Source organism: Pinus tabuliformis, chromosome 2_2, assembly GCF_031772625.1.
Source record: "Pinus tabuliformis cultivar Carrire ecotype Pingquan chromosome 2_2, CPIR1, whole genome shotgun sequence".
NCBI lineage: Eukaryota > Viridiplantae > Streptophyta > Pinopsida > Pinales > Pinaceae > Pinus > Pinus tabuliformis.
Window position 1 is genome coordinate 951,211,441 of NC_142300.1, and position 72,089 is coordinate 951,283,529.

A 72,089-nucleotide genomic window follows, 5' to 3' on the forward strand; every position below is an offset into this window, starting at 1 on the left:
CTTTAAAATAATAATATTCATAAAATAAAAAATCATTTCTTTGATAAGAATAAAACATATTTCTGTAAACCACCAAATTCCGAGTCCGAATCTCGTGTGTCAAGCCAACAGAGAATGTAAACATTCATAACTCATAAATTTTATATATGTCATTACTACACATCAATTAAGAAAGTTTCATACAACGTTTTTTTAATTAATCAATTTAATTAAAATAATGAAAAGAACATAACTATTTTTGAGATAAATCTCAATCTTTTATTTGTGACTATTAAAATATTTTAGAATATTCCAATGAGGTTTCAAATCTCTATCACACACCTACTTATTATTGATAATTAAATTAAAATTTTCGATGCCTTATTTAAAAAAAAAAAATTCTCATAAAATCTCCACTTATTCCCTAAAATATGTGAATGGATGGTAGATGAACTACCCATTACAATAGATATTCTAAAAAACAAAGTGATTTCTTTTCAAGTTGGGATATCATAAAATAGTAGAATTAGATCTTGCCAACTATCCCAATTGCCTTTCCTATCACTTAAATTCTCCAATATTGTGCAATAAAAAACTTTATATTAAATCATTTGCATAATTTTGTAAGTTTAACCTTAATATAATTGAAAAATAAAAAATTGAACTCACTCCAACTCTTTCTTACTAAATTCTACAAAACATTCCAAAAATATCCTACCTCTCAATAATAATTAATCCAAAAAAATCCTACCTATCTTTAATAGGCAATCCAAGGAATACAAATGGAAAAAAATTAATACTTACACATTCAAAAAGGAATTAAATCCATTAAAACTATTTTATTTCTATCTCCCTTATATCGTATTAATTAAAACCCCTAAATTGTGCAATTAATGATGAGAGGACGTTGAGAGCGATGTATGCTTATTGATTCAAGGAGTTAACCTAGTTTAAAACTATATTATAACACATATATTAAACGTTTTAAAACTATATTAACATATATATGAAACAATATTGAATTTATGTCTAGTATTTTTCTTATTTGTATATTTGATAAATAAATCAAAAGATTATATTTATTAATTAAATAAATGTAATTGCATATATATGAAACAATATTGAATTTATGTCTAGCATTTTTCTTATTTTCATATTTGTATATTTGATAAATAGATCAAAAGATTATATTTATTAATTAAATAAATGTAATTGCATAATTTCTAAATCTTTAAAATATATAGTTTAATTTAATTTAATTTAATAATTATGAAAAAAAATTAACAAATAAATAGTATGCAATATGGATCTAATTTTATTTTTATTTTTTATTATTTTATGTATAACACCACATTTGTTTTTCAAATATTTTTACAATATTACATGGACCTAATTTTTCTTTTACTTTTTATTATTTTATGCATAATCCCAAATTTTTTTTCAAATATCTCTTACAATATTACACTGAAATCGTTTAATATTATATGCTTAATTAGCTATAACTTTAAATTAAACTCTATTATTAATAAATATTTTTTATGCAATTATTTATATAACTTTATTAAAAAACATTATTAAAAAATTATTCATTCTATTTTAAAAATAATATTAATAAAAATTAAATATAACTAAACTCAAAATCCAAAATTTTATTAATGTATCAATTTAAGACCCCTATAATTTAGGTTAAAAGACAATAAACTTGCAATAAAATACATTATTTATATTATAACATAAAGCAGGTACATTAAATTTTGAAAACTTGATTTTTATAATTTAAATTTCCTAAAAATTTTAGCAAATTTTATTAAAATCTTACTAAAATTTGCATTATTTTTTAAATAAATTTGAAACATTGTTATACTAATCCTACTACTAGGCGATTCAATTATAACAAAATGGAAAAATAACATTCTATGCACCAGGGATAATAATAATGAAATGCATAAAAAAATTTGAGATAATCTCTCGAGATAAAAGTGATAACATTACTTCATGCACTGTGGCTATGGATTTCTGTGGAATCGTAAAGGAGACGTTTGTTCCTTTTTTTTTTCAAAAGAAAAAGCACTATATGGTTTATATTATGTAAAAAACAGAACTGATATATATAAAAATTGGTAGATCATATATCCTGGATTATGTTGTCGATATCTGAGGGATATGTTCAGAGCATCATCATCATTGGGGAGCATTTATAAATAGCAACATAGCAAAATTATGGACTATACAGATATTTGGAATTTGGAAGACTGAAGGTGATAGGTATATCCAAAAATATTGGCCATATAGCAAGCCAATAATCTGCAAGCATTATGTGTCGGGCATGGAGAAAGGCTGGATCTCATAAGCACAGGAATCCATTGTGATGACCAGATACCATATACCGATTGGAGCATGTATCCCTTTCTTTGTGATGACCAAATACCATATACCGATTGGAGCATGTATCCCTTTCTTTGACATGTGTGTTTCTTTAAAAGACTTAGGATTCGATGGACACTCAACTTCTTCTTACGATTGTCCACTAACGTTGAGTTCGACACTGTACTATAGGTTTTGTGTGAATATGTTTTTAGCCTAGTTTATACCATCCACAAAATAAATTAGAAATTTTGATAAGATCATAAAAAAATTTAACAAAAAATTTTGAAAATTTAGATTATAGTTGTTAAATCTCAAGATTTTGGGTGTTTCAGGGTTTTTGATAGTGCTGAATCCATTTTCGCCATCATAAAAACTATTTAAAAGCTCCAACTATCTGATTTTTTGAAATTTGTTTTGCCAAATTTAACCCAAAAAAAACGATCTTCAAGACTATTTTGTTCGTGGGTAGACAACGCCTGTATTTTGAAATAGAAAACGTAATAGGTCATTGTTTTGTGATTCATATTTGTTTTTTCAAGAGAATTTTTCAAATATATGAATGTGTTGATTCAACCTTTTAAATATTTTATTTTTTTATTCATCTAACACATTTTTAATATAGCTTTAAGTCTTATGGATTGAAATAACTAATACTTAAAATTAATGTAGTGAAATAATTTATTATCATAATTAAATATTAAAATCAATCTAGTTAATAAATAAAATTTTCCTTTTACTTAAACATGTTAGGGGTAAAAAAACTTTACCTATTTCAATTTTAAAATCAAAATCTTTTAATTTTATTTTTTTAATGTTGATAGATTTAATTATACATCAATATATTTAATTTAATAAAATAAAATAAAATAAATTTACATATTATTTTATTTTATTTAATAAATTAAAAATAAAATAAAATATATTTAATTAATATATATTATTATACACTAATTAATCTACATAAGAGAACTTTCGTTTTAAATATTTCAAAATTATATTAAAAAAACTAGTTTTAAATTAATTAATATAACTTTATTTGACCGATTTAAATAAAGTTTTATAAAAAACTTATTTTTTTATCAAAATTTCAAATAAATAATTAAAGAAAACTTATCTTCTTTTTTAATATTTCTAAAATAGCAATTTTTATAATTTTATGATATATATAAAAACACAGAGTACTCCAAGGTGAATTCAAAAGTCATTATGATATATATATAAAGGCAGAGTATTCCAAGTTGAATTCAAAAGTCATTATTTATAAATTATTATTAAAAAACTGGTCTATGCAGATCATAATATTGGAGTTTTTGAATTTTTTTTAATAGTAAAAATAGATTCACCATTATGAAGAACTTTTAAAAAATCTAAAATCCTAAAATTTAACAACTATAACTTAAAATTTCAAAATATTCTACAAATTTTATCATAATCTTTCTATAATTTCCCTATTTTCCAAACTAATTTATAAATTATTTAGATTAAACTTACTACTATATCTCTCTAGTTCATGAAAATACCTATCCCATCAATATGGTTCTGGATATTCATACCTTTCTCATCAAATTAAATTTGGAATTTGAAAACTCTCAGAAAAATAAGATCGCATGAATCCCATCGACAAATAAAGACGGTTTGCTACACGAATACCGTAAGCCAAACGGAAGAGGCACTGCCAGCCAATCGGTCTGATCCCATGAGTCTAACGTATCAGGCTTCTTAATTAATCTCCAGCAGAAATGTATGATCAACAGAAAATATGATTGCATAATAAATCTCAAGTTGATTTAATAAAAATATACAATTAACATTAAAAAAATTATGATTGTACAATAAGATTCAAGTTAATTTAATTAATTAGATATTAAAAGATATATTTTTTTTTTCAGAAAGAAAAGTTGTATTGTATAATAATGAGTGTGTATAATAAATAATATATATATATATATGAATGTTACAAATTATGATTTGATTTTCATTAAATGAATAATTAATAAAAAATAAGCGCCTATTATATCTTACTAATAAGGAATAAATGATAGGTTGAATCTTTATGTGTAATGTATTTATATATATTTTAAAAAATATAAAATTTTATTAAATAAAGTAAATTTAATAAAATTATTTTTTATAAAGTTTTATTAAATAAATAAATTTAATTAAAAAAAATTAAAAATAACATATCAAAATTTTTATCATTATTAAAATTAACTAAAACATCGGTTATGCGTAACATAACACACAAAATTAACGGTGTAGTCTCATTATGCTATGAATTGGCTTTGCCGGCTATCGTTTTTCTCATGTTCTCGAGCAACACATTGACTCGTTCTATAAACAACTCAACCATTAAAAATTAATTCCAGAAAAATATCAAATATTAAGTAATTGCAGGTCTTATCTCTCCTCGCAATTAATAAATTTGGAAAAGGTATTTAAAGTTGAGAGATTTATTAATGGTTATCAGCATTGATAATTTATAATTTTCATTGTGATTTGATTTTGTTATTTTATTTAAAAAATAGTGTATTTAAATTTTAGACTTTTTTAAAAAATAGTTAATTAGTTTTTTTTGTTTGCTCGGTTAAGTTAGGTGAGATTTGTGATTACTCACACATTTAACTTATGATTTGAGTAATCCGAATCAGGGGCAATTAAGTCATCAAAATCACCCAGTAATCCTAGCAAATTTCGGCCACAAAAACCTTTAGCATGGCTAGATTTTTGCCCACATAATTTTGAATCAATGAAATTTACACCAGAAAATGCTTTAACAAAAAACTCCATAGAAATCTACAATAAACCCTATGGGAAAAAATAGTAAATTATTAATAAAAAATAAATTAGTATTTATTTTTCTATTTTCTTAATTCTTAATCAATACAAATACATCTATCTACATTAGTTTTATAATAATTAACAATTTTCAATAAATATAATAACATTCTTGTATTGAAAGAAATTATTAAACTCTATTTTATATTCTTCCACAAAGCTAGATAATTTATGTCAACATCCAAACACCATATTGTTAAGTAACAATACATGGTATATGAATAAATAACATTCAAGTTATATTATTAAGTGGCATTACATACATTAAAATACTGATTTATACATACAAGTTTTATTGAGCTATGTAGGGAATCGGTAGAGGCCATAAAAGGGCCTTCTTATGTTGTTGGGAGGTAAACCAAGTACCCAATACCTTGCCTTATCCCAAACAATGAACATAGCAACAACTGCCCCAAACCCTATCCCAATTCCCATCCCTAATGCTATCAAAGACATCTTCTCATTTACATGGCTCAACCATCCTCTCTTGATATTACTTTGACTGCCACTGTCTCCACTGGTTGTCTTCATATATTTTTTATTGCATCCTGGAAGAGGATATCCACATAAGCACTTATTCCTTTGAAATGAAGACTCATTAAAGGTGTAAAATTGTGTCCCTCCTGGAATTGGTCCACATAGGTTATTAGATGAAACATCTAGATAAGCCAACATTGATAATTGAGAGAGCTCTTGAGGAATTTCTCCATCCAAATTATTTTTGGACAAGTCCAACTGCTCCAAAGTAGGTATCTCACTAAAAGACACTGGTATTTTTCCTTCCAATTGGTTCCCAGAGAAATTTAGTAATCCCAAGCTTCTCATGTTGCCTATGCTTTTGGGGATTTCTCTAGAAAGATTATTCCTAAACAAATCAAATATAACATTTGTAATCAAGATATATGACAGATTATACTCAATCCCTTTTATGTATTCTTTGGTTTGGAAATAAAGCTCAAAGAAATAAAATTGATGTATTGCAAACCCTTGCAGTCTTTCAAGATCATATGGTATGCTTCCATTAAAATCATTGTCTGATAAATCCAACAAAAACAAGTTGGTAAACTTTGTGATCCATTGGGGAATAATACCTTGAAAATTATTATAACTAAGACTTAAAAATCCCAATTTACTCAAATTTGCCAGGGTTGAAGGAAGCTCACCTCTAAATCCACAATTCTTTAAATCCAATATTATAAGTTGGGTGCAATTTGCAAATGATGAGGTTAGAGTCCCAGAAAAATTGTTAGAATGAGCGGAGAAAATATTTAAAGAAGTGGAGTTATAGATGCAGATACTAGGAATAGGTCCCTCCAAATTGTTTTCTAATAAATATAATGCATTAAGCGAAACCAAATTATTAATATTATTAGGAATCTTCCCGGTGAAATTGTTTGAATTTAAATATAATTCATTCAAAGAATGAAGGTCTGCTATAGCTCTAGGAATTGTCCCTTCAAGATTGTTGTTTGAGAATTTTAAGTATATAAGCTTCTTTAAATTGACAAGGGTTTTAGGAATGTGACCTATGAGTTTATTTTGAGACAGATCTAGGTATGACAGATTAGTCAAATTGAAAATTGTTTTAAATATGTTACTGCTCAGATTATTGTGAAAGAGATTTAATTCTGTCAACTGAGATAAAGCGGCAATGTTTTCATTTAAGTGAGTGATGTTGTTTTTAAAAAGATCTAAGTACTCTAACTTAACCAAATTGGCAATACCTTCCGGTATGGTAGTGAGTTTGTTACTAGAGAAATCTAAGTCAGTCAACCAGGTCAAATTGCTAATGCCCTCAGGTATGTGAGTGAGCCCACATTCATAAAGTTGTAAGGCAGTTAATTTGGTCAAATTAGCAATGTAATTAGGTATCCTCCCTGTGAGGTTAAAACTAAGAGACAGAGTAGAGAGGGGAAGTCTAAATATTTCAGAGGGAATAGAACCTGAAATACTACGACCAGAAATGGATAGATCTGAAAGTTGTGTCAAATTACCCAATTCACATGGAATTCTGCCTGACAAGCTGTTGCCGTCCAGATACAGGGACTCTAGCTTCTGTAGCAGGCCCAACTCCACTGGAATAGGACCGCAGAGCGTATTGGAGCTGAGGTCAAGGTACGCTAGTTTCTATAGCAGGCCCAACTGGACTGGAATAGGAGCGCTGAGCATATTGCTGCTGAGGTCAAGCTCCTCTAGTTTCTGGAGCAGGCCCAACTCGACAGGAATAGGACCGCTAAGCATATTGTCTTCGACGTGCAGGTGCTCTAGCTTCTGTAGCATGCCGAACTGGACTGGAATAGGACCGCTGAGCATATTGCTGCTGAAGCCAAGGTACTCTACTTTGTGTAGCAAGCCCAACTCCATTGGAATAGAACCATTGATCGAATTGTTGCTGAGGTCAAGGTACTTTAAGTTCTAGAGCAGGCCCAACTCGACAGGAATAGGACCGCTGAGCGTATTGCTGCTGAAGCCAAGGTACTCTACTTTGTGTAGCAGGCCCAACTCCATTGGAATAGAACCATTGATCGAATTGGCGCTGAGGTCAAGGTACTTTAGCTTCTGGAGCAGGCCCAACTTGACAGGAATAGGACCGCTGAGCATATTGAGGCCGAGGTACAGGTGCTCTAGCTTCTGTAGCATGCCCAACTCAACTGGAATAGGGCCGTTGAGTATATTGTTGGTGAGGTCCAGTGTTTGTAGTGCTTTAAGGTGGCCAAACTCGGCCGGAATTCCTCCACTGAAAGCATTAACGGAAAGAATCAATGTGTTCAATAATGAGAGATTACCGATAGACGAGGAAAATTTACTTCGCAATGGTCCATCAGATGGAGAGAGGTCAATGGCCACCACTCTTTTGGTGTTTGCTCTGCAGCGAATACCAAACTGTGAGCACATGTTATTGGAGTTTTCCGCCATCCAGTTGGATAGCAAACCATCGGGATCATGTCAGGATCGTGTGTGATAGCATTTCTGAATGACAAGAGAGCATGGAGGTCACTTTTATGGCGGGTGTCCATTGAAGATACATTGAATTCACGTTCCTCCACCAATATGCGTTCAGAATTAGAATTCTTTTGCCTCGGTAGACGACTCTGATGAAATTGGGCATCGCGATTCGCATGCAAAAAAATTGGTGAATAACTCCAGTCAAAATTATTGGTGTGGGTAATCCATCCGTACACGGCGGTAATGAAGAAATTGGGCATCGCATGCAAAGAAATTGGTGAATAACTCCATTCAAAATTATTGGTGTGGGTAATCCATCCATACACGGCGGCTGTAATGAAGAAATTGGGCATCGCATGCAAAGAAATGGAGTAGTCTAACAAGGCGGAGGAATTGCCCGGTTTCCGTCACCGCCCGGAAAAACATCTGGCTCCGGCCATCGGCAATTCCTCTGCCATCCGCCACCCTTCGCCAGCTCCGCCACCCTCCACCACCGTTCCACATTAATTGCCGATGGAATCTCGTCTGACAGATTTTCGGAGTCCGCCAGATTCTATGATCCTTTCCTTTTGAATTTGGACCAAACCGCGGGTTCTGCAGCTCCCCTCACCAGCTTGACTCCCGCAGAAACTCCATCCTCGCTCTGCAGCTCCCCTCACCAGCTCGACTCCCGCAGAAACTCCATCCCCACTCTGCAGCTCACCAATTGCCTCCACACAGAAACTCCATCCCGCGCTCTGCAGCTCACCACCATTGACTCATCACCAGGCGACAAACAGGCAGTAAACCAAGCTCCCCATCACCAGGCGACAGACAAAGGCAGGTTCAATCATCTGGTTCATTTTTCTACTCTTTTTCGTTGTGTGCATGTATGATCGAGGAACAGGGTCTTACTCTTTTGCTTAATTCCTAGTGGATTGTTGTTGCTGTCTCAGCTTCATGACTTCCATCATTAAAATGATTTTGTCCCTTCTAAGCCCTTCAATTTCTCCTAGCATACTGTCCAACCTCAACGCAGGCTCCCATGCCGTGCTGCTGGTCCTGCTGGTGATGATGATGAACATTATCACACTGAGGTACCAAATTGTTCGACATAACAGCATTGCAATAAAATCACTAAACCCCAGAAGCTAAAAACTAATTCAATAATTAATTGTGTGGAGGGGTTCGTAGGCAAATGATCCGTCGGGGGTCTAAAACTAACATTTGGAATTAGGTAACTTGATGATTTACAATGCTCTCCCTTCAAGCAAGATCTAAAGCCATGTCGATTGGTCTGGTCTGTTGATTCGAAAAATCTTATCATATGTGTGTTTTATTATATATAACCTGTCGTTTCCATGGGTCAAGGAAAATCCATCGCGCTATCGAACTATCAATTTTATGTAAGCAAGTCAATGAGGCAGGATATGCAAACATTGGGGACAGGGAGAAGGCACTTGGTTATTTTGTCTGAATGCTGAGGGCAGGGATGAGGCCGGACCGGATCAGTTTTGAAAATATTCTAAATTGCATGGTTTCTTTTATCAAATCCAAAAACTATTGAGGAGGATAATGCCCTACTTGATGGATACGATTAAAAGTAGACAAAATATTCTACCAAAATATTTGAGCAAGTCTTTTGTTTCCTATGCAGTGGCTGTAGCTTTATTTCCTAATAGGAAGGCTTCTTTTCATAGTTGTCACTTTCACATAGGTGCGGCCAAACATGGTTTATCAAATATCTAGTGATTCTTGTAGTTTGATTTATTGCCACTACCTGGAAAACTATATTATTAGAAGATTTTTACTGCAGACCTAGAGCACAACACATTTTGGGGGTTACCATCAGTCACATGACCTGGACTAGGGAAACGACTGGGCAAAGCCAAAGAGCAAGAGTTTGAATCTGTCAGGCCAGAATAGGTAACTCCATGATGGTCTTTTCATTAATGTGCAATCAGAGATATACAATGGTGCAACCCTTTGTTTCATTTTCAAAGGGTCCCTTCATCTTTGCATTCTCCTACTTTATTTATTTACAATTTTATTTATAGGGAAGAAATCCCGGAAGATTATGTCCAACATAATCGAATTGTGAAAACTCAAGGCTAACATGAGTTACCTTCTTCACATAAGAGTACCATAATACCAGTGGAAGTGGAAGGGATTGCCTAGAATTATATTGATGAGGAACAATACATTTTCAATACATCCACAATTGAGGTGAATTTCAAGAAATTCTAAAACTCAAAAACAACTTAAAATAGGTAAATGTTGGTTGAACATAGTCAAACTTGTTGAGTAAATTGCGTAAGATCAGTCAAACTTGTTGAGTTCTGGTGACTTTGACAAGATTTAACTGAGTTTTGCTAAAATGAGAAGACTTGGCTTGTTTTGGAGTTGAGCTGAGTGAACTCACTGAGCAGTGGACAAATTTGACAATCTTGTAAAATTGGTTAGCATGCAACATATTGTACAGAATCAACCCCAGGGAGTATATTCATTAAGCTAATGTATTGTCTGCACAATGTAGAACCTTGCATCATCAAGGAAAGCAAAATGATTGACTGCTAGAATCCAATCTTCTTGTGGAGACCACCTTCCATAGGTCAAACACCATGTTTTCATAACTAATAAATCAAACCGGCAAGTAGCTTGACATGACTAGACACTCCACCATATAACCATGGGCACGAGATGACTCTTTGATGCCTTACTAGCACTGAACACTTAACCTAGCTGGAATTTCATGCTACCTGTTATGTAGCAAATGGGAGCAACAAATACAATCATATATCAATTTTTGGCACACGTGTGGGTTGACCCTATATGAACTTTGTGGAAAAAAATCAATTGCAATAGACACACATCAATTTCGACTAGCTAGGTGGTCCATGTGATTAGCAGGGATATTACTATGATGATTGATCTTCCATACCCGTAATATATTATGGACTTAATAGATCACCCCAGGGACTTTCAACCATGGAACATAGTGAAGCATGATGGATGCAAGAAGTCAAATTGAGATAATTATAATGGTACCAATAAATATTAGCATAATAAGTAAAGTGGAAAGAATAAAACAATAAGTAAAGCGGAAAGAATAAAACAACAGGTAGACAATAAGTTAAGGGGAAATAATACCCACTGTTTCATAAAAGGTTAAATGCTAGAATTCTGAAGAAAACTGAAATATTATCGTTCATATCTAAAATCATCTCTCCATGTTGGATTTATGTGGTTGCCATTTCAATTTGGGCTCTTATGAAACTGGTATGTCTCATTTTAACTTCAAATCTTATGCACGGCCAGAGAAATTCCATGTAAGACTACAAATATTCCCAGGTAGCCATAAAAATTGTGTTCTAGCTCATGTAAAAATTCCAGATCTAATTCAATTATTCAGCCCATAAAAATTACTAAGATTGAAAGTTCAGTTATGATGTCCTTGCATATTGCTTGACCAGATCAATTCAAAATGGGCAAGCAAAGCAAATGGCAATATATAATGGATCTTGAGGTGCAAGACCTCAAAGGAAAAATGACGTTCTCTAGTAAAGACTTGGTTTGGACGGAAATAAATAGAAAAAACAATAGTATTGATCGAGTTGTTGTAATCCCATTACGACAAGTTGTTGACTTTATCAAAGGAGAGGAAGAAAATCCTATTGCTCCATGTAAATTCATATGAAAAACAAAAAAAGAACCAAAAGAAAGAGCTACCGCTGCATTGCAATATGAGATGTGAGTATTTAAAATATGTATTGTTTAGATATTTTGAAACCACGGTTATCTTTCTTTGTATGTACTAACATTTTAAATTTTTTGTGTAGTTATCATTGTTCATTTGGCCCAGAGGACAAAAGAGGAAATCTTCCAACTAAACAAAGGACCTCATTTGTGCAGAAGAGGGGTTGCCAATGCCACTTTATTGTGAAAGTTATGCATGAAATTCTTGATAGAGCAATATTAACTTTCAATATGTATGAACCTGAAGATGGGGAAGGTTGGGCTTGTCATGGTCAATGTGACACTTCAGGTGAGACCAAGACCTTGCATAGGCAAAAGCTTTCAAGGGACGTTGTTGCATATGTAGAGAGTTGTTTCTTTTTGGGAGTCCCTATTGATGTAGTGTATAGAACCCACATTAAGAGACATGTGGACATTGATGTGGCAGCTTGAGATAGAGCTTTCTTCTTATGCAGGAAAGATATTGTAAACATCTATAATAGGTTGGCGAAGGGAAATTATCAACTTCACAAAAATGATGAAATGAGTGTAAACCTTTGGTATCAAAAGCATCAGGAAGATTTTTTCTTTTATCAAAAGCCAAATGGTGTGAAGGTCCCTTTTATAATAGGGATTCAAACAAAGTGGATGTTGGAGACAATGGTCAAGCTATCACACAATAGCTTAATAGCCATGGATTCAACATTTAACACAAATAAATACGGGGTAAGTCAGATGCCAATCATTGATTGAATATATTTATTTAAGTTGTATACATTTAGAATGATTAATAACTTGTATTTGACTTTATGTAATGTTGAAAATGACAGTATCAATTGTATACACTTGTGGCATTTGATGAACAACAAAGCGGGGTGCCTGTTGCATGGGTCGTGGCATCACGAAACACATCAGATGATATTGCAATATGGCTGGAGCAGCTCATGCGCAAGTGTTTCCAAACCCATCCTGATTGGAAAGTCAATGCTTTCATGGTTGATGATGCACTGGCTGAAATCAGTGCCTTGAGGTAACTTTAACATTGTCATGATATAACCAAACTTGCATTGTTTTCTAAAAATAGCACACTAAAATGCATTGAATATAGCAGGAGGATCACAGGTTGTGATGTGATCTTATGCGTTTGGCATGTATGGAGGGCTTGGTTAAAAAATGTCAATCGATTGGCCACTAGTTCCATAAAAGCCAATGAGATGTTCAGTGAGTTAGGTTTCATCATGAAATACACTCTCAATTATGAAGTGGAAGATGCAATCAATCATTTTTTTATCAAATTTGCAGATGAAGAGAAGTTCTTAGACTATTTCAACAAGAATTGGGTCACTGGAGATAAGATTCGTAATTAAACATTTTTTTCGTATTATATGCATTTTTTCTTCTATAAATGTAATATAATGAGACTGACATCGTTCTATTTGCAATTAGGTATGTGGGTGAAAGGTTGTCGGGAGTTTCTTCATGCAAATCAGGAGACCAATAATGTTGTTGAGTCATACCATTGTTACCTAAAAACAACATTTCTATCTGATAGAAGGAAAAAATGTGCCGAGAGGATGGATTGGTTATTGCATATGCTACTAACAACAGTTGAACCTTATTATCGGTTCAAGGAAATCTTAAAAGAAGAAGGATTTCTAAACAACCACAAGAGAGAAAAGCAGCTAGAATCATCAACGGAACGAGCAAGAAAAAATTTGGATACTGATTGTTGTCCTCATGAGAGCATAACCCGTGCTTATTGGGTGATAAGTGAGACAGATCGAGGTAAAAAATACCTTGTCACCTGGTATCATACGGATTTTATAATGTGTGAATGTCCATGGTCTATCTGTGGAAACATTTGCAAGCATGCCATAAAGGTTAATTGGTTGTATTTCCACTCGGATATTTCAAATCCATTGCTTCATCAGCATGCAGAGGACAACATATTCAATGACCCATGTAAGATAAATATAGAGCCTCAAAACCATGATGTAGATGTCGATGTTACTCTTATGGCCACAAATATTGTTGATGCAGATGTCGAGGCACTTCATTTGGCAAGAGAGGATTTGTTTAGCTATACACATCTCATTTTAGATAACCCTCCTACTACTTTGACAAACACAATCCAGTTGACTGGTATGCTTAAAAAAATGTTGGATGAAGCCAATAATTTGCGTGTTACTGATTTTGACTTCACACCTGGATTGGGTTATCTTGATCCATCTTTGAAGAGGAAGAAGAGTTTCCTTAGCCCCACAAAGAAAAGAAGAAGCAACGGAAAAAACAATAGTTTGGAAATTGATTTAAATGTTGATCCATCAGAATATGAACCATTTGAGTTTCGATACCTCAATAAGCGAGGACGTCATCAATCAAATAACGCCATGTCTATGGTTCCAGGTTAGTTTCATGTGTTGAATAGGGTCATGGATTTAGATTTAAGTATTTAATCATCACCATTCTTTAACATGTGGTATGTTTATTTTTATAGCAATGCAACAATCCCCAACCATGGCGATAACCCAAGACCAAAGAGAGATGAAAGACCATCGAACTTTACGTGCCATGCCAGGTACATTTGACACTCTTTCATTGTGTGTGCACATATACCTTGATGCTCTAGCAAATTTCTTTGCGATAATGTTTGACACTTTTCTAGGTAACTATAGAATAAGTGGAGAAGCATCATCTTCTACCATGACTGATCATTTATGGAAGGACTTCAACTCTAGTGGGAATCAATGAGGTATGCACAAATAATAGATAAGCTAGGTTTTCATGGCCTCGTCAGGTGGGTTGCCCTTTTTCATATGATAAGTATATTTATGTTTTCCTATTGTTATGTTGTTATGAAAATACCTTTTTCATAATCTGTTCATGGTCACTGAAAAATTAGGATTGCCAAATGTGGTCATTGTGAGTGCTTATGTTTCTTCCCATGCATTTCTCACTGAAACAAAGTTCAGTCGTCAACACCTTTCCCCCACTAAGGTGTTAATTGTATTTCCTATGCCAAAGTCATGGGCTTTACATGCCTTTTTATGCTTGTTCATGGTTGAGGAGAAGGACCATCATATGGGTTCATTGCTCATGCTGTTATTTTTTCCCTATCCATCATGTTGGTTGTCAAATATAATCTCTTTACTTATTTATGTTCATGCAACATGTTTGATTTTTATACTTAAACATGTAGTTATTATGTTCTCATACCTATGTTCATGGTTCGGTGTTTATTAGATTTATAGATCTTTACATTTTACATCTTTATAAATTTATGGTTAGATGGTTAAAGGCTAATGAGGTTTGAACGTTATCATTGCGTTTTTTGTTGTTGGATTTTTTATTTCTTGCCTCCAAAGAGAGATCTCGTTGGATTTTCATGACTTCATCAAGCTGATTTTGCCTTCATGGAATAGTATATGATAGCGTAGTATATTGTTATGTTTTTTTGAACATGCCCTCTTCATGATTTGTTGATGTTCACTGAATGTTGTTCTGTCCTTTTATGCCTGTGATAAAGTGTTAACTGTCCTATTGCCCAAATCAACGTCGATTGTTATCTTTTAGTTGTGTGTTCGGTGAAAGTTTTTATTTAGATCTTGTGTGCTCGTGTATATATGCGTGTTGAAGTTCCTGGTCACATATAGTTTATGGTCTGCTAGGATAATGATGGTGTTGATTAATTTTCAAAATTTTAACGTGGGTGCTCTTTTCTTTCAAGTTGTTCTATAGTTCTGCTTCCAACCAAGATTGTCCATGCATTGAACCTTAATGTGGAAGACATAAATTCTCAGCCAAGCACACAATGTGGTCTTTTTCCAAGCATGCAATTCTCATCCAAGCACACAATGTGGTCTTTCGCCAAGCACACATTGTTTATCTATGCAAATATTTTTTGTTGTAAAATGCATCATGGAAGTGATGGTCATGGTTGAAGGCTTGTATTTTATCTAGTCCATGGTTTTCCAACTTCCAGTTGTACAACAATTGATAAAGCTATGATAGATTAATTTATCTTTTGTATAAGCATCATTACATGAAATGATGCTCTAGAAGCACGAGGGAAGTATTATTCAATACTGTGGCAGTTTCCACGGTCTTGAGGAAACAGTTCTAGCATTTTGTAATAAATTGAATATAATGAAATCCATTGCAGTGAATTTCTTGCTAGCAATCTGTTATATTTCCAAACTTTTGATGTTCAGCTCCACTCCATTTTGGTATCTTCCTTTTTATGTCAGTAAAGCAGATCCGTTGCAATCACTATACTTATCATTCCAATGGTAACCCCTTTAAATTATTAATTAACCAATTTAAGCTAATAAGGAAGATCCTTGCAAGTGTCCACTCTATTCCATCTATGTTCCTCGAACATGCCAATGAAAACACTGATTCATTCTTTGAAATTTGCTCCCTTCACCATATTTCCATTGTTGATCAAATTGTTTTTTGATGCATATAGTAATGACAATATTCCTATACCCACCTGTCCCTGATAGTTGAAAGGGCTTAGGCATTTTATAGGAACTACAAAATCCCAAAACATTATACTTTATAAATGTTCCAAGAATTTTTGTCCTTGCTCATTTCCCTTAACTTAATTTATAAAATTTGACAGCATTTAAAAATATCGATGGGGTTCAATTATTTGAAACAAAGTTTTAGGTTCTAGAATTCCACAGAAGGTATATTTAATGAGCTTTTTTCATCATTTTTTTATATTCTGGAGTACCCAAAAATGTGACATTTATGTTGGATTCATTCTGAATCCAAATGAATCCATCTTCCCCAGAATAATTAGTCTCAAGGAAATCATAGCTCTGCATTGTCATGAATTTGACATGGCTTAGGCCTAGAAATGGCATTGGTTCTAACAGAATTTATAAACTTTGCCATGCCCACAGTGCACAAAAGACAAGTAGAATCCCCAAATATATGGATCCTATGATCTAATCACTTCCAGAATTGTAAAACTCTTAGCCACTTCATAAAAGCAGAGTCTAACTGTTCTATGTGTTTACCCTTTTATAGGCATATTTTCTGGTCATTTACAATATGCTAGTTGTAGGATCCAAATACAAATCCATCATACTAAACCCATATTTTAAGCTGCAATTTGTACAACAGATTTAGATTCAGTGTAATACGAAAAGATATTGATGGAGAAAATGATAATGGTATTTAATTATTCATGTCCATTTTCAAGACTCAAAACTAAAACTATATGCCTGGAATATCCATGAAATCTGCCTAGAGCATCCCTGAAATGGTCAGCAAGTCCCTGAGTCCCTAATGAAGTTCTCAGCAGTTTGTGTACATTTACTAGGGCTCCCCAAGTGCCTGAAATGCCAGAACAGCGGGTAACCGGTTTTTTTTTTTAAAGGAGGGCGGGCAGGTTCCTGTTCAACATAATGATTAAGCTATTAATTCTTTCAATGAGTTCAGATGTCAACCAAAATTTGTTTAGAGATTCTAGAACAACTCTTGTTGCTCAAGAAGCCAAGCATCACTGTTAGATCATTTGTAAACAAGGGGTATCTCAACCAGCCTATGAGGATGCTCTTCTAGAACCATGTCTTCATCGAATGTGGTGACACAGCTTCATAGAGGAATTTCATATCTCCTTTCACTATTAGCTTATGATATCTTCTTTCAATGCCTAACTTCAGACCCATAAGGAGGCCTTTTGTGACTTGTCTTTACCACATTTTTAAAATTTTTACTCAGGCATTGACAAAAAATATGTGTCCCTCCTCTCCTCCTTTAGGAATTTCCTCCACTCTCCGACTTTCCCCTTTGGTGCTTTGTCAAATTTTAATTTTACTCAACTTGCTGGGTGGTTTCAAATGAAATCCTTTCTGGTTTATGAGAACCAGATTTTTTCGACCCTTAAGCATAGATTGAAAACAACTTTCCAAGCTCTTGTTTTTTATGAGATCCCTTTCTGCCTTCTCCATGTGCCACATACCTTTGATATGTTCATGTCTTCTACAGTCTCTCTAATCACTGCTTTTATTTTTAGCTTCACTTGTTTCTCTGAATTACTCTGCCCTCCAAAGAACCTATGCTTATCATTGAAGATCTTAATGGATGCTCCTTGAAGATGCTTGACCTGATTCATTGCAGTTTATTTTTTTAATAATATATGCTTTCCCTTTTTCAAGATGCATCAGTAAAGATTTGTAGTCTCTTTATCCTTACATAAGTACACGAAAGTCTATTAACTTATGTTCTCATGTCCCATTTTTCCTTCTGTTGACTTTTCAAATAACCTTAGAATTTGGGAGAAGGCTTAACTAGCCTAATGTTTTTGATAATGTAGATGTAATGTTGTTTGGAGAACATTAGTTTATAACATATCCAATTTTGTCTCGCCTGGCCTGAAAAATTAACTGTTGTGATGTTTTTGTGAGCTGTAAATACAATGGAGCTCAGAATTGTTTGGAACATGTAACCACTCCTTATTTACGAGGGATTCTAATGGATTATTAGAGCTTTGGTTCCACATTTCCTCTTTTTTGGTTGTCCACGCTTAAAGTTTTTATATTCCTTTGAATATTTGGTCATCAGTGTAGGGCAATCTATGTTATGTGTGGAATTGCCTAATATATACAAGCATTGACAAATTAAAATGGTAATTTGTATGTTGTGGAATTGCCTAATATATACAAGCATTGACAAATTAAAATGGTAATTTGTATGTCAACTACTTTATTGTAGATTGGCTTTTTCCTTAACTTTTTTGTTTAGGAGATAAGATAAGATTACAATAAGATAAAATGGGAGAAGGCAACAATTATTGATTGTCTTGAAGTTTCTTTGTTTATTCAATCACTGTACCTAAATGAATCTATTTATCTTTTAATTATGTTGAAATGGGACGAGACCAGATAGTTTGCATTTGGTGCATCTACATGCAGTTTATTGGGTCAAATCCTACAATATATTTTTGCACAGACAGATTTGTCTTTGTGGTCCTTTGATGACCACCTTGAATTTTCCTTGGAAACACCACAACTTGCTATTATTAGCCTTAAATATAGTTTTAGGGGATTGACTTAGTTGTGTCTCTCCATGAATGTCAATTGTTTTACTTTTGCTTAAACAACTATGCTTAACTTATTGTTGTCTATTCTATCCTTGCTTAACTACAAATTACTCTCTATCTCATATATTAAGGAAAAGAAATAAAATAACTAATGGTTATGTGTGTTTGTGTGAGAGAGAAAAAGAGTGTGTGTGTGTGATAGCCATTCATACTCTAACCCAAGAAATAACAAACAAGGATACAAATAATTATTGTTTTGTCATGAAGGCTTTTATAGGAAGTGAACTTTGGGCCTTATTATATTGGCATGCAGGTGTCAAGGCTCAAGCTGCATCAATTGAAAAAGCAACTGCTGAAACTCCTAAAAAGGGTGAAGCCCCAATGGCTGTTGTAACTGGAGCTTCGAGAGGAATTGACAAAGCCATTTCTCTGTCACTAGGTAGAGCAGGCTGTAAGGTGCATACTTATATCATTGCCTACTTAATAGATGCAATTACAATGGTTGTTTGCACTCATTTATGATAAACTGTTTACAGATTTATTTATTAGAAAAGGAAGAGGGGGAAAATGATGCAACAATTGACGTGATGCAACTTTCTCTCTTGTTGCTTTCGATGAATATAATGCATGAGGAATAAGGTGAGTTGTTTTTTCACTATTAGCAGATGCAATATTTTATTTTTGTAGATGGTCTCTGTTTAATACATGACCTTTTTTCATTGTGTATTCATACAAGTCATGTATGACATGACAAAGGAAATGCCTTGTAATTTTAAGAAGGGAAATGTAGAGCAGAGGGATTTAATGTAATAGAGTTTATCATCTTGAACATCCACTAAGGTCAACGATAACACATGGTAACTAGTACCCTTTGAAGAAGTCCAAGAAAAGTGCAACAAAGAAAAGATGATAAGTTAGTATAAAAGTCTACCATCCTGAATTTTAATGTCTTATGTAATAAATGATGCATTGCTAAAGGAAGAGATAATAATTTAGTAATCTTCAAGATTAGTTTCAGCAATGCTGTTTCATAATCTTGTAGCCCTCCATACTGAATTCATAATAGTTTTTTTTGGCAGGTTTTGTGGGCCTTATTTATGGTACTTATTTACGACTTTCAATGTATCTTGAGCATGGAATATTGACTGGTTGTGGATTTCATTCTTTATTTGATTTGCATTGTACTTTAAATAGTCCAACAGCTGACTTTTGTTAGGTGCGACTTGAAATTTTCTCTTAAGTTTTAACAGGCGATGTGTGCCATCTCCCTTTGGAAGTTTGTATTCTTATATATGTCTGGGAAATTTCTTTTGTTATAGATATTGGGTTCATTTGTTTTAGCCCTACCATGTATGTACTTTTGCAATTTTCTTTTAAAAGTTGTCTTGAGATATTTTTATACGGCTGGGCAATTGTCTTATGTTATAAGCTATTGTATTATCAAATCTATTGCATTCAATGCCCTGTTTCTGGTAAAATTTGCTTGCAAGCATTCTTGATTAGGTAAGAAAACAATTTTTTCTTGTTTCTCTTTTTCTTTGTCATCTCCCTTTGGAGTCTGCATTCTTATATGTGGTCAGAAATGCTTTTGTTAAATATTTTGTTCTTTGTTAAACCTACCATGTCTATAGTTTTGCATTTTTCTTTTGAAAGCTATCTCAAAAACTTGTGTTACAGTTGGACAGTTATCTTGTGTTATATGCTACTTAATTATCAAATCAATTGCATTTAGTGCCCCATTTTTGATAAAAATTGCATGCAAGAATTCTTGATCACATAAGAAAGTAATATTTTTCCTGTTTCTTTATTTATATACCTCTGTTACAGGCACTAAGTGCTTTATGCTTAATTTGTTTCCTAGCATTGTCATCGAACTTGTTTGACATGGGTTGGGTATTTTCTAATTACTTGTGTGTTTCAAATCTATCTGTATGTTGACTACCTTCTACTATTTGAATGAAAAGTTTAATCTCAGAATTGGGCAAGTGTGTAGCTGCAAGCAGTGTAGGATTTTCTTAGTCTTTGATTTGCAGAATTATGTATCATATGTTTTTTCTTTTGAAAATGCACATGATGCATCTATAATAGTAGATTTCTTTCACTCAATAGACATGTTCTTCCTCAATTTGTTATAATGAAATTCATTGTACTCCAGAGTCCATACACGAAGAAATACACATGGCAATAATGATATCATTTTGTTGATAGGCTAGGACCCCATACAATTAATTAACACGTTATGTATTTGTACCACTCAGATTCTATTCATATTGCACCTACAACACAAGCATTTAAATTTAGGGTGCGGCTTCATACTTTGAACATACGAAAAATAGACACTCTGTCCACTTTCAAGTACCATCCATTGAACTTAGTTACTACTGCTGGAGTTGCCAATTATAGTCTTGTATCTGGATGTTTCTATCATGGCATAGCTCTCAAGATGTTTGACATGTCATCATATGATATAACTTTTGATTGCAAGTGATTTCATTATGAACTCTGAATTATCATAATCCTACACCTACCATTTTTTAGATTAAAATGATTGCTGACCATTTATACTTAAGATGATAGTGATTTCTCGAAGGTATCCCAACATCCTGATCTCTTAAATAATAAAAACTATCCAAAACTCAAATCTGGGTTATTATAATTAGTGATCACTGATCATAGTTCTTATTCCAGTTTAAGAGAATGCAATATACACTATACCGTTAATATATCTCAGTATCTAGTATTAGCGTTGCCCATCAGTTTGTAACTTTGTATTATCGATGTGTGGTATCATGTTGTTTGTATGAATGTTTAACTTTTACCGTACTTAGATTTCGTTGTGTCATGTTTAAGGAAAATCTTTCATAACAGTCGTGTAGAAATGTGTCTTCTTGGTTTCATATACTTCTTAGTTGCAACTATCATGACAAGAAACAAACAAATTCACAATACCATCATTACTTTGATAAGTAAAGTGAGACAGCTCACAATTTTAATTCCTTTCAGTTCAAATGTTTTCTCTGTGAAACATATATTCACTTGAGTCCTGATTAATCATTTTTCTGTGAAGCTGGTAGGTTTCTAGCCTCTTGAATGTTCAATTGCATCACTTTACTCAAATACCTCTTCTTGAAAAAATATAAGTATTTTGGATTTCTTTATAATGCAACTCTCAGATCTCAATTGTTTATCACACAAGGCTTTACTATGTTATACTTGAAAAAACAAGTATAACATTCAGCTTACTTCTTAAGCCAATAATGATAACTTTCATGGATGTTTGTATTTCTCCAGACTTGCAAATCAAGGATGCTCATTCCATATTCCCATGCACATTTCTCTAGATAAAAATTACTTGATATAAGGGGATGAGAGAAATTTAGATAAGTTTCTTATACAATATAATTAAGTAACTCTGTCATCATAGATCATAAATTTAAAATGTAGACTTAAACTTTCAAATAGAATTGAACAAACTAGAATGTAATATAATCCATAACACATAATCACAAGTTATGAACAATTACATTCCTAGGAACTATCTACTAATTGATTATGAAAAAGGGACAATCCACCCACCAATAGGATCGCTACTGTGCCAACTCTCATTGTAATAGAGGTCAGCCCCTAAGAAAAAACTATGAATCCATACTAAAACAATGGGTCAATGTTGCTTCATTATTTTTTATAACTAAGCAATGCAAATGCATGCCTAACAATCATTTGCAGTTGAGTATTCCCAAACAAAAACAAGATCTACACGAACATTAATGGCGTTTGTTTGAGGGTGCTATCCCAATCCCAACATATTCCAAGAAGGATCAATAGGATGGACATGACCATTGAATGCAATCAATGTTGGTGGTAGAGTCCCTAAATTCCAAAGTGGTGGATTTGAAGTTAGATTCCGTGCATGCTTAGTGAATTGTTAACTTGTAGATCTAGATATAAAATACCAATGGTAATCCAAAATTTATAAGCTAAGCTTGATCAAATATTTGAACAAACAAGGATAACATTCAACTTACTTATTTAAGCCAATAATGATAGATTCTGCAAAAATACCATGTTCATGCTTAGCGAACTGTTAACTTGTAGATCTAGATATAAAATACCAATGGTAATCCAAACTTTTTAAGCTAAGGTTGATCAAATATTTGAACAAAAAAGGATAACATTCGACTTACTTCTTAAGCCAATAATGATCACTTTCATGGATGTTTTTCTTTCTCCAAGCTTGAAAATCAAGGACATTCATTCCATATGCGCATGCACATTGCTCTAGATCAAAATTCTTTGATATAAGGGGATGAGAGAAATTCAGATAAGTTGCTTATACAATATAATTAAACCATTTTGTCATCATAAGTCATAAATTTAAAATTCAAACTTAAACTTGCAAACATAATTGAAGAAACTGAAATGTAATATAATCCATGACACATAATCACAAGTTATGAACACTTACATTTCTAGGATGAATATACTAATTGACTGTGAAAAAGAAACACTCCAACCAAACATAAACTCCTTGTTGCAACAACTCTTATTGTAATAGAGGCCAACCCTTAAGCTAAAACTATGAATCTAAGCTAAAACAATGGGTCGATGTTGCTTCATTATTTTTTATAACTAAGTAATTCAAATACATGCCTAACAATCCTTTGCAGTTGAGCATTCCTAGGCAAAAATAATAGCTTTAGAAACACTATTGAGGTTTGTTTTAGGGTGGTATCCCAATTCAAACATATGCCAAGAAGGATCAATAGGATGAACATGACCATTAAATGCAATCAATGTTTGTGGTAGAGTCCCTAAATGCCAGAGAGTTAGATTGGAATTTAGATTCTAAAAAAGTACCATGTGCATGCTTAGCGAACTGTCAACTTGTAGATCTAGATATAAAATACCAATATATTATGAAAAAATACCATGTGCATGCTTAGCGAACTATTAACTTGTAGATCTAGATATAAAATACCCATGGTAATCCAAAATTTTTAAGTTAAGCTTGACCAAATATTTGTACAAACAAGGATAGTGTTCGACTTACGTCTTAAGCCAACAATGATTACTTTCATCGATGTTTGTCTTTCTCCAAGCATGCAAATCCATGATGTTCATTCCATATGCCCATTTACTTTACTCTAGATTAATATTATTTGATATAAGGGTATGAGAGAAATTTAGATAAGTTTCTTATGTAATATAATTAAACCATTTGGTCATCATAAATCATAAATTTAAAATGCACACTTAAACTTGCAAATAGAATTGAACAAACTGGAATGTAATATAATCCATGGCACATAATCACAAGTTACGAACACTTATATTTGTAGGACGTATCTACTAACTAATTGTGAAAAAGGGACACTCCACCCAACCATAGGCTCCTTGTTGCACCAACTCTCATTGTAATAAAGGTCGTCCTTTAAGCTAAAATTATAAATCCACCAATTTGATTTAACTATGGTTGAGTTAAACTCTCTTCATATAGTCCAATTCCTCTATTCATAATCAATTCTCAACCTACAACAATCCCAATCCACAACATTCTTTCTTGTCTACTTGTAATCCAAGGAATGGGATCAGTTTCACCAATCAACAATCCATTAGGCTAATGCACTTTCGTTTAGGGCTCCAACATATGATGGCCAATAATTTTCATTGTTGGAATTCCAAACATTTTGATTTGTAGATAACTTTCACAATGATATCAATTTTCATTACAAGTAGTCTTTATTACATTCATAAATATTGCACTATAACTCAACATAATTTCTACATCGATTATATGGTTGGTTATATAGTCAGTTTGTTGTGCCCTTAAGTGGATATACTCTATATACTATCTACTTTCACCTTAGGCTATAAAAAACTAGATTCCTTATCCAAACAATTCTACCAACTTAAAATTTCTTTTTAAATAAAATAATTCAAATTTATAATTTAAATATTCAATTAAATAGCATAACATATACTCTTTCCTATGCTACAGACTTAAGGCGTTTCTTTTGTAACATATTGTGCAATTGCTAGTATTAATATTATTAGATTTAATAACTTTGGATTAATAATTTGAGGAAAGGTTTGTATCTAGATGGATTTAATCCCTTTCTAGGAATGATAGATTTGTGGTTAGATGGATCTAGGCTCGTTTAAAAACTCTATTAATTAATATTTATCACATCTTCAAAATATATTAAAATAATAACATTCATAAAATAGAAAATCATTTCTTTGATAAAAATAATACATATTTATGTAAACCACCAAATTCCGAGTCCGAATCTCGTGTGCCAGACCAACAAAGAATGTAAACATTCATAACTCATAAATTTTATATATGTCATTACTTATACACATCAATTAAGAAAGTTTCATATAACGTTTTTTTAATTAATCAATTTAATTAAAATGATGAAAAGAACATAACTATTTTTGAGATAAATCTCAATCTTTTATTTGTGATTATTAAAATATTTTAGAATATTCCAATAAAGTTTCAAATCTCTATCACCCATCTACTTATTATTGATAATTAAATTAAAATTTTCGATACCTTATTCTAAAATAATAAAATCTCCACTTACTCCCTAAAATATGTGAATGGATGGTCGCTGAACTACCCGTTACAATAAAAATTCTAAAAAACAAAGTGATTTCTTTTCAAGTTGGGATGTCATAAAATAATAGAATTAGATCTTGTCAAAATATCCCAATTGCCTCCCCTATCACTTAAATTCTCCAATATTACATAATAAAAAACTTTACATCAAATCATTTGCATAATTATAACAACGCCACCTAAAAAAAATTCTAATATACAGTCACATTAAAAGAAATTACTGTAATTAACAACTCATCTAATACTGCTGTTCCAATGTCATTAATACCCGGCTTAATGTCAGAGGGTTTGATTTTATGGTTGCATACCACGTGGCTTGATTTCCAATACCGATTTGTGTTTTCCTTGTCACTGTCATCACATGGCATGACATGTCTGATACGGTTGATATTAATTCTTCCTGCCCATCTTGTACGTGGCCCGGGCAAGCCGTCCGTCCTCACTTGCTCCACTTGGAAACCCCGCCTCATCAACGGAGCAGCTCGTTCCTCGCGATCCGACGGTGGAGCTCTTCTCGGGCTTCCCTCTTCTCCGGATTGCTATGGGATTGACCTCATCCGCTATGTCGCTCCCCTGCGGAGCTTGCTCGGGTAGGGGCTTTCCTTCAGTAGCTTCGAACATATGGATGCCCAGTTCAACGTTGAAGAAGTCTTTACCGTTTCTACCTTAGAGTCCGACAATGGATAATTATCTATAGGTAATTAGTTTGTTTCTTTTTTGTAACAGGTTATTCTCTTCTTCCTTAACATTCTTAGTTGTATGTGATATTTACCTCGCCAGACCCTCTAATCGATTTTCTTGTGACTGCATTTACCACGCAGGGTGTTTGGTTGCAGAAATGTGGCTCTTGGCCTTACCCAGTGGGAAGGTGCTTCTTCAACGTGGGTCTTCATCCACATCTGGGTAAGATCATACTTCGGTTGGGTGTTCTCTGGCTAAAAGTGGAAGGCTTAGAGCGTATGTTTGGCCTCGGCCTTCTGTTATTATTTTGGTGTCCGCTAGTTTGACAGTGTTTTGGTCTTTTAAATGTTAGGGCTAGGTGTGTTTCCCCTAGGTTGTATATATCTTGTACTATGAGGCTACGACCTCGCTTCTATCTTAGAGTTTGCTACTATTTGGGACAATGCAGTTCTCTTGTTGTTTTCATCTTGTATCATCTAAGGGTTTCATTTATAAATGTTTATTAGTTTGCCATTGTCTTGAATGTTTTGGCACACGAGTGAAATAACACTTGCTTGCTTCGAGCTTTGATTCTGTTATTAATATATTTATGATTCTGGGTTTGGCATTCTTTGGTCTTCCAAGACAATTATATGATGGAATATTTATTTTGTTGTGTTTCTGTAAACTCGATAATATGGTTTTGAGAAAGATCTAATCTCACTAAGTTAACCAAATTGGCAATGGAATTAGGTATTCTCCTTGTGAGGTTAAAACTAAGAGACAGAGTGGAGAGGGGAAGTCTAAATATTTCAGAGGGAATAGAACCGGAAATACTACAACCAGAAATGGATAGATCTGAAAGTTGTGTCAAATTTCCCAATTCAAATTGAATTTTGCCTCACAAGCTGTTGTCATCCAGATACATGGACTCTAGCTTTTGGAGCAGGCCCAATTGGACTGGAATAGGACCGCTGAGAGCCATGTTGCTTGGGAGCGGGAGCAACCATTTTCAAAAGCTCCCTGTTTGGGAGCGAATTCGGGAGCGATTTTTTAAAAATATATATATATTTTTAATTTTTGATACAGATATGTCAACAAAAACATGTAGAATGATGAATTAGACATAAAAAACATAAAAATACATAGATTGATCATTGAATCTTATCACATCAATCATCTAGAAATTATAATTGTCATCAACCATGTCCACAAGTTAGTAAAATACATATTACAACTGCAACATATTGAGTCTCATGAATCATGATTCATCAAATTCAATCTTAAAGTTTCAACTTCAAGCTTTCAAAATTGAAAATTCAATAACATTTATCATCATTGATCACCAAAGTTGTACTTGTAAGCTAAGTTTAACCATTACAAGAAGTAATATCTAAGATATTTCCAAGCCCTAACTTCTAACTATTAACATGATATGAAATGTTATAAATTTATAAAATGAAACATGAATAATGAAATGAAATGAAACAACTTTAGTCTTTCACGAAGCATCATATTCATAATTCACAATCATTACCAGTGAGTTATAATTACCAAGGCCCAACTTCAAACTTCAAATTTTCATTGTCACAGTGATATATTGTTTACAAAAAATATCATTATGATATGAAAGAGTCAAGAGTCAAGGACTCAAAACTCAACAGTTATGAAAACTAAAGTCTAATAGAAACTAAAAAAGACAAGTAAACTGTAAATCTACATGTGGCCCTTGCCACGAGAGTCTCCAGGAGTATAAGCAGGTCGTGGTGGTCTTCTAGGATTCTCCTGCACAGACTGACGATCAGAACTAGAACCTCCACGTGAGGGTGTAGATGGAGGTGGCGACAGCAAAGGAACAAGACTCGGACCTCGATCACTGCTACTGGATGGTGGAGATGGAGGTGGAGGTAGCATGGCTGCTGCAGCTGCTTCATCTTCATCCCTTACAAGTTCCTCTTCCAGTTCTTCAATATGTATAATGCCATCCTCCAAATTGTCATCCTCTGGGTGATTGTCCCAAATTTTATACGTGGGATCCTCATAAGCTCGATCACAGTAATGACTCAACAACCTCAAGTTGTAGTGCACATAAACCAAGCTTTTTTCTCGATTTTCATCGAGTCTGTTTCTTTTCACATTATGTATGTAGCCTGCAAAAGAAGTATTTACAACCTGTGAAAGAAATTTTTTGCCAATTTTGGAAAAATTTTGTGCTCGTCATATGTTTCCCACCATGTGAGTATCAAATCTATCTCTGTTGTCCATTGCATGGAAGTTACCATACAAACCAGTGCCATTGAAGTATCTGCCTATTTCAAAGCGCACAGCGGCACATTCCTCCCTGTCAGGTACCAACTTTTCTAATGCTTCCAAATATCCTTTAGTTACCTTTGGATCTAAATGGGGTTTGGTCCTAATCCCACCCCCTGCTGCAGGTTGGCCCAACCAAGATGTAGAGTAGTATTTTGGCATAAGGATATACGCCAAGCAATGTAGTGGAAGATTAAGCCTATTCCACCGTTCACACACACAATCATGAATTAGTTTGTATAAGTTGGGATCTCTATTATGAACAATGTCTTTTATTCCCCCAACATGGTATCCATTTGCTCATACACCTCGCCAATCACTGGTTTGTCTGTATCTGCAAACCGAATCATGTGATAAATTGGCTTGGTGAAATCCAATACCTGCCTCACACTTGTCCAAAACTGCCCATCAAGAGCGACCTCCTCCACCATTTCAAAACCTGCCATGTTAGCTACATTTGTAGCCCTTTCCTTTAATACCTGCCAATGTGGACTTGATACCATGCTAGCTAATGCCTCTCTTACCTTCAAAAGGCGCCTGAAGGTGAGGTAATAGCTACCAAATCTGGTCTTCGCAATCTTCAACAACTCCAATCTCGAGTGACTGCGGAAAAGGCCATGGGTATTGCTATGATTTGTAATAAATTTTATCATTTGTTTGCCTTTCTTGTACAAATCACCAATCCATTGGTATTGTTCATTTTTGTTCTTGACAATATCATGCAACAGAAGGTTCAATGTGTGAACCAAACATCCAGACCAAAATATGTTGGGGTATTTATCCTCAATAATTGCTCCCGCTTCCTTACAATTAGGAGCATTATCAGTGATGACTTGGATGACATTGTATGGGCCAATATGCTCAATTGTTTCGAGTAATGCTTCTGCAATGTTGATGGCGGTCTTGACTTGTCTGAGTAATCATGTGCAGCTAGAAAGATGGGACCACTAACAGACGCAGCAATAACACTTATCAATGGCTTGCCTTTTACATTTGTCCATCCATCAGATACAATGGACACCCCATGGTCAGTCCAAGAACTTGTCATTATATTCAAAGAATGTGATATTTTTGCTTTTTCATGATCAAGGCCAACGGTTCTTGCCTTGTCATACCCAGGGATCTTGTATCCTTTAGGGGCATCATTTATGGCAGAAACCATTTCGTGCCAATAAGGTGAGCAAGAACATTGAATGGTATCCCACATGCATAGAGAAACCTGTAAACCTTTGAATCCACATCATTACTACACCCCTCATCAAGGAAATCTGATATGGTTCTACGCCTTAAAGATGATGACCCTGTGCCTCCATATCCACTGCATTGGGAGGATGCTGAAGGAGTTCTTTGTGATTGTGAGCTTGGTTCAAAGAAACCCCTTGATTTTTTTGATCTGTATTGGGCTTCCTCCTCTTCCCTTACGTATTTGGCTCTATTCGCTGCTGACACCGCTGTACAAGTTTTGATTCCTATTTGTTTGTCTCCATCCCATGGCCTTTTCCCATAGAGGTTTCTTCTAGCACGGGTGTATGAACCTGTGTAATCAGTGTTGCAATGGGGGCAATGAAATTTAGTGGTTCCACCCCCTCTCCCTGTTTCAGCCTTGTTAACATATTTCCACAATGGAGTTTGGTCTTGTTTAGTTTTTCGAGGGTCATGTTCACCCTCCTCCAACTCCTCCTCACCGGGGTTTTCACCAATTTGACTTTCTCCAGCTTCTTTATCCCCCTCTTAAGTTTGGCCCCTTCGTTTCCTACTCTCCAACACCATAACAACCATAAAAGGGACCAGGAAGAGGAAAATGCCCAGAATCTGCAAATTAATTTAATTTATTGGGATTAATTAATTTAATTTATTAATTTAATTCAAATTCATAATTTTTAAATTCAATAAACTAAATTAAATTAACTAAATTACTACCTAACTAAATTAAACTAACTAGACTCACTAAATTACTAAGTTACTTACCTCTGCAGGCTTGCTCCTCGCTCCTCAGCACTTGCTCCTTGCTCCTTTGCTCTTGCTCTTTGCCAAGCTCTTGCTCAATGGTTTGATAATGAAATTTTTTTATGCCCTTTGGGCTTTTAAAACAATTTTTTTTTTGGTTGTACGTCCGCGTAATTTTTTTTCGCCTAACCGCTCCCGGCGCCGCGCGAATCGCTCCCGGAGTGATTTTTTAATGCTCGGGAGCAATCGGGAGCGATTGCTCCCCGATCGCTCTTGGGCTTAAAAAATCGCTCTTGGAGCGACGGAGCAACCGCTCCCCTATACGCTCCCGAAAATGGCAGGGAGCGCAAATTTTTTCAAGGGAGCGTGCTCCCGAAAATCTCTCTCGGATTTCGGAAGCGCGATCTGGAGTAGCTCCCGCCTGGAGCGTGATTCAGGAGCGGGTTCGAGGGGGGGGCGCTCCCCCGCAACTATAGCTGAGAGTATTGCCTTCGAGGTCCAGGTGCTCTAGCTTCTTGAGCAGGCCCAACTCGACTGGAATAGGATCGTTGAGAGTATTGACACTGAGGTCAAGGTACTCTAGTTCCTGGAGCATGCTCAACTCGACTGGAATAGGATCGTTGAGCATATTGCCTCCAAGGTGCAATGGCTCTAGTTTCTGTAGCATGCCCAATTCAACTAGAATAGGACTGTGGAGCATATTTTCTTGGAGTTCCAGGTCCTCTAGCTTTTGTAGCATGCCCAACTCGACTGGAATAGGACCGCTGAACATATTGAATTCGAGGTGCATGTTCTTTAGTTTCTGTAGAAGGCCCAATGCCACTAGAATAGGACCGCGGATCAACATATTGCTTCCGAGGTTCAGGTGCTCTACCTTCTGTAGCATGCCCAACTCGACTGGAATAGGACCGCTGAGAGTATTGAGACTGAGGTCAAGGTACTCTAGTTCTTGGAGCATGCTCAACTCGACTGGAATAGTACCGTTGAGCATATTCTCTCTGAGTTCTATGTCCTCTAGCTTCTGTAGCAGGCCCAACTCCACTAGAATAGGACCGTTGAGCATATTGCCCCTGAGGTCCAGTGTTTGCAGTGCTTTGAGGTGGCCAAACTCTGTGGGAATTCCTCCAGTAAAAGCATTACCTAAACGAATCAATGTGCTCAATAATGAGAGGTTGCCAATAGACGAGGAAAGTTTACCTCGCAATGCTGCATCAGATACTACATTAGAGAGGTCAATGGCAACCACTCTTTTGGTGTTTGCTATGCAGCGAATACCGAACCATGAGCACATGTTGTCAGAGTTTTCCGCTGTCTAGTTGGAGAGCATGCCAGATGAATCCTTTGTGATGTCATTTTTAAATGACAAGAGAGCATGGAGGTCACTTTTATGGTGGGCGTACATTGAAGATACATTGAATTCACGTTCCTCCACAAATATGCGTTCAGATTTAGAATGACCCAAGGGAATCCTGCCATGTCCTCATATGAACCAGCATCATCTTCCCCATGGAAATTAATAGTCGTTGTTGCCGACAGAGGGGCAGCCATGATGCAGAGAAGCAATAATAATAATATCACAAATTGAACATCCATTTCTCTCTCCCACTAAAATCTCTCCTTAACAACCAGTGAGTTGTTTGTTCCACATGCATCTCTATATATATACAGGGAACAATGTAAACTTTGAAACGGGAACTATAAACTCAAAACAGGAACTCTGGCCAAAAAACCCCCAAAAAACATCAAAAACAGTGCTAAAAACGAAAAGTGTGTATACTGGAATGATGTTTTTTTTAGGTGTCAATTTTGAACGTGTTTTAAAAATGGCAGTGACTATGAAATTTCCTACGAAATTTTCGTGCAAAATATAGCTTCAAAATGAAAGTGTTGAATACTGGAATAATGATTTTTTTTTTAGGGTCAATTTTCAAACTTTTTAGAAAATGTTAATAAAACCAATTTTTTATGTCTCAAACAAAGTTAGTTTTTAAGGAAAAACACATTAATGCTTCTGGTAGAATATCATTTTTCTTTCCTAAGTATAAATTTAACATGTTTTCAACCACAACATGCTAGATACAAAAGAAATTGAAATTTTTTCAACTATAAAATTAAAAAACCATGACATTATGAACAAATTATATCACTGAATGAATTCAAAAATCTTTATTTGTATACTGAATAAAACAGACATTATATCTCTAATTTGATATTGCATTGTAGATATTTAAACAATAAAATTTATCATACTTAAGACATAATCCAACAACATAAAAATGCTTCATAACTTCTCATTTAACAACATATGGAAAACATTAATTTTATTTGAAGATACGATGCATACATCAGTTATATAAACTGTCTTAAACAATTATTCAAAATCACTCATATTTTCTTGCACACCATCAGAATTCACATCTTCAGATGAGTGACTAGATGCTGAGGAAGATGTTCCATATTCTTCTCTTTCATCAACTAGTGCCCCATCTGAGTCCACATGCATGCCCAACATTCCAAGTTTCAAAAGTCTTCTAGATCTACGACTGGTTTCAGCAGACTCCCATGTCAACACTGTTCCTTCTGGTAACAACCTTTTTAGAATCTCTGTCGTCTTGAAGCGAAGAGTTCCTCTCTTTGTTAAATTGAAGTCATAAACAAGTATGTCAACATCCTCCAATTGTAATATGTCTGTGCGGCGGCGATTTATATTTGTACTCTTTCTTTTTCTTTTTCCACCATTTTTTTGTCAACTACCATCTCTGGCTTATACACACCATTGAATGGGTGTGTATTTGTGGCATACCAATGTACTTCAACACCTGTAACATCCTCATTTTCTGTAAAGACCTTTATAACTTTAGCAACCCAAAATGGATAGCCTTTGGGATCTCCATCTGCTAGCACTGCAATCATGCAACCCTCCTTAATATCATGTATTGAACCCCTATAAAGGTCTTCCATGGCTTCACGTTGTGCACGAGATCTTCTGGAACCAATATACATCTCTCTTTCCATTGCCTGTGAAGAATTAATAATACCTTGAGTTTGTTGTTGTTCAACAATGTTTACTTCCTCTTGTTCATTCGACACATTTTGTGGCCAAATAAATGGATTTTTCAAAGGTATATCTTCATTGGTTGTTGTTGAAATGATATCACTTTGATTATTGAAAAATGACTCCCACCAAACTGAATCAGCAATGTCAAAGTACTCATATGTATATCTAATACATTTTTTAATTTCTTCTAGGAAATCAAAATAATTTATATGTCTATTCTGTCTGCGTGCATTCTAAACTTCACCAACTGATTGTAATAACAATATTTTTGATGCAAATATTGGACGATCTGGAATGAACTTCAAAAATTGCAAACCTGATGACGGTTCCCATTCTGTAGTAGTTGAAAACTTCTTGCCCCATATTAGTGTTTTCCCATCAATTTTTTTATACGAAATTGATGTTGGAAGCTAATATCATTAAGTTGTTCAATGCATTTCCCCTCACCATATGATCATAGAATAAACCTTCGCATGTCAACAGTTTCTTCCAACACTTCAAAAGCAGGCTCTGGCATGTATGATTTCTTAATACATTGAATTAGTGATGGCAAGCTCCCAACTTCCTTCCTCCTCAATGTCACTGAAAAACGACTGAACATCTGATCAATATGGTCATGAGTGTGCCCAACAAGAAGGAAACCAACCTTTACCTTTTGGAAAATTCTCAATTCAACAAGCATGTTCAGATACCCATAAACAACTTGATTTTTGTTTTCACGGCAAGTGTTGTCCAATTGTAGATACAAAACTTCAGGGAGATTACCAGACCAATGAGAAATCACATCATGAATTATGGTTATGGTCAGATTTGCATCATTATGAATATTTGGAGCTGTGAAGTACACCCTTGGCAATATTTTCCCATTGAAGACCATACAACCGACCAAGTGAAATTGAATAAAATTTTCTTGTAAATTTTTGGGTGTGTAACAAAATGTGGTAAAAGTGTTTTCTTTTGGTCCATACCATCAATTATCAAACCCAAATATTTATTTGGATTATCATAACACTTCTTTCGATGCTTGTACAACTTCTTCCTTTCATTTGTTTGTTGTTCGCGATGCTCCTGAAGTTCTTTGACAATTAAATCTACACAACATAAAAGAAATTCATTAAGAAATATGTTTTCATAATTGATGACTATACAATTTTAAAAGTAAAAGTTATGAACACTTACCTCTTTCTGAGCCTTCACATTTGTCCCTTCTTGATTTAAGAGAAGCACATGTACTGCAAATCCCCATCCTTTTCTTCTTAGGAATACGAACATTATTGAATTCTTTCTTCCATATTTTCACAAAATATTAATATGTAATAAATTGGCCCTGTCCCTCAGCACTTTCCGCATATTCTTTGTATAAGTTGTAGATTTCTCGTCTTGAAAAATTATCTGGAATATGTATTGTATCTCTATTTGGCATACATTCTCCATGCTTTGAAAAAAAATCTTTCATCCATGACATTGTAGTATTTGATAATGGCCCAAACTGTGTTTTGTAATGTACTTCTGAATAAAATGTGGGATCCTTTTCCAAATTTTCTTGAATTCTCGAGAGACGAAAATTCTCAATTGAATGAAACATTTTGAAAGCTTTTCTACAAAATAATAAATTCCTAATATGATAAATCATAACCTGACAATGTAGATTGCATGCAGCCAACTAAATATGAGTTTTGCATGCTTTTATTCATTGACAAATATCTCTCCCTGCTTTCTAATGCAAATGTGAAATCCATATGTTTCAAGCAATTTTTTTGGCAACATTCACTTGAAATGAGAGCGCTGATACAACTTCTTCTCGTCAGATATTCTGCTCTACCCCTTGTATAACTAGAATAGCTTGCATTGATACGAAAAGGTCTCCTCCTACTCCTCGATACAATATTTCTTGGCAACATTTCCATCATTGGATCATCATTTTTATAAGGATTTTCATCATCATTAAGAGGAATGTTATCCACACTATGATCAACTTTGATTTTCAAATTTTGACTGAGAGGATACCCTTCATCTTCCCCTTCTTCAGTGCTACTGTCATAGTCCTTAGAATTTAGACTAAATGGAAAATTTGACTCGATGTTTAATGGATATTCTTCCTCATGTACATTGTCAGTGCTACTCTCATAGTCCATAGAATTAGGACTACGTTGAAAATGTGGTTGTTTACTTATTGAATATGCTACATCTTGTCCTTTGTCACTGCTACCTTTATACTAATTAGAATTAGGACTAATTGCATCATCCTGTTCTTCATCACTGCTGCTCTCATAGTCCTTAGAATCAGGACTAAGAGGACATTGTGATACTCCAATCTTTTGAAAATCATCATCCCGCGCTTCATCACTGCTGCTCTCATAGTCCTTAGAATCAGGACTAAGAGGACATTGTGATACTCCAATCTTTTGAAAATCATCATCCCGCGCTTCATCACCGCTGCTCTCATAGTCCTTAGAATTAGGACTAACTGGACACTGTGACACTCCATACTTTTGAAATTCATCATCATGCTCTTTATCACTGCTGCTCTCATAGTCCTTAGAATTAGGACTAAGTGGACACTTTGACACTCCATTCTTTTGAAATTCATTATCACACTCATCATCACTGCTGCTCTCATAGTCCTTAGAATTAGGACTAAGTGGACACTTTGACACTCCATTCTTTTGAAATTCATTATCACACTCTTCATCACTGCTGCTCTCATAGTCCTTAGAATTAGGACTAAGTGGACACTTTGACACTCCATTTTTTTGAAATTCATTATCACACTTTTCATCACTACTGCTCTCATAGTCCTTAGAATTAGGACTAAGTGGACACCGTGACACTCCATTATTTTGAAATTCGCCATCATGCACGTCAAAACCGCTGCTCTCATAGTCCTCAGAATTAGGACTAAGTGGACACCGTGACCCTCCATTCTTTTGAACTTCACCATCACACTCTTCAAAACTGCTACTCTCATAGTCCTCAGAATTAGGACTAAGTGGACATCGTGACACTCCATTCTTTTGAACTTCACCATCATGCTCTTCATCACCGCTGCTTTCATAGTCCTTAGAATTAGGATTAAGTGGAATTTGTGACTCTTTATTAATTTGAAATTCTCCATCCCCTCTTTCATCAGTGTTGCTCTCGTAGTCTTTAGAATCGGGACTAAGTGGAAGAATTGAGTTTCTATTCATAGTGGAAGAATTACCGCTATATTCATCAATTCGAATAGAGTTGTTACGCGATGAAGATGTTGATGGTGTATAAATCAAAACTTCACCATCAGAACAATCCATCCCTTTCAAATAGAAGATGTTGAATGATACAAATGGAGTCTCCTAAGAATATTATATAGCTTAAAGAGTGAAATATTCCCTCCAAAATTATTCCTTCCAAAAATTTTCGCGAAAATATTTCCCTCCAAAAATTTTCGCAAAAATATTTCCCTCCAAAAGTTTGTTAGATTTATTTATCTTTATTATTTTATTCTACAATTGATTGAAAAACGTAAACTAATTTTTTTTATGAAATCAATCACTGAAATTCAAATTGTAAACTACAACTTTTATATTAATTATTCTAACAGTTAAAGTATATAATATTTACTAAACAACTATTTTTTTTTTTTTAATTTTTATAATATATTCTAAAACAAATTAATCCTACATTCAATCCATTGTAAAATAACTCTACAATATTCGCTCTATAATAATTTAAAACAAATTATCCCACATTAATCATACAGGAAAACATCTTCGTAATTTCACTTATATATTAAATTTCGTTATCACTATTACTCACCTCACATCCAGGTTTTCTGAAGTTCGTTGAAAGACTTGTGAATTTGTGCAGCAGCTATATTGCTATCAACAATATATTCAACGAAGAATTATCGCAATTGAAAGGTAAGTTCAATTTTTTTTCAAAATTGTCATATTAAATTAATTTAACAAAGAAGATTTTTTTTTTTTTTTTTTTTTTAAATTAATAATTTTTCTAAGCCAAAATAACAACTATGTCAATCGTGAGCATGGTGGGCGCAATCAAACTCAATAACCCAATAACCGTGGGTAGGCTATCGTCGTGCCCCCTTCCCCCAACCCATTACCAATCTTTCCCATTCACCCATGCCCTCTTCCCCCTTCTACCCAACCCATGCGTCAGCCCTTGCCACCCCAAACTCACCCACCCATGCACCCCCTTCCTCAACTCTTCCTTCCCTACCCCACAACTCTCCTCCTCATAAGCCCACCCCCTAACTCCCATTCCCCTCCCACTGAAATTCAAATTGTAAACTACAACTTTTATATTAATTATTCTAACAGTTAAAGTATATAATATTTACTAAACAACTACTTTTTTTTTTTTATAATATATTCTAAAACAAATTAATCCTACATTCTATTTTTTTTTTTTTATAATATATTCTAAAACAAATTAATCCTACATTCAATCCATTGTAAAATAACTCTACAATTTTCGCTCTATAATAATTTAAAACAAATTATCCCACATTAATCATACAGAAAACCATCTTCGTAATTTCACTTATATATTAAATTTCGTTATCACTATTACTCACCTCACATCCAGGTTTTCTGAAGTTCGTTGAAAGACTTGTGAATTTGTGCAGCAGCTATATTGCTATCAACAATATATTCAACGAAGAATTATCGCAATTGAAAGGTAAGTTCAATTTTTTTTCAAAATTGTCATATTAAATTAATTTAACGAAGAAGATTTTTTTTTTTTTTTTTTTTTTTTAAATTAATAATTTTTCCAAGCCAAAATAACAACTATGTCAATCGTGAGCATGGTGGGCACAATCAAACTCAATAACCCAATAACCGTGGGTAGGCTGTCGTCGTGCCCCCTTCCCCCAACCCATTACCAATATTTCCCATTCACCCATGCCCTCTTCCCCCTTCTACCCAACCCATGCGCCAGCCTTTGCCACCCCAAACTCACCCACCCATGCACCCCCTTCCTCAACTCTTCCTTCCCTACCCCACAACTCTCCTCCTCATAAGCCCACCCCTAACTCCCATTCCCCTCTCATCTCAACTCCACCCCCCCTTCCTTAATGTAGGTCCCATGGGCCCCCACCCCCTAACTCCTTCCCCCTCTGATTCCTTCCCCCTGCCCCCTCTCCCTCCATTCCCTTCCCGCACCCCATAAGCCCGCCCCCTAACTCCCATTCCGCTCCCATCTCAACTCCACCCGCCCTTCCTTAATGCAGGTCCCATGGGCCCCCACCCCCTAACTCCTTCCCCCTCTGATTCCTTCCCCCTGCCCCCTCTACCTCCACCCCCTTCCCGCACCCCCACACCCTAACTCCGACGCCCTTGGCCGACGCACCCCATGCTATCCCCCATCCCCCCCTTTCCGGCTGCCCCCTATACCCCCCTCTCGCTCCCCGCACCCCATCCCCCATACACGCCACCGCACCCCCCCCCACCCTGCCGCCACCTCGACCTCCCCCCCCAACCCGGCTGCCACCCCGACCTCGCCCCCCCCAATGCCCCCTCCCAACCCCACGCCCCCTTCCCCCTGCCCCCTCTCCCTCCACCCCCTTCCCTCACCACCCGCACCCCCACACCCTAACTCTGACGCCCCTGGCCGGTGCACCCCATGCTATCCCCCATCCCCCCCTTTCCGGCTGCCCCCTATACCCCCCTCTCACTCCCCGCACCCCATCCCCCATACACGCCACCCCACCCGGCCGCCACCTCGACCTACCCCCCCAACCCGGCCGCCACCCCGACCTCGCCCCCCCCACAATCCCCCCCTCCCAACCCCACGCCCCCCCACACCCTAACTCCGACGCCTCTGGCCAGTGCACCCCATGCTATCCCCCATCCCCCCCCTTTCCGGCTGCCCCCTATACCCCCCTCTCGCTCTCCGCACCCCATCCCCCATACACGCCACCCCACCCCGGCAGCCACCTCGACCTCCCCCCGCCCCCCCCCCAACTCGGCCGCCACCCCGACCTCGCCCCCCCAATCCCCCCTCCCAACCCCACGCCCCCTCCCCGCGGCCGCCCGACCGACGGCGGGTCAATTCCGGGAGTGGCGGGCGGAGGGATGGGGCGGGGTGGGGGGAGAGGGAGAGGGGCTGCCGGGGAGGGGGAGGTATAGAGGGTGGGGTGAGGGGAGCGGCTGAGGGAGTGTGGGAGGGGGGCGAGTTGGATTGGAGGGCCGAGAGGTGAGGGGGTTGGGGGTGAGGGTGATGGTAGAGGTGTGGGTGAGGGGGAGGTATAGAGGGTGGGGTGAGGGGAGCGGTTGAGGGAGTGTGGGGAGGGAAAAGGGAGGAGAGGGGGGCGAGTTGGATTGGAGGGCCGAGAGGTGAGGGGGTTGGGGGTGAGGGGGAGGTATAGAGGGTGGGGTGAGGGGAGCGGCTAAGGGAGTGTGGGGAGGGAAAAGGGAGGAGAGGGGGGCGAGTTGGATTGGAGGGCCGAGAGGTGAGGGGGTTGGGGGTGAGGGTGATGGTAGAGGTGTGGGTGAGGGGGAGGTATAGAGGGTGGGGTGAGGGGAGTGGCTGAGGGAGTGTGGGGAGGGAAAAGGGAGGAGAGGGGGGCGAGTTGGATTGGAGGGCCGAGAGGTGAGGGGGTTGGGGGTGAGGGTGATGGTAGAGGTGTGGGTGTGGGTAAGGGGTTTTGGGGAGGTGGAGAGTTGGGGCACATGGGTAGGGGGCGCATGTGTAAGGGGCTTGGGGGGGTGAGGGAGATGGGGTGGGGGGGTAGGGGTAGGGGTGTGGGGGAGGGGAGAGGGGCGGCCAGGGAGGAGGGGGGTATAGAGGGTGGGGTGAGGGGAGCGGCCGAGGGGGTGCGGGGAGTGCGGGGAGGGAAAAGGGAGGAGAGGTGGGCGAGTTAGATTGGAGGGCCGAGAGGTGAGGGGTTGGGGGTGAGGGTGATGGTAGAGGTGTGGGTGTGGGTTAGGGGTTTTGGGGAGGTGGAGAGTTGGGGCACATAGGTAGGGGACGCATGGGTAAGGGGGTTGAGGGGAGGGGGCATGTGTAAGGGGCTTGGGGGTCAGTTGGGTAGAGGGGGGCCATATGTATGGGAGTTATGGGGGTAGAGGGGAGGGCGTGGGTAGGGGGTTGTGGGGGGCGTGTGGGTAGGGGCTCGCCCATACTTGCTTAAATGTCCACTTAGCCTCATCATCCCTCACCTGACCTCCCGCTCGTTCATCAACCCGCCTGCCCGTTAGAGGTGGCTGGGCAATTCTGATTATACAAATAAAAAATTTATGGTATATTTTTGTTGTTAATTTAAGTTAATATGTTTTTTTATTTACTAATTTATGTGTTTTTTTAAGGAAAATGACATCAAGGAAAATTTCTGTGAATCTTTCTGGACCAAAGACTCTTAAAGGTGCATCTTCAAAAAACATTGGTGAACGAACTCCACCTGAGCTCATGGCTACAAATATTTTAAGTGCTTCAAGTAATAAGAAACTAATCTCAGATTGGGAAAGTTCAAAAGGTGAAATTTCCATCAAGAGTCTGGTATGTGAAAGAAAGAGAGAGCACAACTGTGAATATATATCTATACATTGAGATACCCCATAATAATGAAAATTTGGAGGTGAAGGGAAGAGTCATAGATATGTGTTCGGTAACAAACACTGAAGTTGTTTACGTACTTACAAAAGCTCCCAAGTCACATGAAAGGATTAAATACCGACTATCATATTCATTATATGACACGAGAGAGGTATCTACAAAGTTGTGTAAACAAATCGTAAATGAGATGACACAAAACATCATAAGTATTGTTATTTGTATTTTTATTTTGTGTTTTGAAAGTGTCTCGCTATATTTTTTTAACTTTGTTTATATTAACATATGATATTTTGTTTGGCAAAATTTTGTTGGAAGTTGTTCAATTATGTTGGGAGGCATTCATTTCATAGATCATGATATCATGAAAGTTGTCAGCGATTTTTACTCAGTGTCAGAAGAAGATATGGAAAACATGGAAAATGTAGTAATTGATGATGCTACAAAACTACATCCAAAGAATCAGAAAAAAAGGCCTCTGGTGGATAAATCTAGCAAGGGTAAACAAGTTACTTTTGAGGACGATAAAGTTGAAATTGACAATGAAGCATATGTTGCCATTACTGAAGATGGCATTGGAACTGAGGAAGGTTGTAAAAGACCAAAAGTAACAATGCCCAAGAATAGATCTCTTGAGAATTTTATGACGAAAAAAAGTAGAGTTGAAGATCTTGAAGTAGTCATTACTAGCAGTCAAGAACCTAGTGAAACTTCAAAAGAAAGCAGAGAAATCATTACATCAGGAGCTGATTTAGATGATGGCATTATCAAAACAAAACAAAATGCCATTCGACAGAATTTGACAGAGAAACTTAATTGATGGTGGTCGTACATTTCAGTTAAATGTCAGACAAACCTATAAGGCAAGTGAAGGACAATGCCAATATCAAGTCAGAAAGCCACATCATCTGCATGGTCACAACTTGAAGACATTGATGATGTACAATCCATATGCTTATGTGGTTAGTTATGTGCTTCTTGTTGATCCACTTCAAGTTCCCAACAAAGAAGCATTTGATAAGTCAAAATGTTTTGAATACAATTATTATGTGCCTGGGGGGAACCATTCTGTTGAAGCTCAAAGACAATTGATGGAGGAATATCCTAATAACCCACGTTTTGAAACAATGAAATGTATCATTTATGTTGGTTTAAATGAAACAGAAGCAAAGTTAGTGGCATGGGATCATAATTCAGATAATGAATATAGGATGTCTATGACTTTCATCCAAAGGGTTAGATTTATTCATAGTGAATTCCTAGAAAAATGTGGTGGGGATAAGATGAATATTACTGCAGATTTCCGAAAGGAATGTTGTATGGAAATAGGGTATCAAATTGAAGAGAAAACCAATTCAAAAGGTGGAAAAGACAGCAGATATAGTGATTTATTCAGAGGTGTTGATAACATTTTCCAATTGGCATTTAGAACTGGAGATATTTGGAATTTGATTGATGACATTTTTAGCATGTGGGAAGACATTGGCATTAAAAGCCAGAGGGTCAAAAAGTCTAAGCCATTGATATGTAGCAACAATAAATCAGCTCCTGAACTGAAGCAACTTCCAGACGATATGATCATCACGCCTTGGAGGGCGATGCAAGGAGTGAAAGATGAAAAAATTCTCAAAACAATATTATCTCGTGTGAGGTCAGGGGAATTATCATTGGAAGAAATGTCTGAAGAATTTCAAAAGTAAGTTTGATGAATTATTTTTACTTATTTCCAGGATTATAGTTATCTTTTAAATAAAACATGTTGTTATTGGTAGTATTTGTTATACATATCATTATATTAACTTTTTCTTACTTTATCTATGCAGTCACAAAGTTTACATGAAAATTCAGGAACAAATGGTTAGATTGTTGAATGAATATAGTTGGGATGATGTTGTACGCAACTATCCAGATTCAAGTTCTACATCAACATTAAAAGCGTTTTATCTTGCATTTAAAAAGGTAACTTGATTTATACATTCAGTTTTAATCATCTGTGTACTATTTTTAATTTAAAACTTACACATACATTTGTTTGTTTGGTAAAAGATGAGGAAAGAAGATAATGGAGCACCATACAGTTTCAAGACTTTTATTGAAAAAATAAAGATTGAAAGACTGAGAAAGCAACGTATTAAGAATGTTGAACTTGATCCAACTCTTAATCATTTCATTTGGAATGGGCTAGACACTATTCAATATCAAGTAATACAAGGCGACTGTGAAGACATTGCTAAACTCGTACCAAAAAGAGATTATGCCTTGGTTATTGCAGATATTCCCCATGGTTTCAATATTCCAAACATTTACTATGATAGTGACCATTATATTTATCAAGCTTTTAATAAAGTGGTGGCGGGATTTATGGAAGTGATGATTATGGAGATTTGTGACATTTCATTCAGACACACAATTGGCAATGGTATTGTCAAGCTTCAAGGGAAAACAAATTCAAGGATGCAGCTTACATGGTAAGATGTCTAAAGGTATATTTGATTAATGTTGAAAAATTCATTTATGTACAAGTTAATTGAACTTTTACTATTTTATGTTACAGGCAAAAGTCAAATCTTCTTAACGATGAAGATCAACAATTTATAAATGACTGTGAGTTCATTCATATTGATAGTTGGGCAAAAGATGATAGCCATATGTCTATGATTTTTAATCGGGTGGACAAAAAGAGTCATAGCCAAATACTGACTTATGATGATGTTGTGAGAAAACTAACATATGAAGACAAAGAAACGAAAGGAGAGATAGTTAGCATTTATAAAAAACCACAATTATTGATTAACTATCTTATAGACATATGTTCAAATGAAAGAGATTGGGTTTTGGATTTATTTTCTGGCTCAGGTAGGTTTTGCCACATGGAATTGAATTTCAATATGTTCTTTTTTTTAATTAATATGTCATTGTATTAATTTACTTCATTATTTTTTGTACTTGATAATTAGGTACAACACTAGCATGCTGCCTTCAAAAAGGAAGAAATTGCATTGCAATTGAGAAAGATCCATTACAATGCAATTTCATTCAGCAAAGAATTAATGCTCTTCAATTTCTTCCAGATGCAATGCAAGAAATTGGGTTGAAGAAAGGATACTTTAATGAATCACGTGTGGCAAAAAAGGCAAAGGAACCCCAACCACCATTACATGGAATGTTTGGAAAGACATATATTGGGAGATTTGCAGATATCAAAGACCCATTAGAAGAGGAAATTGCGCAAAAGGAAGCAGAAATTATACTAACGACGATTAATCATTTTTCAATTTAAATTTAAATAGGTACATTATTACCTATTATATATTATTATATTAAATTATATTTTTTATATATATGAATATTAGATTTTAAAAAATTGATAATTTCATCTATTATAATAATTATTTAGAGAAAGATTTTTTATACAAATATTCAAATATTGACATTTATTAGTTCAACTAGAATTGTAGTATTGATAGAAAATTATTGAAAGATGAAAAATTTATTATGAGGTTTGGAGCAAAAAATAGTTTTTCTTTGAGACTATTGTCACCCCTATTATTTTATATGTTTGTTAGATTTGGGGTTCTAATATATCTAGAGAATCATGGAAGAAATTTGAGTTGATCCAAAAATAATTTGTAACTTACAATCTCAAGATGAAAGGAAATACTTCCCATCCTAAACTCTTGAGTCAAGATAGTTTTTCACCCATTCAAAGTATGGCCATGGTTAGGTATCTAATGTATAAGAAGAAGCTTTACAACATGGATGCCACGAGGTTCCCCAAAACTTCTTCTAACTCTAGCTAGAACCCCTACCTCTTGGTCAAGCCAGGATGGCATAAGGATGCATGGATTCAAAGTGTGGCCATGGTTAGGTATATAATGTATAAGAAGAAGCTTTACAACATGGATGCCATGAGGTTCCCCAAAACTTCTTCTAGCTCTAGCTAGAACCCCTACCTCTTGGTCAAGCCAGGATGGCATAAGGATTTGTGGTCTTGGCTTGACCATTGGGGGATAAAGGAGGAGATCTTCTTAGAGAATAGATAATATAAAATTACTATTCCTCCAAATTTAAAGATAAGTTGTGGGATGATAAGGAGCTAGAGGGGAAAATGAAGCTAAGGTATTATAAGGAGGTGATCAACCTCACTCTTTCTAACTAAATGTATCCTTTTGTCTTGACGAGTGCTAATAAGAAAATGAACATTGTAAAAATAATAACTAATTCTCATGAGCTCCCAAGTGAAACTCGGAGTTGCTCTATTTTTAACACCTTCGGATGAAAGAGGTTGTCACTTTTACAATACTAAGAGAGTTCAAGATGAAAAACATTTTTTTCTCATTTCCAACACACGTTACAACTTTATTGACTTGTTAAGTCAACAAAACTATAGTGACCTAGGAATGCTTCTTTCCCTTTTCTTTTATCATAGAAATAAAATATCAAAGAGTCTCAATTAATCTCTTATTTTCTTAAAGTTCAATAGACCACATTGATCTTAGTGGATGTTAACATCATTATCATGAATTAATTATCTCATAATAATTTTGAGGAGATTTAAAATGTTACAATAATATTTACAAAATTAAAATAATAACTAAAAAACAATTAAATCCATATAAAATAAATATTATAAATTAATTTATTACAAATATTATACCTTAATTTAATAAATATTATAGATTAATTTATTACAAATATTATATATTAATTTATTAAGTTTTATTTTTATTTATCAATATGATTTAATTTATTTATTTTTAAGTCATTTTAATTGATTTGAATTGGATCCATGAAGAGTTATCAGAGAACCATGACTATATCAGATCGGGACAGAGTTCAAAGAATTAAGAGCAGCGATCAGAAACACCTCTAAATAGTGGCAGTTAGTAGCAAGCGTGTTGACTGAGGCACATGGAGATTGCGCAGGAGGTGAAACTAGCCCTTGGGAAGCTCGGATTAGGAAAAGGAGGCAGTTTCTGATGCTTGATTAGCAAAACCCCTATAGAAGGAGAGGCCCCGAGCGCTCGGTCGCATGAGATCTCGGAAAACCGTGAGGAAAAAGGCTAAAGGCAAAGGCAGGACCCATGCTTCAAAAATCGACAGTATTTATCAGGGGCATCCTTGGGCGGTAAGTAGATTTGGCGAAAACGGAGCGATTCCACTTGGCGCCTGACGCGTGGCAAGCGAAGGAAAGAGAAAACCGCCGCCCATCGCGCGCTAACAGTCGAGCAAGTCAACCGCCCAAAATGTGTGAATGGCGTCGAATCTGGAGGACCCATATCTAACGGCTGAGAATGCGCTCTATGGGGAGACCGGATTTAATAGGGGATTAAGCCGCGGCATAAAGAATTCTGAAGTTCGATTTGACTGCCAAGGTGGTGGATCACTCATTCCACGACGTAACTAAAAAACTGAACCGACGAAGCAAGCTGGCACAGTGGTTGGAGGACAAGTGGCCACTCCGTGTAAGCCTGATGTTGGTGCCGAGATAGGGAACTCCAAGTGAAGCTGTAGCAGGTGATTTGACTGAGGTGGGAGGGGAATCGAACAACCATGAGACCGAATGGCTTTAAAGCCATGAATAAACAAGGGAGAAGACACTGAACACGTAGAGGAAGAATCGAAGACAGAAGACAGAGAAGAGAAGAAACAATGAAGCAACAAATAGCAAGAAGACAGAGGGTCGAGCTGACCAAAGGCAGCGTCGAGCACCAGAGAGCTTGAGAGATTCGAGCCATCCCTGAGAGGATCTGTTAGGATTGAGCACCACATGGGCTCCTTCCATTAAAGATCAGAGAGGTCAAAGAGCTGGTAAGGAAAAGAGTCTGTGCACTCTAGTGGCTTGGGGAACCCAAGAACCACCTTGCCAAGCAAATTGTGTTTCAGGAGACTCATATTGAGCTCCTTCATTGTAATTATCTGCTTAAGACACAATAAAATTAGGCCACCACCAAGAGCTGGACCGGAGATGTAGCCCTGGAGGATAGGGTGAACTCCTTATTAATTTCTTGTGTCATTGTATTTTCTTACTCTATTTCTCTGTTGTTTTCCATTTCAAGTGTCTGTGTATTTGCAATCTGATTGATCCGTTACCTAAATAACATAGACACACACCAGCGCATGAGTTTGTAATACCTTCATTCAAATTAATCTTTAACTGAGATCACTCATAGGGTGATTTTCAGATATGTCCTATCATAGCTTTAGGCTGTAATGTTAGACAAGCTTGTGTTGGTTTCGCTGTTGAATGCTCACTAGATCAAAGCTCAAATTAGGAGGAGGAGAGTTGGTCGAAACTAATCCTGAAATTGGGAGAGTCTATCCTCGGAAGACAATGTCATAAGAAGGTTCTGTGGGGCTAGACCCTCAATTCATAGAAAGTTTCCTAGCCATAAAGTCCATGGTAGAAGAAATGTATAGGGGCTTTAGAAAGCATAAGGATGAAGTTTCATTAGGTTCTAAGCAAGACAAAGAAGAAGATGAGTCTCACTTCCATGACCACTCAAAAGGAAAAGGGAAAGAGGAAAACTTTCTCACACCTCCTAATAACCCTGTGCATAACAAGAAAGCATCTTTGATCAAACTAGATGTTAAATTTGATTTGCCTATATATAATGGAAAGTTAAACGCTGAAAAGTTGGATAATTGGATTAGACAAATTGATGTTTATTGAAGAGTACAGAACATCAACTCAAACGAGTAAGATTTAGCTGGCAAGCCTACGCTTAGGAGGCATTGACTTGGTTTGGTGGGAAGGCAGAACCCAAGCTGACATGAAAAGACATGGTAAGACTATCTTTGTTTGGAGTGAATTTGTTTCTGCAATCAAAACACAGTTTTATCCATTGGCCTACATGCAAAAAGCCATGACGAGTTGGCAAACTCTTCGGCAATTTAAAGGGCAAAGTGTGCAAGGGTACACTCAAGAATTTAGAAAGAGAGCATTGATTCTAGGAATCTCATTAGACCCAGCAGAGACACTTTTGACGTACATCGGTGGTCTACACAGCTACATGAGGCATACCATCCTCCCTGTTTAATCTCACTAGTATAGATGAGGTATCTGTACAAGTTACTCATCTAGAAGCTAGAGGAAAGAATGGAAATCCAGAAGTTGGGGGACCATCCCAACCCACTGCAAGCAAGAGTAATGAGAAAAGAAAGCAAGGAAGGCTAAAGGAAGGAAGGCTAACATTGCATAGAAAAGAAAAGCTTCATGCACTCACTGTAAAAAGGATGGGCATGATGATGAGCATTGTTGGATTTTGCATCCAGAGCTGAGACCTAAAAAGTTTGAGGGCAAGAAGAAGAAGACTGTTGCAGGTATTCAGAAAGATTTGGGGTCAGACTTGGGAGATGAAACAACCATTGCAGCCACAGGTATAAGAGGTAAGAATTCTGAAGCATCTACTAGTAATTATGCTCAATCTATTATTGATGAAGAACATGAGAGAAAAAGAGATGAGCTTTTCCATATTTGAGTTGTTTCCAAATATCAAAAGATTGATACTTTGTTTGATAGTGGCTCACAAGTAAATCTAATTTCTAAAGAAATTGTAAAGAAATTGGGATTAGAAACTACACCTCACAAGAAACCATACCCATTAGGATGGTTGAATGATAAAGCACAACTACAAGTGACTAGACAGTGCAAACTCAAGTTTTCTTTTGGGTCAACATTTGTAGATGAGGTTGAGTTAGACATAATTCCTTTGGATATATGTGGAATTGTTTTAGGAAATCCTTACTTGTATGATAGAAAAGCTATTTTCTATAGAGTTGAGAACAAGTATCTACTTGTTAAAGATGGAATTTAATACTTTGTAAGAGCTCATAAGCTCAAGAATAATTATACTCTCATAAACTCAGGGCAGATTAAAAGAATGATAAATTCATGCAAACAATTCTTACTGCTGGTTGTAAAGGAAAAGAAACCTGATAAAACCAATGTATTTGAGGGTTGTAATGCTAAATAGCAAGCGGATATAGAAAAGGTTGTTTCAGAGTATGATGTCTTGTTTCAAGAACCTAAAGCTTTGCCACACAAAGGAAATAGTACATGATATTATTTTGCACCAAGGAAATCAAGAAGTAGGTGCAGGAGTTGCTCGAGAAGGGGTTCATCAAGCCTAACATATCACCATGTGGGTCACCAATTGTTTTGGTGAGAAAGATAAATGGCTCGTGGAGAATGTGCATTGACTATTGAGCACTGAATAAGATAACGATCAAAAATTGTTATCTCCTTCCTCGGATAAATGATATTTTAGATCAATTAAAAGACTACGTTTATTTCACCAAGCTGGACTTGCACAGGGGATACCATCAGGTTAGAGTTGCAGAACAAGATGCATGGAAGACTGCTTTCAAAACCAAGCAGGGATTGTATGAGTGGCTGGTTATGCCTTTTGGCTTAACTAATGCTCCTACTACTTTCATGAGATTAATGAATGATGTACTCAAACCCTTTCTTGATGATTTTGTTATTATGTATCTGGATGACATTCTGATTTTTTGTAAAATGTGGGAAGAACACTTGAGCATGTTAAGCAGACATTAGATGTTTTGAAAAGAGAAAAACTTAATGTTAAACTCTCAAAATGCGAATTTTGCAAAACATCTCTAAATTATTTGGGTCATATAGTAGGGGGTGGTGAATTGAAAATAGATTCCTCTAAACTGGCAGTCATTGTAAACTGGCCTAAACCCAAGTTTGCTACAGAAGTGAGAAGCTTCTTAGGAGCAGCACAATATTGGAGGAAGTTCATTTCTAAATTTTTCTCAATTGCAGCTCCCTTACATGCTTTGACAGAATTGAACAAGGTGTTTCAGTGGGGAGGCAAACATCATAAAGTCTTTGACACCTTGAAAGAAAAGATTAGTACGAAACCTGTACTAGCACTCCCTGATTTGCAAAGACCATTTGAGATCCAAACATGTATGCCATGGAAGTAGTGTTGACACAACATGGTAAACCCATATGTTATCATTCTGAGACTTTTTATCCTGCAGTAGTTAACTATCCTACATATGATAAAGAATTGTATGCATTAGTTCAGAGTGTGAAAAAGTGGAAACATTACTTAATGGGAAAAGAGACAGTAATACATATTGATCATTAACTACTTCAATATCTACACTCCCAAAATAAGTTGCAACAATCAAGACACTACAGATGGATGGGTTTTCTACAACAATTTCATTTAGTCATCAGATATAAAAAGGGCATACATAACAAAGTTGCAGACATGTTATCTAGACCCATTATAAATGCATCTACTAAACTTAAGCATAATTTTGTACTACATGAAAGCTACATTGAACAATATGCTCAAGATATAGACATTAAAGATGTATATGCAACTTTGAGTCAAGGCAAGAGTAGAAGAATTGGATTATCATGTAAAGGACCAACTCTTATATCATTGTGGACAACTTTGCATTCCACAAACTGAGAGAGTAGAGATAATTAGAGAAGCACACACTTCTCTGATATCAGGGCACTTTGGGGTAAGTAAAACAGTTTCACAGCTGCAAAGATTTTGTTATTGGCCAAAAATGAATGAGACAGTTTCTAGATATGTAAGAGGGTGTACTATGTGTGCTAAAAGCAAGCCCAACGACATAAAACTAGGCTTGTGCACTCCATTACCAGTACTTTCTCACCCTTGGGAAAGTGTTTCCATGGATTAGGAAAGGTCATGATTATCTATGTGTTGTTGTGGATAGGTTCAACAAGATGTGTGTTTTGATACCTTGTAATAAACAGATTAAAGTTGAGCAAATTGCAAAACTGTTTGAACATGTATGGGTTCATTTTGTATTACCCACTTCCATTATATCTGATCGAGACACCCGATTTGTGTGGAAGTTTTGGTCAAGTTTGTGGGAACTGATGGACACCAAACTAAATAAAAGCACATCTTTTAATCCACAAATTGATGGCCAGATAGAAGTAGTTAGCAGGACAGTGATCCAGCTATTCAGAGGATATTGTAGCAAACATATTAAGCTTTGGGATGAACACTTGTGTTATGTGCAGCATGCTTACAACAGAGCAAAACATTCTTCCACACAGAGATCTCCTTTTGAGACCTGTTTTGGTTTCACATTAAGGTCTCCTTTGGATTTTGTCTTTGCTAAAGATACCGCAGTTGATGGACACAGTGATGTGAACAAGGCAACTATGTTCATTGAACAAATCCAAGAGATCCACTAGGTGGTACAGGAACAACTGGAAAAGATCCAAGTCAAATACAAGGTGACTGTGACACAGTGATGTGAACAAGGCAACTAGGTTCATTGAACAAATCCAAGAGATCCACCAGGCGGTACAGGAACAACTAGAAAAGAGCCAAGCCAAATACAAGGTTAGGCATGACAAGCATCAGATGGAGCATAGTTTCCAAGTTGGTGACCAGGTTTAGCTGTATATCAGCCAGGGTAGAATGCAAGGTGAAGGTAAAAAGCTAAAGCCTATCAGGTATGAACCCTCCAAAATACTTGACAAGATTGGTGAAAATGCTTTTTGCCTTGATCTACCAGCTTGCACGCACGTTTATTCAGTCGTAAATGCAAACTACTTGAGATTGTTTGAACCTTCAATGATTGAGGATCCCAAAGAGCAGAGTCAATTGCTTTCTATTGATGACCTGCTACTTGAATATCTTAATGAATTGCAGGAAGACACAGTGCTGGACAGAAAGGTGAGGATAACGCGCAGAGGAGATGTTGAGTACCTCAGAATTGGGCTCAAAAGTTCAAAGCCGAGTAGTGCAAAGTGGATTAAGATTGGACAAGTGAGACAACAGTACCTTCACTTAGTCGATGCTTGAAAACCAACTTTTGGTGGACCAAAAGATTTTTCAGTGGGAAGGTCGTGATCTGAATTGGATCCATGAAGAGTTATCAGAGAACCGTGATTGTATTAGATTGGGACAGACTTTAAAGAATTAAGAGCAGCTATCACAAACACCTCTAAACTGTGGCAGTTAGCAGCCAGTGTGGAACGACGAGGACCTCAGTCAAAGCGCATTGATCGAGGCCCATGGAGACTACGCAGGACGCTAAACTAGCCCCTAGGAAGCCCAGATTGAGAAAAGGAGGCAATTTTTGATGCGCTTAGCGCTAATCGCGCATCGCTGGGCAAAACCCCTTAAGAAGGAGAGGCCCCCAATGCTTGGTTGCATGAGACCCTGAAAAATCACGAGGAAAAAGGCAAAGGCGAGATCCGCGCTCCAAAAACCAGCGGTATTTATCAGGGGCACCCTTGGGCGGTAAGCAGACTTGGTGAAAACGGAGTGATTCCACTTAGCGCTCTATGCATGGCGAGTGGAGGAGAGAAAAATGCCTCGCATCGCGCGCTAATAGTCAAGCAAGTCAACCGTGCGAAATGTGCGAATGGTGTCGGATCTGGAGGCTCCAGATCTAACCACTGAGAACGCGCCCGATGGGGAGATAGGATTTAATAGGGGATTAAGCCGCGACATAAAGAATTCTGAAGTTTGATATGAAGCAAGCTGGCGCAATTGCAGGAGGAAAAGTGGCCACTTCCCGTGAGCCTGATGTTGGCCCTGAGAAAGGGAACTCCCAGCGAAACTGTAGCAGGCGATCCGATGGAGGTGGAACGGGAATCGAACAACCATGACACCAAATGGCTTTAAAGCCATGAATAGACAAGGCAGAAGACACCGAACACGGAGAGGAAGAACTGAAGACAGAAGGCAGAGAAGAGAAGAAACAGTGAAGCAACAAGTAGCAAGAAGACATAGGGCAGAGCTGACCAAAGGCAGCGTCGAGAACCAAAGAGCTTGAGAGATTCGAGCCATCCCTTAGAGGATCTGTCAGGACTGAGCACCGCATTGGGCTCCTTCCATTAAAGATCAAAGAGGTCAAAGAGCTGGTAAGGAAAAGAGTTTGTGCACTCTAGTGGCTCAAGGAATCCAAGAACCACCTTGCCAAGCAAATTCTGTTTCAGGAGACTCATATTGAGCTCCTTCATTGTAATTCTTTGCTTAAGACACAATAAAATCAGGCCACTACTGAGATCTAGACCATAGATGTAGCCCTGGAGGATAGGGTGAACTCCTTATTAATTTCTTGTGTTCTTGTATTTGCTTACTGTATTTCTCTGCTATTTTCCATTTCAAGTGTCTGTGTATTTGGAATCTGATCGATCCGTTGCCTAAATAACATAGACACTCACTAGCACATGAGTCTATAATACCTTCATTCAAATAAATCTTTAACTGAGATCACTCATAGGGTGATTCTCAGATCATTAATAGAGAAAAAAATGATGATGGTACTTACCTTCACTAAAATTTCCTTCAAAATTATTGGGTAACTCCATTCAAAATTGTTTGTGTCGTATCAATTCAACCCTATATAGCATTATCTTCACGGTGGTTGTTGGTCTTCGTGGCATGGGAGAAGGAAAAAAAATGAGTCTTTATCAGTTGAGGTTTACGAGAAAATGAAAGGGCCACTAGAGTAGAGAAAAAACACAATGGAGTCACAAAATAAAATATATCATGTGTGGATGGATATTATATTTATGGTATTATTTAGTTAATTTGGTTTTGATTGTTTATTAGTTTGTTTTTATCAAAAGTTTGTTATTTATTTATAGTGCGGAATTCAATTATTTTATTTATTATTATTATTTAAGTTTATTTATTTAGAAGATGATTGACTGAGATATTATTATACACTCTTTATAACTCTTAATTCTCTTAGGTACTAATCTTTTGTTTTTAGTTTTATTTCCCTTTTAATTTTAGTTTTAACTTTTTAATTTTTATATAATTTTTATTTTTCTCCATATTTTCAATTGAAAACGATATATTATATATAAATAAATATAAATGTACATGTCATATTTTAAAATTTCTTGTGATAAAATTTAGCAATATAATATTTTATTAATTATTTTATTTTTGTGATGAAATTTTTGTCATTATTATTTTTAGTTTAATTAAATTATATTTAAGTTAAATAGCAGGTACTAGCTACTATATAGTTTTTGTTTATTAATAATATGTTAAAATTTGAGTGCAAATTGTTATATTCATTTATATTATAAATTATCTAAATTGTTTAAAAAATTTAAAATAATAACCAAATACAAATTAAATCGAGACAAAATTAATATATATATATATAGGTATTTTCTCATTGATAAAAAAATAATATAAATTTAAATGTTAATGATTTTTAAAAAAATTGATTATATATATATAAAACAAAAACTTACTGTTTTGAAATATTTTGAATTCATATATATATTTTTTTATATTATTTTTTTAATTATACATAAGATAAATTATACAATTTATTTCCCAATCATTTCTGTCTTATTTTTATTTTTTAACTCTTGTTGCACACTTTAAATTCTTTCGTACATATTAAAAAAAAACATTATAGACAAGTTAGCATTTAAAAATTTTAATAAATTTTTAAATTATTTTTTCCAAAAAATTGATTAGTTAATGCTGAGTTTATATAATTCATACATTAAAATCTAAGTGAAAAATATTAGAAAAAGTTTAATTTATAAATAAAAACTTATATCTTCTTTCTACTATAAAAGGTTTATAATATTTATATGACCAAAGCGATGGAAAGTCAAGAAGAAAGCTTTTTATGTAAAAATGAAATCAATTTTATATTTTATATATGGACATAGTGAAAAATGATAAAAATGAAAGTTTGATTTAATCAAAAAGAGTTATTTTTTGTTTCCACAAGGATTTTCATGTGATTATTTTTAGGCTTTAAGGATTTTCATGTGATTATTTTTAGGCTTTTTTTAATGTGAAGATGAAATCAATTTTATATTTATATATAGATTATAGTGAAAATGTAGAAAAGAAAATTTGATTTAATTAAAGAAAGTTAGTTATTTCTAGAGGAATTTTCATGTTAGATTTTAGATTTTTGTAATTCATATTGATAATGAGATTGCTTTTTAGAATAATCATATTATTGAGATTTGGTCGACTTTTCTAACATTTATGTGAGATGTTAGCTTTAGGGATCCTGACCCAAGTTTGGAGTTAGTTGCGCCAAGCAACAAAACCCTACACTACTGGCCCTTTTGGCAGCAACACACATAGTGCAAGCTGCAATCTCACCTGAAGTAGTATGGGGCAGTGCAAGAACCAAGTTTATGCATCCATAGACTAGTGTGATGTCTTTCAGCGCCTTAGATCTTCTTTCGTGCAGATCGATAACCTCTTATGGCACGTTGTTGCAACTCTGTTAAAATAGCCTTCAGACCTTCGCGAAGGTCTATGATCAGTGCTTGTGGACCTTTATTAGTTAAATTGCCTACCTACGCGCATTAGAGAGTAGTCTTATACTAGTGTTCACACAAATTTACTTAAAGTTATTAGTAAACATAACAAAATTCATCAGAGTCTTCACGAAAGTACTTAGACATGCATTGCGTACATCATTGACACTTATTCAAGAGAATTGTGTAATATTCAATCAAAATTCCATAAAACACGTCATTCATTGAGAACATATAACATTAACAGAGATAAACAGAACTATGCAAGAATTCTTCGGAAAATTGTCTTTATTGACCTTCAATTCAGGATTACAGACTCAAAACGTGCACACAGTTGCAGGGGTCCGCGCACTCAGTTGCTGAGTCTACCTAGGCCTTCGTGCACTCAACTGTAGAGCCTTTCTTCTCCTCTCTTACTCGCTTCTCCTTCCCATCACTTGCTCCTTGTCTCTATTTCCTTAGACTCTCGAAGACACACCTATTTATAGTCTTTTTCATACAATTCCATGGCCCACCAACCATGGGTTAATCTCAAAATTGACTAAAACTTTACATAAGACAAGGGGCTAAGGGACTAAGCCCCTATGACTCTTATTCATCTATGCACTCTACATCCACAAATCACGGATAATTTACATTATTTCCAAAATTGTATCAAATTTTGGGTTAACTTAACCCCAAACTAACCCAGGGGACCCCATCCCAACATGCCCCCAACACAAATAACGTGACACTCCCTTCAGTCACTCTTTTGACGCGACGATCTTACTATAAATAACCCCTAACTCCATCTAGATTACTACAACTTCAGCAACGCTTTGTGTCTCTGCTTGTCAAACTTCCTTGACTAATCTTTTAGTGGCTTACCCTGAATGGTAGTCGTGATCTAATAAGCCTCCTCCAACCAAGGCTGCAACCTGTACTTTAGAAAGGCCTCATTCTTCTACGCTTCCTCCACCTGTGTCAGCTGCTGTTTTCCTTCTTGTAAAATGGCAAGGCACTGTGCTAGTGCTAAGGAGTGTGCAGTCGCCCTGACCTCATTATATTAGCGCTGCAACTCCCTTACTTCTGAATTCAATGTTCGTAGGTTCGGATCCTCATACAGAGAGGTCACTAGCTCCATAGCCTGCTCAAACAATGCCGCACAACTAGTGACTATGGCATCCAAGGTATCCATGCCTTCCTTTGTTGCGGCTCTGCGCTACTCTTGGACCTCAAGTGAAGTCGTGGGCTGCAACTTTAACTACAACTTCACGATCTTCATGTTGAACTCAAATGTGACGCATCCAACCTCGACTTTTTCTTCATGCACACCAGCGGCTAGTTTTTTCATCTTGGCTTTTGGTTGGGCATCCTTTGGGATGTGAAGTTTAGGCACTGTCTTACATGCTTCCGTTGTTGCTGACTCCATACACGAACTATGCGCCTGTAGCGCCTCATTTTCCTTATGAGCCTACGTCTTTTCGACGAACAGTTGATGATTATTGACATTGATTTCACTGACAGCAGAGAGTGCTTGTTGCTCTCTGATCCTAAGCTCATTTGCGACTCCATGTAGTAACTTATTCAAAGATTCAAGTGATAGCACAGCAAGGTTCAATCCCATTTTTGTGACTTTGTGAAGCAGTGCGCGTTGTTCATCTATGTCGGCTCGGACTGGCCCTTCAGGCAAAGGGAAGACTCTCACATCCTGCGGCCGGGACATCTCCGCGACTGTATTCTATCATCACGCCAAACTAGCTTGCGTGCTGCTCGTCTCCCCAACATCCTTGTGGATTCTAGTTGCTTGGAGTTGCAGCTCTCGCAGATCCTTTTGAACACCCCCTAATGTCTGCATGTATTGCTGCTAGAACTGCTGTAACACTTTTGTTGCGGTGTCTTAAATTTTATCACAGATCTCGTCAAGATCGCCTTCTGTTAATACCATGGGATCAACTCATGTTCTATCGGATTTCTGTTTCTTTCATGTTCCTTCTTGTTGCTCCGTGCCACGTCTTTTCAAAATGAAAGGGGTGCTCTGCCCCTCATCACCTCTGCTGCCTTGTCCTGAAAGTTCTTCTTTCTCCGTCTCCGGCGAGGGTGACTTGTCACCTTTTTGTGACTCGTTTTGTACTTTTTTTGTCTACTCCTTGTCAGCGTGTTTTGGCTTTATGCGAGCCTTTTCTGTAACTTCCTCCTTTTTCTTCTTTGCTAGGTTATGCGCAGCTTTCCCAGCTACCTCCTTTCATTTTTGCGCAGCTGAACTTTCTGCCCTCGTGCTTGCTCCAACATCTAAGTCTGACGGGGTGTGCCACTCTGTAGGCCATTTCACTACAACTTGATGTATGCCCGTTTATGTCACCAAATATGGCAACTGATGCCATTTTTGCTCTGGATCCTTCCGCGCTTGGATATAGATTCTATGGAAGTCATCCTTGAATGCCGCGTAGGCTAATAGCTGCGTGAACAAGGTTGGGGACGAGCTCAGACGCTGATTGATTGCCATAGAGAGATCCATTTCCATAAGAACGTAAAATTCCTTTGTCTTTGTAATCTACGCGGCATCCTTTGTAGACCATAAGGAAGTGAATTGTTACCTCCGGTAATCCTTTCTCGAGCAGAGGAAATTGTCTCTCCTTTGGAAATATCCATGCAACGAGCATAATTAACAAAAACAACTAAGCAGAGTGGAATGGCTTGGTTTCATCCTGAGCCTTGTGGCAGTTTGCTAGGAACTCCTAACAGAGGTACCGTGCCCAATTAAATTGCATGCCCTTCGCGCATTGCGTAGCAAGGGAAACTATGGGTGTCGGAACTTCGTCCGTGCGACATTTTCTTATCACCTTCCCTACCAAAATGTGGGCATGCAATTGAACTGGTGGGTATGTTATGGAAATAATGGAATAACCTCACGACTTCTTGAGGAGGCTATAATCCCTCTTCATCCTTTTTGCAAGGTCTTTCTCCCCCGTCTTTCCACCAAACTCTTTAGCTGGGTTCAGGCCTTTTCAAGGCAGTCGCATGATTCTGTGAATTAGCATGTCTATAATGAGGATATGCCCCCTAGCAACAAACATCCATCGTGCACCAGTGTGTGAAGCTAGCGCACACATATCATATTAATAGGTGTGCGGTGGTAATGTGGCACCCATAGAAGATTGAGTAACCCTGATTGCTCGACACTGCGGACCCATTCCTCCGCTTCCAGTGTTAGAATGCTTGTTTCTTCATAGTAGACCCTCCACATATACTTGTTTTTTGCTAAGTGTGGAAACTTAGCGTGGTTTGCAAGGTTCTAATCCTACATTTTCAACAGCGGGACCCTTGTGAGCCGAGGGCCTTCAATAGGGACCTGCTCAGGTAGTAAGGGCTTGGATATTGTAAACTTCTCGACATTTGGTTCCTTTGTGACCTTTGCTTTTCCCTTCCGTGAAGGGATATACTTAGGGAAACTTGTTAATGTCGTCTGTTCCCTAGGCTTCTTCCGCCTCTAGGTCTACTACCTTCGCTGGCATCTTATATGTCTTCTGGTTCTGTGTCTCGGTACGCTTCTTAAGGTATGTGCACCCCAACACTGGATTTTTTTGCTTTTCCTTTGCTACATGTTGCTTCTCTTTCATGGCAGGTTGTTTGTATTTTTCCATGGTCTGTTTCGGCCTGGGTGACCTCAGCACCGTGAGCATCACAAGCGTAGCCTATACACTTCACACCTCTAGTCCTCGTGTGTCGGACACAGCTACTTCTGAACTCAGGGCTTCAGTGGGGTTGGTGGCAGTGATTTTCTCCAGAAACAACTAGCGGGCTTCATAAGAAATGTTTGTTTGTGACATGAATTCTTCCCAAAACGCTTGACTCATAGGCGATAGATAGCGAAATTCACTAACAATTTTGAGAGCGCAAAGTGTTCTCTGTTGGAATGGCACGCGTAATTTATAGGGAGTTTTGAATTCCAATCCCATCGTTCCACCCAATTTTTGATAATAAATGTTGTTTTGGTGGAAAATATTCAAAGATTTTTGCCTTAAATGTTGCTACCTTGCTCCACTTAACTGTCTTCTCATCGTTAAGTCATGAACAATAACTTCAACAGTCAGTTTCCTTCTGTGTTGCACGATACCTTCTCTCATGGCACAACTTCCTTAGCGGTGCTTCATAGGTTGCATCTTCGTCACTCTGCGCAACTTGCTCGCTGCATTGTCCTCCAAGCGGGGTAGTGTAGTTTATAGTCCCGCTCCTCCTTGCAACTTCCTGGAGCACTAAGACTATCTTGTTGCCATATAGTCATTGTGCAGGATCGTCTGTATACAACTTCAACTTGCTCCCATCCACTCTTCTCGGGAAGGGTTCCCCATTCAGCTTCACAAGCTGAACTGCGCCTCCATTTGTAATTTCTTTGATAACATATGGTCCTAACCAATGCATCTAGAATTTATCCAGAAATTTAGTGCATTTACTATCATATAACAGGACAAGATCATTTACCTTGAATGTGCGAAGCTTGATGTGGTAATCATGCCATGCTTTTTTGTGTTCCTTTTGTAATTTTTAATGGAAGCCCGCCAAAAATCGATCTTCTTCGAGCTCTATCAGTTGCGCGAGCCGTTCCTCCAAGGCCTCATGATCTGCCATACCCATGAGAGCTTATATGTGTAGACATGCACAATGTACTCCATTAGCATTACGGTTTCGACCCCATATAGTAGTTTGAATGACATTTTCCCTATCAGCTTCTTACAACTAGTCCTATAAGCCCATAGTATTGCAGGTACGCGCACATCCTAGTCATTCTGCTGCGCATAGCAGATCTTCGTTAGAATTTTCTCCAAAATCCTATTAAAGGCTTCCCCTATTTCCTTGGCCTGAGGGTGATATGGAGTACTCTTCTGGTGGTAGACATGGAATTCTTCAATCAACGTGTTGATCGTTTTGTTCAGAAAGTGTGTACCCCTGTCACTCATCAACACTTTCGGGCAGCCAAATCTGGTTAAGACTCAAACAAGAACTTTTTTGCTGTAGCTCATGTACAATCTTTAACCGATTGTGCTTCTGCCCATCTGGTTAGATATTTCGTCATAGGGATAATATAGCATGCACCTGTTTTCTTTCCTGGGGGCTGAATTGGCCCAACAAAATCAATTGCGCACTTCTCAAATGGCTGCAGGGACACCTGAGGATTTAGTGGTAACTCATCCCTTCGCAAGGGTCTTCCAGTTCGTTGACATGCATCGCATGCCTTACGATACTCGTTGGAATCCTTGTGCAGAGTTGGCCACCATAGACTTGCATGCAAAATCTTCTGAGCAGTTGCCTTGTCTGCGTAATGGCCTCCCGCAGTGCTCACATGAGCTTCAACAAGAATTCTGTCCCGCTCAATGTGCGGCACATATCTTCGCAATATTTCATCAGCCCCCAATTTATACAAATTTCTTGCAATGATTGAAAAATCGGCCATGTGCACTACCATTTCCTTCTTTTGCTCTCCTGTATATCCTTCTGGTGCCAACCCCATAGTCAAGAAGTGAATAATGTCTACAAAGTGGTCATTTGCTACACGCACCGTGAAGAGTTGCGCATCTGGCAACCCTTCCTCCAGATTATTAGGTTCCTCCCCTGTTTTGATCTGTGACAGATGGTCAGATCCCGCATTTAACCTTCCTGGCTTCACAATGACTTCAAAGTCATACTCTTGAAATAATAACAACCATCTGCGAATCTTACCCCCCCAACATGGGCTTGTTGACCAATTATTTCAAGGCAGAATGACCTGTGTACATCTTGAAGTGCCCTCCTCACACATAATGCTTGAATTTTTGCAACGCGTACACCATAGCCAATCCTTCGCACTCAGTCATTGAATAATTTTTCTAGGCCTTCGATACATTCCTACTTGCGAAGGCTATAGTATGGTCCATTTCTCCTTCCCATGCCTGTGTTAGTACTGCACCCAACGTAATGCAAGGGGCACCCACATGTACGTGAAACTCCTTTTTCCAATCATGGAATACCAAGATTGGCGTTGTGAGCATTTTTTCTTTCAACACATCTAAGTTGTATTGGCATTTTTTGTCCCAAAAGAATGCTACATCCTCCTTTAGTAGTTTTTGAATGGGCGCAATAATATGAGCATAAGCTTTGATAATTTTTCTATAGTGTCTTGTATGTCCCCGCGTCGCGCGCAGCTACTTAACATTCCGAGGGGCCTCCATATTCACAATTATTGTAATATTTGTAGGGTCCACTATCAATCCTTGTTTGTACACCACATGACCCATCATCCAACATCAGGCGCAATCTTGGTACATGGTTCTTCACTAATCCAAACACTGTCCACTCATTAAAGCATACTTCCAGGAACTTATTAATGAACTCCTTGAACGCTACTATGACTATGCGGGAAAATATCGCAAGCGCATTCTTAAGCCCAAACGACATCAAAGTGTATTGAAAACAACCCCACTCCATTGCGAAGGTCGTTTTGCTCCTATCCTCTGGCGCGATCTTGATTTGATGATAACCAAAAAACCTGCCAATAAATGGAATAAGCCTCCTACCCTCCAACGTTATTTAATACTTCATCTATAAACATTGTTTGGAATGGGTAGTGAACACACGCATCATTAAGCTTCCGCAGATCTACACAAATCCTTATGTCACCTTCTTTTTCTTCTCTTGAACCACCATTGGGCTCACCCAATTAGATTCTTCAACTGATTCTATGATACTTGCCTCCAACTCTTGGTGAAGCTTTTCCTTGTATTTAGGATTAAGGTGATATGACCTTTGTTTAATAGGCTTCGCGTTTGAGTGATCCTCATAATACCCACATCACCAACAATACCCTTCAAATCTGAAAACTTAGTGCAGAAGAGATCCTTGTATTCGTGGAGTAACTCAACAACTTCATCCATGGTAGCGTCGTCCCAATAATCTACAATCTTCGCGAACTTTGGTTCTGCTTCAGTGCCAATGTTTACTTGCTTTGTCTTCAACGATGCGGAGATGTCTAAGTTTTCTATTTGTGGGCCTTTGACTTTGTGATGCCCTTCTTACTCTGGAATATTAATGTTTCTTTGATCTTCATCTTTCTCTTCAGTGGTTACATTGTAGCATTCCATCGCATGGTGTAGCTAGGTGCTCTATTCTGGTTGAGTCCATTCCATAGGTTTCGTCGGCGTTCAAAAGATAACCACCATAATGTCTTGCCCACTTCATCAATTCTTTGGAAGCCATCTTCAAAGATGAAGTTCAATAAGAACCCTTCTCTCAACACATCTTATTTCTAGATACTAGTTCATGGGAATAATATCTAAAATATGGAAAAATATGGGTACCCATTGCGGCTACAGTTCTGTTCCCCATGCTTTATTCCATTTCGCTAGGTGATCACGTGGATCATCCCTTCCATTATATTTCTCAGTCATTCTGGTGTTAATATGCCCAAATCGCAACTTCATCATTATTCTTTAATCTTGCCATCTAGCAAAGTTATCCTTATGTGTTCCCCACCGTCGTGTAGGCGTCACTTACAGTGCCAACTCTAATGTTTGGAAGCGGCGATCCTCAAGGATTTTGTGCTCAAATTTATCCAAAAATAGATCTACATCAGTTAAACCATCATAATAGGGTAACTTTCTTACCTCCAATGAAACACAATGTAGCGACTTCGTCATCATATTGCATTGTAGTGTAGATACTTCATGCAAGCGATTCTACCAATGCTTAAACTCTTCGTCTAAATGAGAGGTGCAAGAACTCTCCCGATGCCATGTAATCCTCCCATCTGTTGTCAGATTGATCCAATCCTCATCTCGCACCCTTATTTTGTAGATTTGATCCAGTTCATCATCACTTTCGTCGTAATCATGGATTGGTTCAGTATAGCGTGCCCCTTCTATAGGATCCAGTGGCACTATAACCCGTAGCGAATTTTTTCAAATGATATTGTCGTCTTCTTCAAATTATTTACCCATTCATATCAACAACCTAATCAATTCCCAAGAGCGCAGGGCAGGGATTACTGTCATCAACTATTTATATAACTTCAAAGTCTGCCACTGCACTCGCACCTTGAATATCAATTGTTACTCCATATAATCGTCCCATGGGGATGATTTTTTGTTGGTTCACCATTCTGAGTTGAATCAAAGATCACTGGAGCGCAGGTCTCCCCATTCTTTCCCATGTTTGTTTCGGTAATACGTTCACCTCGGGCCCTAGATCCAAAATGACCTGGTCCGTCTCATAATCACCTATCTACGTGGTGAGCCTCATCTCGCGCCCTGTTTGTGCCTGATGTTTGCAAATTTTTCTGACCAGTCGATGTCCATCAGGGACTTTCTCTTTGCTGGTGCATTTATTTATTAATTCTTGCAAGCCTTCGACGACTTTGTTTTCATTGCAACACATTTATGTAGGTCTCCAAAAACATAGTGAGTACAAAGGCATCAACCTTTGTAGGCGTGTTGGTTTCTTGCACCTTGTCCTGGCTTCGTGAGGTGGAGGCCTCAACGAAGCTCTTCTTGGCTTCCATAAATGTTTCCTTAGCGTGATCCAAATCAAAGCCGATTTCTTTCTCTCGGGCCTTGCGGACCCATCCGTCCTCTTCAGGATGTTTACCGTTATCATTGCTTCATTATTCCACTTCTCAACACTATATTCATGCTTTGAACCTCCTCGTGGAGCTCAACTAACAGCATCTGTAAGTTTTGCGTAGGTTGTTGAGGCTGATCATTCTTCTCCTACATCTTAGCCATCAACAATGTGCATTCTTCTATAGCATGGTCAAACTGGCTATAGTATTGACATGATGGGCGCATTTGATTCTAGCACTCTCGCGCATAGTTCCCCAGTTGTCTGTAGTTGTAGCAGATAATATCCTCTACCAGGTACTCCTCCCTTGTAGCGCTGTCCTCGACCTTGATATCCTCTGTGTGCTCCTCACTTGCCTTGATATGGAGGTTGAGTTTCTACATACATCTAGTATGTAGGCGTCCTTTCCATCAGCAGCTCATAGCTTCGACAGTGGCGCTCATCGTGGCCCGTAGATTTGCAAAATTTATAGAATAATTGCTGGGGTGTCTGGACTTATTTTTGAAGTAAATGACAATTGTCCATCGTATGTTGTCCAACAACTTGACAAATAGCACACCATAGTGCAACCCCCACGTTCGACCCTGCAGGGGCTTCAGGTTTCAGGATTCAAGGGTATTAGCCACCCTCATGTAATATAATTTGTGTATACAAGACAATGATATTTATCATGCCCTTGCCCCTTTCACTTCAAACACCAGACTTCAGCACACACTTTTGGTTTAGTGTCCTTGTCTTTCTTCAAACTCTGTAATTCTAGGTGTAGGCGTTGTAACTGAGAGTGGATTTGTTGTATCCCCAAGGTCACATGCCGAATAGGATGCATGCAACCTCATCGTGATTTCCAACGATTTTGCCTGTGTTCGTATCTTCTGTTGTGACAGAGAAATTCTCAGATGGGGTAGAAGCGAAGCTATAAACCACTCGCTATGCTGACTATCTCTGCGATGCATGTTAGCTTCTCGATTCTGACACTTCAACCTTTTATCTAATTCCCAAGGCGTCTCATCGACCCTCATCACGATTTCTTTGAATCCAATTACAGATTGTGAGTCAGATTTAGGCTTACTAAACTCCTTGTTTAAAGCTGCCTTAGTCTTTGCTAGCATTGCAAGTGGATTATTGGAACAATACTTAATATACTAGGTTAGCGCATTATCCTGTAGAGAGGTAACCAATTATGCCTTCTTTATATTGTCATAAGTAATTTGTTGCATTGTCCATACAACATTCGCAACAAACCAAAACTACTTTGTATATTCACTCCTTATGCCCTTGAAAATCGGTAGCTTCATCATGTTCACCATGTTGAATGGTGGAGGTGGAGGTGTGGGTGAAGGTGTATGTAGTGGAGGCGAGGGTGGAGATGGAGTGGAAGGATGATTTTCTCGAGGAATCCCCTGAGTGATTAGCTGAACAGTGCTTCGCGGCGGAGTCCGTTCCGCCCCTTCGTCGTTAGTTAAAGGAGGTCCAATCAATGGACTATACTCAGGTCTTGATCCTTCACGGTTTTTAAAGAGTCATCCACTCCGCGTAGCTACGAACATCAAGGTAATGGAATCACCTGTTTTTCACATAACAACATTTTAATCCAAGTATTCAACATAAGAGAATTCATCAGAGTCTTCGTGAAAGTACCTAGACATTCATTGCGTACATCATTGACACGTATTCAAGAGGATCACGCAACATTCAATCAATATTCCATAAAAAACATCATTCATTGAAAACATATAACATTAACAGAGATAAAGATAAATGTGCAAGAATTCTTCAGAAAATTGTCTTTATTGATCTACAATTCAGGATTACATACTCAAAACTGCCTTGAGCACACAACTGCAGGGGTTTGTGCACTCAGTTGCAAACTCTACCTAGGCCTCCACGCACTCGGCTGCAAAGCCTTTCTTCTCCTCTCTTACCACCTTCTCCTTCATATCACTTACTCCTCATCTCTATTGCCTTCGAATCTCTAAGACACACCTATTTATAGTCTTTTTCATACAAAGCAATGGTTCACAGACCATAGGTGAATCTCAAAATTGACTCATACTTTACATAAGACAAGGGGCTAAGCCCCTATGACTTCGATTCATCTACACGCTCCGCATCCACAAATCGCGGAGACTTTACATTATTTACAAAATTATATCAAAATTTTGGTTATCTTAACCCCAAACTAACCTACGGGTGTTGTGGGGAAAAGTATCCGACTCGGAATGACCCTATCCCTACTCTAAGGGTGATAGTACCTCAGCAACAACAGAAAGTAAAGCTACCTAAGACTTCTTCTTTATGAAAATACAGAGAGGAGAAAGAGATCCACCAACCGATGTCTTTCACAAGTGTTGATCCAGTCTTCTCTCCTTGCCGCTTGCTCCCAGCTCCTTGCTCTTTCACGGGCCCAGCTACACACAAATCCTGCAAAAGGGCAAAAGAGGGAAACTACAAGAAGCATGCATTCATAACTGATTCATGGATTAGAATAGATCAAATATACAAATAGAAACAATACATCACTGTAACACATGTATATAGAAGAACCTCAAATGCTTTATTAATGGAAGAAGTAAAGTTCTGAGAGGGTTACAACCATAGAGGCCCAATCCAGCAACACCTCCCAGTAGTAAGAAATCTCCTCTTCACCTCCTTCAAAGCAATCACCCAATAGCTCTAAACTCAAACCAATAGCACTTCCTTACTTTGCACAAAATTCCAGCCCCCCTAGACCTCATAAGAGAGCTCTATATATAGGGTAAATGGAGAAAGGATGAGTCAGCTTGAGACTGACATGAAGCTGCCTTGTGTCCTCTCCCTCTTCAGTTAAACTTCAGTTCTTGAGTCCACTTGGAGATCCTTGCTTCCACATGGAGATCAAGTACCTCTTACTCATCATAGGGCGAATTTGCTGATCCAAGTGTCTTCTGGAAGCTTCCTGGGCATCTGACACCTTGCAGAATGGCTGTGCCACTTGGCCAATCTTGCCCAGCGCAGGTAGCCTTCAGCTCTTTTGACATTCAGCGCAGGTACAGAGTGGGACAGTTGACATTCAGCGCAGATGCTCAGTGGAGCAGTTGACATGAACTTAAAATTGCCTGTTTTTGAGTGTTTTCAGGTGGAGAACTGATCGGAAGTGCTGTGGTTTGCTGACCTTGTTCCTCTAGGGGTAAGAACAACATGTTTAGGGACTTTGGATCCCTGTAATTATTGACATTTCATGCTCCATGCTGCGAGGCACAAAAATGTCTATAACAGTTGCCCCCTAAAGTATGAGGTCGTTTATCGGGTGAAATGCTTTATCCAGAGGATCCGAAGTTCATTCAAGTGCTGAGAGGTGCCCTGTAATACAATACAATACAATACATTATTTTTCATTCTGTTTTCATGATCTAGCTGAGGCGGGCATTCCCATGCTCAGCTTTATAAATACATTTTGGTACATAGAACAGACGATCGTCTGATGATAGACTGATAATTCTCTGCTGAAATTATCATCCTTTGAATAGGATGATCATCTGCTGCAATGATGTACATGACAAATGCTTTTATATTTCCTGAATATATATCGCAGCCCGGATGGACGAAACTAGATCCGGGGTCTTCAAACTCGTTCGATCTTCACTCTAAGTACAATTCGATCCATGTGAGAATTGCGCTGAAGTCGAACATGGAAAGACATCACTTGATTACCGGTCAATGATGAAAACCGTTAACAAGCGCGAGAGGAATCACCGATAATGATAATGACCCTCAAGGTACTGCAGTACAATTCACGTGGCGTGAATAAAGGACTTGGCGTCGAACGCCACGCAAAATCTTCTGGTCGAAGGTCATTGAGGTATACCTGTCGCCGGAAGTGAGAAACTTGCCACTGAGGCATGCAAGCTTCAAAGTACTGAAGGGGGTTGTTCCTAGATCAACTTCTTGGATAATGAGCTGAAGTCGACAAGAAGCGATCCGTCAAAGGAGGGCCTTAATGAATCCCACATCAATGACACGGAACGGAGCTAATGATTTTAGTGGAGGTGAAAACAAACTGTGACATATGATTCAGGGTGGCGATCATGGACGGATGAAGGATAATGTATGGTAGTGGATGGGACACGGTTGACACTTTCAGAATGACCTCTCTTGAACATATAACGACACTGATGTGATGGATCGGTAGCATTACCCCAAATGTGGATGGTTTGGCGAGGACCATGGTGATGAGACCGGTGAATGAAACAACCCAACCCGATTTGGTACGGAGGAAAAGTGTCATGTTCAAGAGCGACTTGCTACCGTTAAAGCTTTGAGGTTCTCCCAATTTTTCCCCAGTCATTTCTGACCAGTACCTCTTTATTTTTGTCAAGCTTGAGGAGGATAACATATGCTTGTTCTATAACCTGCCCTTCGGGCAAGCCCATCGCTATGATTTAACGAGCTTAGCGATAGGGAAACTCGTTCTCGTCTAAAGACAAGTTTGTCGCTATTTAATCATTTTAATGAGTCTAACGACAAGGAAAACTCGATCTTTTTCATTTTTAGAGAGTCTGAAAAGGTACAGAAAGTTAACTCCAAAATTCCTTTTTCGTCATCTAATCCCTTAAGTCCGAAAAAGTATAAAACAATACAGAAGGGATGAGTGTTCGGTACTTTTAACGAGCTGAACAAAGCAAGCGCTCGATCTTTTTGTGTAATAATCCCTCAGATCCAAAAAGATTAAAGTCTAAATGAGGGATAGCTCTTCCGGTCCCTTTAACGAGCTGGAAGGCCAAAACTCGGCAAACTTTTCATATTTTACGAGTCAGAAAAGAGCTCAAAGAGGACTCGTCTTTTGAGGAACGAGTGATAAACAGGGGTGGCAGCAGATTCCAGGTACAGGTTGGAATTCTCCAATCACGGCAGTGTCACAAGGATGGCTAGGTGAAATCACTCTTCGCAGCTGTCTCTCAAAAGAGGTAAACACACAAATGGAGGTGAATGATCGGCCAAATGAAAAGTGGAGGTGACGGTGCACAAACACGACCAAGGCTTTTATGGCTGATGGATTTATGATCACAAAAGGTTATTTACCGGTTCATTTTTTCTGAATGAGCTTGAACTCTAAAGGAAAGCCTGCTCACAATCTTATGTTTATTTTTTAACGAGCATGAACTATGTGCTAAAACTGCTCGGATCTTGCATTTATTTTTTAACGAGCATGAACTATGTGCTAAAACTGCTCGATATACTAGTCATAAAATAAGAATGTCTCCTGTAAGATTCCATTTTTTATAGAGCTTGTGCCTTACCAAAGCTATGCTCCAACTCATCCTTCCTTTATGTAAGTTCGGAGACGGTTAATCCTAAAACCAGATAAATAACCGCCCCTAGCTTGCACTCCAAAAGGTTTGCATGCCCCCAGGTATAGGATAGAATTTCGAGGCTGCCCCTCCTCTCCCCCACTTTTGCTTTTCTTTGGGTGTTCCCAGCTACTTGTCACCTTGCCAATCTAATGTTAACGATACTAGTCTTCTCGTTATTTTAAACTTTAATGAACATCTGTTTGTGACAAGAGAAGAACACTACTCAAAAATAAAACATTGGTGCTATTGAGGGAGGCTTGCCTCTTTCTTATTATCCAAAGACGGTTCTATTTGCTGCCGCAAATCAATCTCTTTCTTCGACGATGTCTATCATCAGGTTACTCAAAGACGGTTACCGTGTTGCAACAAATGAATCTCTTTCTTTGGAGGCTGCCCCTACTTATCCTTTAAAACATTTGTTTTAACGGGTGAGGCTTGCCCTTTACCCAAAGATGGTTCTGTTTGTTACCACAAAGGAATCTCTTTGGTAGAGCCTACCTATTTAGACACAGGTGAATGACTCTTTTGCCAAACACATAACTTTAACAAAAGAATCCTATTCTAGAACAACCCCTCTTCCATCCACGGACGGGGTACGGACTAGTCATACTCTTCTGCGGAAATTCTACCTTATACCCAGGGTTTCTTCTGCCCGAAGCAGACCAGGATGCATGCCCCCTGGGTTCCAGCTCATCTTTCTGAATCACTCGCACTCATCGGGAAGGAGGACTGGGGGTGGAGACATTTCTTGAGTGAAAAGACCATTCAGGATTGGTATTTGACTATTTGCGATGCGAGATCCCGGAAATGAAAGTTGGTCTACGAGCTTGACCACCCTTCCTTCGTGTGGAAAACACATTACTCTAAAGAGTGAGGAGACTATCGCTCCCATGCAATAAATATAGTCACGTCCAAGGAGTAGGTTATAATCCAAGGGTCCTTGGACGACCATCACGTTCATATTAACGGTCTTCCCTTTCAATGTAACAGGCACATTGGGGAGGATCCCTAATGGTCGACTGGTTCCTTTATCAAAACCTAAGAGATTTCTTAACTCAGGTAAAAGCGCCGGGGAACCCAGTGCTTTCCAAGCAACAGAGGAAAGGATACTCACAGACGCCCCTTCATCAATGATAGTACCAACCATAATCATTCTATAGATCTGGACAATGATTCTGAATGGTATACTGGCTGGTAACCGGGGTCTGCCTAGTTGATTCCAATCAAAGGATACAACCAGGTTGCTTGGTGGTGGGACCGAATATACGGCCGGATATGACCCTGATGATGTTCCTTCCTGCGATAAAGGAATGGGCGCATTGCCCTGACGCTCATCAGAGTCGGTGCTGATGAAAAGAACCTGGATGGTGTCATCCTTATTCTCTTCAGTGAGGGTGTCACTTGAAGATGACTCTTCAGCAAAGGTGTCATTTGAAGATGAAACTTCTGAAGGTAGAACCGGGTCAACTGCCGTATCGACCTTTGGACTTTCGTCCGGTCTGGATTCAGTAGGTTCATTTTCAGTGACTGACGCTTCAGCTGGCCACTTGAGCGGGCCAGCTGTGTTTTCAACCAACGAAGGACTTGGCACGAGTTTTTTGTATCCAGGAGGAAGTCTTACCGGTGAAACCGGATGATCTTCCAAAACTCTCTTCGCTTCGTCTAAGAAGGGACAATGGTGGATGGCGTGACTGCCTTCACACAACCTGCAGGGGAATCTTACTCCTCCCTTTTGTCTTGATCCTTCACTTTCGCTGGTTGACGGTAAGCAATCAACCTGACTGTCAGAGGTTGATGCCCCCGAATTGTGCAGACGAGGGGACCAGTCCCTTAGTATCCGGGGAATACAGGGACAATCTCTATGGAAATGGTCTCCTCTACATATGACACATGGCGATTTAGGCCCGGTCTGTGCTGTGTGTGGATTTTCGTCAGATGTCTTTTGCTTGCCCCCAGTCGCCTTAGGCTCCTTCTTCTTCTTCTCTCTCTTCTTCTTTTCCTTCTTCTCCTTGGGAGGCTGGCTTTTGCCGACTCTACCTTGCGAAGACGAAGGATCGGAGGAAGAGCTTTTGGAAGTAGAAGGCTGGTGGGCAGCTCTAGACTGATCTAACTGTTGACTCGATTGATCAGGAACCATGGTGGCCTGAACTACATTGGTCGAGAACAGCCAAACTGGCAGGCCTATTGTCAGTCCTGGAAGCGACAATGTGGCCATATGGGGCGCACCAACTTCTCCCCAAGAGGAGAAAGGACTAGGACTTCCATCTTGTGGACTTCCTTGGTTGGGGCGTTCCATGTTCTCAACCTACAGATCAACGTGGGAATAAGAGGTGATTATGTTCCGTTTAAAATGAATTTTATAACGACGCTTTTTAGACACAACTTGCTTTTTCACTTTTTAAGAGTCGAGAAAAAGCTAAAGATGACTCTAGTCTCCTTCAATGTTTTAACGAGCCCGAAGTGACAAATGCTCAGTTGGACTTTTTCAGTTATAGAGTTTGAAAAAGGCCAAAAGAAACTGCTCTGGAGATCTAGGCAGAGGGTGTGCCAAACTTTTCGCGAAACCATAGAATACGTTTTACGGTACGGGTGGTCGATCTTCGTGAATGCTGTGTTCACTGCATCGCGATCAGTAGGGCGGTCGACATGGCTTCCTAAGGATAAAGGCTTTATTCCTATAGGGGTCTCCCAATATACGCGACGGTACGCGGGAGCACAAGTCCGTATTGATACTTATCGCTTCACCGTGGAGGAATCACCCAACCACTCAACGCTAAGATATCACGTTTAACGATGCCGGAACACGTCTCTAGCTTAGACCTCTATGTGTTTGCGTTATGTTT

At 37.6% G+C, this 72,089-nt stretch overlaps 1 long non-coding RNA gene across 2 annotated transcripts; it reads left to right on the forward strand.

The window, feature by feature from the left end:
• Positions 1–25,815: 25,815 nt before the first annotated feature.
• On the forward strand, positions 25,816–26,430 carry LOC149196350 (uncharacterized). 2 transcript variants are annotated; one of them, XR_016254118.1, is made up of 2 exons: positions 25,816–26,220; positions 26,345–26,430. It is a non-coding gene; the product is annotated as an uncharacterized LOC149196350 (long non-coding RNA). The 2 variants fall into 2 exon arrangements; XR_016254119.1 differs by having other exon boundaries at positions 26,360–26,430.
• The last annotated feature ends 45,659 nt before the right edge of the window (positions 26,431–72,089 follow it).